This window comes from Thrips palmi, unplaced genomic scaffold (assembly GCF_012932325.1).
Source record: "Thrips palmi isolate BJ-2018 unplaced genomic scaffold, TpBJ-2018v1 HiC_scaffold_8, whole genome shotgun sequence".
Taxonomy (NCBI): domain Eukaryota; kingdom Metazoa; phylum Arthropoda; class Insecta; order Thysanoptera; family Thripidae; genus Thrips; species Thrips palmi.
Genome location: NW_023144635.1, coordinates 7,159,180 through 7,220,127, shown reverse-complemented (window position 1 = coordinate 7,220,127; position 60,948 = coordinate 7,159,180). Strand labels below are relative to the sequence as shown.

The 60,948-nt window shown below is 64.1% G+C and overlaps 1 protein-coding gene and 1 long non-coding RNA gene across 2 annotated transcripts; both read left to right on the top strand.

The window, feature by feature from the left end:
- The first annotated feature begins 5,355 nt into the window (after window positions 1-5,355).
- On the top strand, window positions 5,356-45,878 carry LOC117653309 (homeobox protein araucan-like). Its single transcript, XM_034398913.1, has 6 exons — window positions 5,356-5,688; window positions 15,578-16,030; window positions 23,707-23,822; window positions 37,206-37,591; window positions 44,207-45,191; window positions 45,736-45,878. The coding sequence occupies exons 1-6, from the start codon at window positions 5,641-5,643 to the stop codon at window positions 45,773-45,775; spliced, it is 2,028 nt and encodes a 675-aa protein (XP_034254804.1). The 5' UTR covers window positions 5,356-5,640; the 3' UTR covers window positions 45,776-45,878.
- A 93-nt stretch (window positions 45,879-45,971) lies between these two features.
- LOC117653314 lies at window positions 45,972-50,692 on the top strand. The gene is made up of 2 exons (XR_004588212.1): window positions 45,972-46,053; window positions 49,234-50,692. It is a non-coding gene; the product is annotated as an uncharacterized LOC117653314 (long non-coding RNA).
- The last annotated feature ends 10,256 nt before the right edge of the window (window positions 50,693-60,948 follow it).

Sequence of the window (60,948 nt, the reverse complement as noted above, 5' to 3'; positions counted from 1 at the left end):
GACACGGTGCCATCACACCTGCATACACAGACACACACGCACGCACGCACACGCAGGCCAAAGCGACGCGGCGTGGGGGAGCCCCTGGAAGCTGCCCCCAGGGGCCCCAAAGCCGGGCCTGCACAATTAGGACGGCCACTTGCAAAAACAGCCATCCGCGAGCAGAGCGGCTCGTTCCGAACAGTGGCGTCGTCGCTCTGTCTCTCTCGCACGCATGGGCCGTCCCGTCGGCGTGCGAGAGAGACAGAGCACTCCGTCGCCATCGGGGAGGCGCGCGGTCTCGCGATTTCTCATATTCACGTCGTTGCCGACGCGCGGCGATAACGTGATGAGGCGGCCATCCATCCCGCTGGACGCCTTGCTCGACGCCGTCCTCTTGACGACCACTTAGCGTCGGGATGAGAAATCGAGCGGCGCACTATCTGCGTCCGTCTCGGTCCGTCTGGCCGGCTGACGAGGAGGTGACACGGCGACCGTCGTGGGCCCGATAGTGGGTCTCAACAAGGGAAAGGTTGTCTGGCGGTCGGGAAATGAATGTTCTTGGAACAAGCGAACAAATGCCGAAATCCCAAATCGGCCTCTGTGCTGCTGTCTGGGCATCATTTTGCCAGCAAGCCGCGCCGCCGCAGCGAAGCAAGCAGGGCGACCCCGCCGCGGCGCGGCACGGCCAGGAATGAACTTGTTGCAGGACGTGTCGGACACCGCGATGTAGGTCCGCGGGACATCGGCCGCGACTTGTACACCGATTTGCTGCGATGGCGCGCCGCCACGCTCGGGCACGCCGTCAAGGCCGCGAGCGTGTTCGCGAGCTTGGCGACGTGACAGAGCGCGCGGCCCGTTCGCTCTCCCGACGCTCGAAAATAGCTCGGCATCGCTCGCCCGGTCGTCTCGGAAAAATTCGGTCGGCGGCACGGGGAGTCGAACCTCCGGCGGCCGACCTGGGTCGCTTTTAGGTTTTCCTAGGCGGCCGCCCTGCAGGGAGTGTTGTTGTCGAAGCGGCGGGGGCGGCCGGGCGTGTGCCGTGCATTCCTATGGCGTTGCTCACTGTCTCACTGCTCACGGCGCCTGCCCGCCTGCCCGCCTCACAGAGCATTATGGTCCTTTAGCCGCATGACTCATTGGGGACACGGGGATTACTAGATCGGCGTGCTCAAGACAGCCAGCACAGCCAGCACAGCCAGCCGCCCTTCCCCGCTCGACAAGGCGGCCGAGCTTTCTCCACCTGCTGGAGGACCTCGGCGAACTCGGCGAACTCGCAGTGCGCATCACCCCGCACACTCACACTCACACACTCACACGCACACACACGCGCGCGCGCGCACACACACACAGACACACACACACACACACACACACACACACACACACACACACACACATACACACACACACACACACACACACACACAACACACACATGCAGGCTCGTTAGAGCGTGCGCTAGTGCTGTAGCGCAGTGTGAGTGCGGGTGGATGAAAAGTGCGGGCACGGGGTGGCGTAGCGCCGCATAGAGCCGCATAGAGCCCCCAGCGGCGCGGGGCGGGGCGGGGCGCCGACATCGCCGAGCACGTGTACCGCTAATGAGAAGATGTGTAGCGCGCTGCTGCCCTTCCAGGCGCCACGCATTCTCCAGCACTCCAGCGCCGCTGTGCCCCCAGCATCCAGCCAGCCTCCAGCCGGCGGCCGCGTTCGCAACTTTCCGCCCCCGCACAACCGCGCACCGCCAAAATAAACGCCGCGGACTTCTCGGATTTTCACCCACCCTCTGCATTATCGGGCGGGTATTTGTGACGCGACCCGATTCGTTTTGCTTTACGCGGAACTGGGCGATGGCGGCGCTGTGGCGGCCCGGCTCGCAACGTCCGATTGGCTGAAGCGCTGCCGCGCTGACGGTGTGCCCGCCGCCCTGGCCGCGATGACGGCAGCCCGCCCTCGGCGACACTCTTCGACAAGGGTGATGGATCACGGGAACTGCCAATGGTTTCATGCCCGCTCAAAAAATAAAAAGACGAAGCAGACGAAGAAACAAGCAATCATGGACCCGAGGAGAACTTTAGTGAAAAATAAAAGAAAACTCCGGGTCAGCGTGGGTCCGATTTTGCACGACCACCCATTCTTTCTACAGTCCTCTCTCCTTCGAAAGAAATTGGTCCACGGCCGCGGCCGGAAACTCAGCATCGGTAGCAACGAGATCAAAATGATCCATTCATTATTTCTTGTTTCCAGAAGGGGGGGGCTCATTACCTCCAATGGATTCACCTCCAATCCATTGGAGGTAGTGGACTCATCTCTTCCAGAATGGCTCCAGCGCGGCCAGGCAACGCCGAGCAGCGCGGTGTGCATACTTTCCGCTCCTACACCCATTCTGAACCCATTCCGGACCATTAAAACGGCGTTACTACACCGCGGAGGCGTAACGCGGACAGCTGTCTCTCTCGCGCTCAAGGGGCGGTCCGCGGGGGCGCGAGGGAGACAGAGCGACGACGAGCACTTTCGAAATGAGCCCGCAGGCCGGACAGTCACGGCCACCCCGATCAATAATCGATCATCGGACTCGAATCTCGGTCCGGGCCGGCCGGGCCGGGGACTTGATTCAAATGAGATGGCGCCCAACGGACCGGGCCGGGCCGGACCGGCCGGCCGAGCGATGAAAAATTGTGCGCGCGAAACAAAAAGGCGCTGTCCGTCGGCGTCCGTCATCAGTCTCTTGTTGTTGTTTGCCTGCGCTGCCTGCTTTGCATGTCGCTCCCCGCGGCGGTCATCGCCATGTCGATGGCCATGCCGTACTTGGAGTGCCCAAACTACTATCCGGACTATCCGCAGCGCGGCGCTGGGCGGGGCGGCCCGGCCCGGGAGGCTGATGGCCAAACGATGGTTCCGTTCCGTTCGCCTCGCTCCGCGCTTCGCCGCGCTCTCCCGCCGCCAGTTGTTATTTCGATTATCGGCCGCTCATTTTATAAGAATCAGCGAATCAGCATCGGGCCACCGCCGTGGGGCGTCGTGCGCGCGATAGCCGCTTTGATTTTACTCGTTCGTTTTCCCTCCGCGCTTTCTGTTTTGTTTTTGTTTTCTAGTGTAGCCGCGCGGTGGGCCGGTCGAGTGACGCAGCCGAACCTGGAGCGGCGCGCCACCGCGTCCGCGGCCCCGCGTACTCACCCGTATTAGGCGGGCATGTAAAACACGGTCTTATTAAGATGATAACACTTCCGATAAGGCGGCGCGGCGAGGCCCCGGGTGAGAACATTAGTGCGTCTGGAATGAGTAAACGCGTCCAGGGAAAGAATGGCCGCTTTTCATTAACCGGTCGTTATGCCGCGCCAAACTTCTCCCAACTTGTGTTGTAATTAGTGGCGCCTAAGTTATTCTCAGCCGAGTGTTGTTGTTGTTGGTTGTAAGGACGGGGCACGCGCGCGGACGAAAAAGTTGGACGCGGAGAAGAATATGCGCTGCGAACGGTACTTCAGCCTGTCATCCGATACTGTGTCTCGTGAATGAAATTGTACGACATAACATCAATGATCGAATGAGGTGTACTCTTCCCTCTGCGTTCCCCCCTTCTCTTACACACACTCACACACACGCGCGCACCATGAATACACGTTCTCACATACAAGTGCTTGTCACCGTGTGCTCGGATCAGGTGAACGCACCGCGGCGGGCCCTTTGATTGGTCCGCGTGCGTGTGCGTGCGTCTGTGTGAGTGCGTTCGAAGGAACGTGTTGCCGTATAAATCATAAGCCCTTGTGTTTAATGCCGGCCTCACTCATTACGAATATTTAAAACCGTGTTCGGATCAAATCTGCACCCATAACCCGTTTTTGCGCGGCCTGCATGCCGGGCCGCGTGGCCGCGTGGATGTGCTTTGGATGTGCTGCACCGAGGCAACCTGCAAGTCCCGGAAGAAGGGGATGGCTTCTCAAAGTTTGGGGAGGACTCGGCGAGTGAGCAACAATTCACGTCGGGAACACGGTAGAAACAGTCGACTTCCCGAAGAGCCTTGCGGCCGACTTGCGGCGAGGAGCCGCGACTTCCACGACGTCGACGTCGCCGCCGCCACCCCCTGACTCCCCAGCCGCAGCCCACAGCCCCGGGCGGGCCCGGCAGCCCGGAGCAACTGTTGTGTTTTGTTTGGTTAACCTCCCACCCCTTGTCCCCAAGAGCCGGAGTGTTGTACGCATTTTTCGGAACATTCATTGAGCAAACCACCCCGGCCGGCTGGGCCTTCCCCGTGGCGGGCCGCGTTCGGGTCGGGGGCAACAAACGGGTGGGGGCGGCGCGCGGCCCAGTGCCCGCGTCGCGGCGCGTCGCGGCGCGTCGCGGGGCGGGGCGTGGGGGCAGCGCGCGGCAGCGCCCGGCAGCGAGCGGGCCCGCCGTTGGCTGGCGGCGGCGCGCGGCGCGGCGTGGGGAGGGCCAGTGGACGGTGGAGGGGGCAGCCAGGACCGGTTTGGTTCGGCCGGCCGCCGCCAGAGGGGTCCCCCTGGGCCGGCGCCGGCTCGTCAGTCGAGGCTTCTCCCTGCCGGCGCGAGCACCCTCCGTGCCGCCGTGCCGCTCGCAGGCCCAGCTGCGCCCCGCGCCGCATCCCGCCACGCCCTGCAGCCTGCCGGCCTGCCAGCCACCCCGACGCGCTGGGGTTAGGGCGGCCGCACGCCGCGACCCTCCGACGCGCCTCCGCGCCGACGCCACCCGGCGCTAGTCCGCGGCCAACTGCCCTGCCCCGCCGTGCCGCGCCGCCGCGCCGCCCCGTCGGCTGCTCGCGTGCCGTGCCACCCTCCAGCCATCGACCCACCCCCACCCCGCCGTGCCGCGCCGTGCCGCGCCGTGGCGTGCCGCCGTGCCACGCTCGCCGTGTTTTGGAAACCCTCTTTGATATTACTCGGCCATTGTCACCGAGCCATAATCGGCGACACCGACAAACGCGCCGAGCCGGCCGCGTCGCGAGTGACGTCCAGTGAAAAGTGCCTACAGTGATAACAACAACCTGGGATATAACAACAACAGCAACATCAGCAACGTCGTCCAGCGTGAAACTCGCGCGTGAAAGTGCAGTGTGTTTGTGACGAGTGCACAGTGAGTGAGTGAGTGTGCGGCGCCGCGAGTGGCGAGTGGCCGCGAAGCACAATCAACAAGTGACTTCTTAAAAAGTGCGCGGTGCGGCTGTGGCTGCGCGCTGCGCCTGGCTCCACTCCGTGGCCCTGTCTGCGCACGCCGCGCCGCGCTGCCGCGCTCAGTCGCGAGGCATCCCCTAGCAGCGTTAGCAGCGGCACAGGCGGGCCGCCCCGTCGCCCCGTGGCTCGTCCTGCTCGCCTCGTCGGCTCGCCCCGCAGCCAGCGCCGCGCTCGCCGCCCCGGCCGGATCGCACCGGGTGACATGCTCGCCGGCCACTGAGTGGCGCGAGCGACGCGTTGCCTTCCCTCGCGAGTGCAGTGCAGTGACGGGGACGGGGCTCGGTTGCTAGCCCCGCTAGTTCACCCCATGTCGTGGCCCCCGAGCGGCCCAGGACGGCGCCAAGACGACGCCCCGCAGAGGACGGCGAGGACGGAGGAGAGCAGCTAGCGCACGGCTAGCGCGAGCCCAGCGAGCCAACGCTGGTGATTTCTTCCCCGCCAAGTGTACATTAAAATCGCCAAGCTGTTGCTGGACATGTCAGCGTACTCTCAGTTCGGGTACTCGTACCCGGCGCCCTCCCAGGTGAGCCCAGAGGTGTGTTTGTGTGTGTGTGTGTGTCCGCCGTGAAGAGGCAGGCCTTTTGTTGGTCCTCCTCGACGTTTGTGTCGAGGTGGCATTGTGGTCGGTGGGCCCTTTTCGGAATCTGGGACCCAATCCACTATAATAGGAGCCCCGCATTGCGTGCGTCTGCCCGTTGTGTCGAGTGGCGCGCTATCGGTCCGGTGTGTCGCGTGGAGTGGCCGCCGTGTAATACGCCGTGTTTGAACAAGTACTCGAGGACCGCGATCATGTCCAAGTGACTGGCGGAAGGGTTATCGTGTCGCGGTGCTTCGCATTGCTTCGCATTGCTTCGCGGCCCGGTGCTCGGCCAGTGCCACCCACGACACCGCGCCGAGGCCGCGCCGCGGAGAACAAGTGTGTCTAGAAGAAGCCCCGCCGGTCGTCGGCGAGTACCCGCGAACCGCCGTCAATGGACAATGAACAGGTCCGGGATGGCGGGGCACCACGGCGGGGCTGCGGGACCACCGGCGGCGCGGCGCGGCCTGGCGCAGCGCGGGTGAACGAAACGGCGCGAACGAACAAAAGAAACGCCGTCGAAAAAGCGACTGGTACGCCGAACAATGGGTAATTAGCACCCGATTTCATTCATTCCGTACCGTTTAATTGTAAAAATGGAAACGGCCGAGCGAACTAGGCGCCAGTGGCGCGCCTCGCGACATTCCGCCGCCCATTCTCAACAAGCAATAACTAGCCAATTAATGGTCGCGGCGCTCTCACGCTCTTTTTTCGCTCTTCTGTCTCTCTCTCTCGCTCCCTCGCAGCGCGCCGGCGTCTCCCTCGGTTCCGGACGGCGCCGGCCGTGGCGCCGGCGACAGCGAGCATTGTCTGACGGGTCTTTGTCGCGCCAATTAGAACGGAGAAACGCATCGACGGCCGGGGCGACGACGGCCACCTCCGGGACGCGAACCTCCGCCGCCGCCGCCAACGCCACCGGCGCCGAGAACGCGCGGTGCAACCCCGGTGCACGCATTTGCAGACGGCGTGCTTAGTGGCGTGATGGACACCGCCGACAGCGCACGCCGCTTGATGAACACGCAGAAGCACGCATCATCGGCGTGCTGCTGTCCAAATTACCTCCGCCAACACCGCGGCCCCACCGCACATTGCGGGCCATAAACACGCGTGTTATACGAGCGGGTAGTTTACAATTCGCGACGTTATGTCTCTATGCCTATCGCCGGCCCGCCCGGCCCGCACACGGGGGCGTCATCCTGCGCCTGTCTGTGTGTGGGGGTGTGTGCGTGTGTGTGTTTATCTTTCTCGAGAAGACGGGGGAGGGCGAGCGAAAAGAAAAAGAGGGGGAAAAGAAGTCGAAGAAATGGTAATAAAAGGACGGATACATAACGTCGTCGTCGCCACCGGCGGGCGTCGCTGCCGGGCCGGCGCCCCCCGTGGGGCCCAGGGCCCGGGCAGGGCCCAGGGCGTGGGGCGTTCATCCCGCGTCTCTCTTACGCACTAATGGGTGCGAGGGAGACGCACGACGGCCGCCTTCGGGGTACCCGGGGGCAGCCCCCGCCCCGGACTGGCCCCGGGGTGTCCGTCGGATCGCTACCTGGCCGAGGCTGCGGGCCGAGAGGGCCCCGGGGAGTGGAGCTGAATAATCGGTGCCCAAAGTGTCTGGTGACCACACAGGTATTTATGTAGCCTGTGTCTGCGGACTGGGCTGCAGTTGCTGGCGAGGTGGCGGTCGACACGCGTTTCGTCCCCTTTGTGGGAAAACATTTGGCCAGTCGGTCATCATAGCGCTGGAGTGGAATTAAATCGGCCCCGTCGTCGCGTGGCGCCGTGCTTCGCCGTGCTACGCCGTGCTGCCACTTCACTTTTGCCGTGCTGGTGGTTGTTGCGCCCGGGCGCCCCCACCCCCGCAATGTTTCTCGGGGCACTTTGCTCCGCCGGAGGTAAACTTGATCGTGTTCTTGTCACCGCGGGGTGGAGGCAGGGCGGAGCAGCGCAGCACAAACAACAACTCGAGGTGCTTCTTCGGCTGCTCCGGGCCCCTCGTTCATCTATCTGGCTGCCGGTGATGGCGTCCAAGCGGTGGCGCCGGGCTGGGCCCCGCGGGGGTGCTTGGTGCCCTGCTTGTGCTGCTTGTCGACGCGCGCGGAGTGCCGCCAGCCCCGCCAGCCCCGCGGCCTCGCTGACGGCCTGACGGCCTCCTGCATCATGGATGGCTGTCCTCCAACCCTTGCTCGCAGTCGCCCTGGCCGCCCTGGTCCCCGGGCCGCTAATAAAAGCCGTGTCGCTGGAGGTGCCTCGTCGGCGTCCCGGCCGTTGTCACGTCGCCGTCGTCGATTGCCTTCCGGACCGGCGGACTGCCCCCGCGCCCCGCGCAACAGTGTTGCACTCGGTGCGTCCTCCGGCACGCCAAGCTGGCCGAGCTGACCGTGCCCGCCGTGCCCCCGTCCGGTGTCTCGGACGACTCCCCCCGGTTTTGGTTATATGGGACCGTCCGGGCCGTGCGGGCCGTCCGGGGCCCAGAATGGACTCTGAATGGAAGACTCCAGTTTACGGGCGTCATTCCATCTCCGTTTGCCTCCAAATTGTATTCAAATTTCGGCGCGCGCCGAGACAACGCGGCTCGCCCAGTGTGTGTGTGTGTGGGAGTCGCGCTGGCCGCCACAAAGCAGTGCAGGACGCCGTTTCATTGCCACTTGGCACTATTATCTGGCCCAGATAACGATAGCGGACACGCCGATTCCGGAGAGTCGAGTCCTTTAGTCCTTTTACGGCCACTGCTGCGTATGCAGGGCCCTTTTCCCTCCGGATTCTCCCCTTTTCTTGCGCCCTTCCAGATTCTTTATTTTCCAGTGGACACGCTGGCGGGCGTGTCGTGGGCGTGGCGGGAGCAGACGACGCGCGAAGCGGCGATGCGGCAGAGCCGCACCGTAAAGTATTGCCAACATCGGCTGCCCCGCTGCCGTGCTGTGTGTGGCTCCTCTCCGGTTTATCTGGGAAGAAAATCGTGGCGATAATTACTTCTAGCGTGAATTTGGACGGGCTGACGCGTCCGCTGCCAATTAATCGCCGCTTTCGGCCGCGGCCGCTTGGCGGTCGTGCGTGTGTGGAGGTGTGTGTAGGTGTGTGTGTGCGACGCGGTGCGTCCGGAGAGGACCACCTACCGCCGCGTCGCGCCGCGCGCCGCCCGCCGCACCGCGCTCACACACTCACACACACACACACACACACACACTCAAACACACACACACACACACACACTCACACACGCGGCTACTCCGCGCATCGCATCGTATTGCCGGCCTCGTAAACTTGCACATAAACATAAACAAGGAATTACTTATCTTCCGAATTATTGTACGGAGTGGACTTGCGGAGGGGGAGATCGCATACGATGTGTGCGTGTGTGTGTGTGTGTGTGCGCGCACTTGCGCTTGCACCTGTGTGTGTGTGCCTGTGTGTGTTTGTCGGCAGCGGAATGTGGTCCGTCGCGACGCTCACTGCGTAGCGCCCCCTGCTGCCGGTGCGGTGGCGGTGTGGTGGCAGTGTGGTGGTGCCGCGCACCGGAACTCGCTGCACAACCGTGCACAACCTGAAGGGCGCGGCGCCGCGGCGCGCAACCACGTCGCTCGCAGTGTGCTCGCAGTCAGACGAAAGCTAGACGGCCATCTTGGTGGTTGTTGGTGTGACTCCACTGTGCAATTGGGCTCCCCCCCCCCTCCCCTCCCTTCTCGGTCCGATGGCATCATGGTACAGTGGACCCGCCTCGCGTTCCGTTTCATTCAAGGGGGCGGCCGGTACATAAATCGCGCACCGCCGATTGGTACACCGTCTAGTTCGAGGCGGTGCCAGGGTGACCAACTCGAGATATCAGTGTACTACGTCTAGCTGGTAATCAGTGAAATAATCAACACAATCCGACATAATCGCAATCATACTTTGGGAGATTCAATCAGTTTTTGACCAACTTTGTAAGGTTACTGGTTTTGCGAGGTCAAAGCCTTCCTGAGGCAGGGCGTGAAAGAGTGGTCTAGGGCGTTAAGGGAGGCCTTCTACGGCAAGTAGATTGGACACAGCGGCCTCCCAAAATCAGCCCAGTCCCATCCGCGTCATGGCTGTACCGTAATTGTTTCTCCTCTTGCGGCGACACACTGTGCACGCGACCGCACGCACCGGGCGACGACGGCGTGGTCGTCGGCCGCCATCTTAATGAAGCTAATAAAGAAGGCGTCGGGCGGCGGCACTCGCAGATAGCGCCGTGGTGTATGAGTGTGTGGGGGACACGCTGGGACAGCCTGGAACAGCCTGGAACAGCCGTGCCGAGGTGGCGTGCCGCGCCAAGAGTGGGCCCCACAAGGGGTGACCCACTGTAAAATTTTGTGTACAATGATTGTGTGAATGTGCAAGAATGTGCTAGATTTCTGGCGTTGATTGCCACACATGTTGCCTACTTGCAGGTGGTAAAATGGCGGATATTATTCAATTCGACATCTTTAATCGGTCTCTCAATGATGGCTCGGAGAAACGGACCCGGATGTTCCTCATTCCCGAATGAGCTGCGCGCGCTTTTACAAAGTCGGACGCCAATAATCTTTTGTTCGTGTGCTTTACCACGCGGTCGTAAAGTTATCGCGTATGTGGTTAATTAAACATGAGGCGTAAGTGTCGGGGATTATGCACTCATTACTTCTCATTAGGTCTTATTCGAGAGCTTTGCTTGCTGCCATTGCTGCGCATGGCGGCCGTGTGGCGTGGAAGAGCCGTGCCTGTGAAGCATAAAGTTTTTGAAAGGCACAAAACAGGTAGCATTAACAAGAGTGGCTGCCAAGCGACGATAATAACCCTGCCGTCATTACAGGCCGCTGCTCGGGCAAACGAGAGCAGGCGCGGGAAGACCGCGGGAATGCGCGCCAAAATTCGAAATGAAGTGTGCGGTGCGGGCAGCAGGCGGCGGTGCGGACGCGCGTGTTTACAGTGTGGTACACGTGTTCACGTGTTCCACGCCCGGGAACTACTTGGCCCGGTGTAATCCGGCGTGACGACGGCCTAGACGACGGCCTGGACGACGTCCTGCGAGATTAGGGGAGCGGACACGCCCCGCCCGGTTTAGCAGCTCGGCCTGCAGCTGGCAGTGTAGTGCGTGGTATTTTAGGTAATTGGCGAAGCGGGCGATTGGTAAATCCAGCACTGCAGGGCGGTGCAGGGCGTGCAGGGCGTGCACCTGGTGGATGGGAGTTTCCCGGCCGAGCGCCCCTCTCTGCCCCCGCGCCGCCCCCGCGCCGCCCCCGCACCGCTCGCTGCACTGTGCGGGACTACTTAGTCCTCGCTGCTCGTAAGTTGTTGCGAAACCGAGCACCGCCACCACTGCGCCGTAGTTCCGGGGGGTCGGCGACCCCGCCGTGCCCCGCGCCCCGCACCCGCCGAGCCCACGGGCCGCGCTGGTGTGGCTGGCGTGGCTGGCGTCACACACATGGGGCTCGCGGAACGCTGCCGTGTCGCACTCACACACTCGCACACTGCTCGCAGCCGGCCAAATTGTGTTGGCGCGTGTTCGGCTTCGGCGGTGCGACGCGCTGACTTGTGAAATTGTCATAGCGACATTGTGCGCATTGGCGGCGCGGCGCGGCACGGCGCGACCCCTTGTCACGTTTACGCTGACGGCCTGCCCGGCCTGCCAGCCTGAGTAGCCGTTGGCCGGCGTTGGCCGCGCGCGCACTTTTGATTCCGTTGTTGATCCGGACACCTTTCCGGTTTGGCGGGGCGGGGCGGGGCGGGGCGGGGCGGGGCGGCCAGGACGACGTCGATGAGGAGGTGATTGACACCTCGTGACACGGCGGCTGGCTGCCCGGGCTGCCACTCGGGTCGCCACTCAGGGCCACACAGTGCCTGCAAGTGAAGCCCCGAACGGAGGGTCAACGGCCACGGGGCCCTGCCCGTCCCCGGCCTGCCCCGGCCCTATGGGTCCTGCGGGGGTGGGGCCGGCAGGGCCAGCACCCTCCACTGTAAAGGCTAAACGCCTCGAATCACAGAGGACCGTCCAACCGCAAAATACTACAGCCCAGTCAGTCTAACTTCGGCGCGGAAAATTAGCAGTGGCGTTTGCGCGCGCAAATCTTTGCCGAGTCGCCGGTGCCGGGAGACTGCGAGGCTGCGGCTGCAGTCAACTTGGGCCGGAGAGGGTGGCGGCCTGGCGGCACGGCGTGCTCCCGCGGGACCTCTTCGCGGGACAGGTTCCCTCGGAGGGTAGCCGGCGCGCGGGGCGGGGCGGGCAGGGCGGCCCTGTGGGGGTGAAGGACACAGTTCGTCATCGCGAGGCTGCCTGACGGCGCCATGTTGGCTTCAGAGGCCCGCTCGTCAATGAGTGGAGGGCGCCCCCCGCCCCCACCCCGGCCAAGGCCTTCCAGGACGCGTTCCAGGTCCAGGACGCCCTCCAGGACGCGCCTCTCACCAAACCCGTTCGCGTCGCTCTGCCGTCCTGCAGGTCCCGCGGGTCCAGTGTGCCAGGCTGTGCCAGGCCCCCGGTTGCCGAGCCCAGGCGCTAAAGCATTTAGTGAGAGTATTCCCAGGTCGTCTTTTTAAGTTTGGGCCGAGGGTAATTTTGTTTTTTCTTTGGGCCGGGGCCTGGGGCCGGTCGGTGGCTCGACAGGCCGTTCCAGGCCGTACGGCTGGCCGGCCGGTCCCGAGGTGTGGACGCTGTTGGGCCCCCGGTCTTCGTGTTGCTGCGGCGCGGGGCGGAGCGCTGCGGAGTACAGAGTCATTACTCCTGGCCTTGGTGGCGTGGCTCGCCAGGCACGGCAGCGCACCGGCCAGCGCGCCTCCACGACCTGCACGGCTTGCACGGCCTCCTCCACCACCGTGACGTGCTGGACGGTGACGTGCTCGCCGAACTGACTTTTCGCCGACGCCATGATCCACAGCGCTCTCGTCACCCTTTCTCTCTCGCACTCGTGGCGCATCCGGCAGCAGGGGTGTGACGGAGAGAGGGCGCCGCGCGCCTGCCCCATACGCGGGACGAAACCTCTGGAATAGAGAATTTTCATAGCGCTTGGTTATTTTGGGCTCCGAAAAACGCGGGCCCTGCCGCACCCCGCTCGGGGGCTTTCCGCGAGCGGAGGCCGACTTCGGGATGACCGCGGCCAGTGCCCGGGGGCGTGTGGGGCGGCCCGTGGTCCGCCCCGCCCCGCCCCGCCCCGGGCCATGATGGTATCGGCGGCATCGTGAACGCTGCGGCGGTAGCAATTTGATAGCATCTTGATGCGTACGGCGTGGTGCGGCGTCCTCGCGCGTCGCGGCCCGCGGGCCAGACCGGCCGGCCCGGCCCGGCATGCCGGCGTGTCGTCGGCACTGCACCCGGTAGCCGCGTAGCCGCGTAGTAGCCGCCGGAGATGATATCGCTCTCCTTCATCTTCCTCCTCCTCGTTTTCGTATCCAATTTTTAAACTTTTTCGTGTTGTTCCTTAAGTGTTGTTGCCGAAGCGGCCCACCGGTCTCGAGGCATGTGGCAGCAGCGCTTGGCAGCACCGCGACAAATATGGTGTATGTTTCGGGCCGTGCGTGTGTGTGTGCGTGTGTGTGCGCTCGCGCGTCGTAACCATGGAAACCCGAGACGGCGGCCGGCCCCGGGGTGACGGCCCCACGGCGTGGCGGTGGCAGGTGAGGCAATTATTGGCGCGGTGCAGGCTGGCTCCGAACAGCGCTGCCGTCGCTCTGTCTCTCTCGCTCGCGATCTTGGAGGCCCTGAGGGGTGCGAGAGAGACGGGTCCGGCTGCAGGCCGTGCGTAGCACCGCGTGGCGGCCGCTGCCCCGCCGGTAGCGTCGTGTCCGAGGCCGCGCCGCAGGGGGCTGGCCGGCCGGGAGGGACCCCCACGGCCCCAAGTCAGCCCGTCCGACGCTCCAGAAAATTTACTCGGCCGAAACCTGAGGTGGGCCGTGCCGCCGTGCCATGCGCGCCTCGGGCCCGAAGGGACGCCACGACCGCCTCCAGGACGCTGCCGGCCGCCGGGGCGAACCCAGGACGAGGACGACGGCCTGGCGGGGAGCTCCACGACGGCGAGGCCGGGGCCTTCCCAGCAAAAGCCCAAGAAGGGCGCTCTCCTCGCGGAAAGGACTCGCCGAGGGAAGTGGTTGGGCAGAACGAGCGATGCGGGCTTCCCCGTCGTAAGTCCGACGGCCGCTGCATTTTCGGCTTGGCGGCTCCCTCGAGAATCCCTCGTCGGAGGAGCGCCCGTGGTGGAGGGAGCACCCACGGCGCGCCGGATACTTGGTGCGTCGTTCTGCCTCCCTGTCGCTTCCTTCCGTTCGGACTCTGATCGGCGGCGGCGCGCGGTCGGCGGGCAGGGCGGCAGGGCGGCGTGCAGGTCACGACAGCGACGCGGCCCCGCTCCGCTCGCCCCGCTCCATTGTTTTGTGGCTCACATCCATGAAATTGCATTCGGCCGGGGCACCGAGGGCCTGGTGGCGCTGGCGGCCTGGCGCACGGCCCGCGCGGAGGGCTCCAGGTGTTGCAGGACTTTCAAGGATTGCGGTGCCGTATGGGGGCCGCCCCGCCCCGCCCCGCCCCGCCACGTTCCGAACAATGGGACGTGCAATTCCCGCTGCAAGCTATCGCCGCGGCGTGGCGGCCGGTGGCGGCGTCGCGGTGCGCGCTCGGCCGGGAAATTCCAATGGCTTTCCCTCTCGCGTCATTATTTCCGCATCAATTTTCCGTCAACTGCTCTGCGTGCGCGCACTCGGCGCCCGCTTTGCGGAAAATGATGATTTTACTTTACGGCATGATGCCTTATTACCCAGTTAAACGGCGCGGCCAATACTGCGCGCGATGGAGGGGAAGATAGCACCTCCCCTCCCCTCCCCTCCCCTCCCCCCTCCCCCCGGATCCACCCCACCCCATATGCGTGTGTCAAGTAATCGCGACAGCGTCCATGAATTGAAATAAAGAGAACAAAACAAAAACAGTGCCACTTTTTCGTCCCTCATTTTTTCAAATAGGCCGTTGGGAGGACGCGGCCGGGAGAGAGGGAGTGAGAGAGAAAGAGAGGTGTGCGTGCGCGCGCGTGTATATATATAAATTGTGTCTCTTTATTCGAGCGTCGCGCTCCCCTTGAATGATTGCCGTTGGTAACAGCGACGATGAAATGAGAGAGAGAGTGTGGGCGAGTCATTTGCATGTTCCCCTCGGAGTCCGGGCCGAGCGGGGCCGAGCTGAACGTCGTCCCCGCGGGTCACCCCGAGTCGAGTGGCTGCGTGGCTGCAGCGCCGAGAGCAGGGGGTAGCGCCGCCGGACGGGCGGCCGACGCGGGTACCTGTGGCGAGGGGTATTTTCGGAGTGGCGATGGTGCGTTGCGCGAGCTCTTTGCAAGGCCGCGCTGCGGTAGCGGCAGCAGGGGGAGTGGGCGGGATGGCTCCATGGCGCTGGTGGCTTGGCGAGGCTTGGCCAAACATGCAAACATTTGCTTTGCACTTAGGCGTGGCGCGGGTCGGGCTGCTGTAGTACGCTTTCGAAAGGGCTCGGGGGCGGCTCCGGGGGCGGCTCCGGGGGCGGCGCTGTTCAAACAAGGGGGAGGCGTGCAATCAGGGTGATATCGGCAGCGGGATACAGGATCCTAACCTAGCCCGTCCGGCCCGGATTGGCCCATTGGCCCTGCACCGTCACTTTGTGCCCGGCGTGCTTGGGGCTGCTTGGCGCTGCGGCTAGATTCGGCCGTGCAAACAGGCCAAGTTACACAAACAGTGTCGCGCGCCGCCACCCTCGCCGGCCCGCCCTGAGCGGCCTGCAAATGAAAGGGCGGCCGGGGGCGCCGCTGCCTTGACTTTTATGCCGGCGGTAATGAAGCGACGAGGTTCTTTCTGTTTCTGCCTTCCGCTTTTGTCTGACCCTGTGTCCTCTGTGTTGCAGCTGCTGGTGGCGGGGCAGCCCACCACGGCCACCTCCCCTCCCGCGGGGGCGGGGTCCGGGGCCGTGAGCCCGGCTGGAGGGACGCCCACCAACACGGGGTCGTCGGCGGTGCCGCTGGGCCCGTCGACGACCCCCGTCCCGGGGTCGGTACCCTCGGTCCCCGGCGCGGCGTCCGGCCCCGTGCCAGGGGGTGGGCCGCCGGGCCCCGGCGCAGGGCCGCCCCCGCCCGGAGGCTCCTGCTGCGAGAACGGGCGGCCCATCATGACGGACCCCGTGTCGGGGCAGACGGTGTGCTCGTGCCAGTACGACTCGGCAAGGCTCGCGGCGCTCTCGTCGTACCCCAGGCTGTCGTCGTCGGGCGTGGGCCCCGTCTACGGCACCCCCTACCCGTCCACCGACCAGAACCCCTACCCCAGCATAGGCGTCGACAGTTCGGCCTTCTACTCTCCGCTGGTAAGTACCGCTCGTTTAGACGCCCCGCTCACTCTGCGACCCCTTATCCGTTTGACAGGGTGCCAAACATCGCGGCGGGGCGGCGGGGCCCGGCCAGCCTCTAGGCCAGCCACTTCCCGGCCGATCCATCACGCTGATTTGGCAGCCAGTGCAGGCGCGCCACCGCGGTGCGTGGCGTGCGTGGGGAATGCTGCTGGCTGCGCTCCGGGCCGCCTTATGATTACTAGTGCCGCCGAACACGGACGAGGCTCTCTTCGTGATGTCCCTGCCACGCGTGTGCGACGCGTCCGACGCACTGCCCTCTTCTCCGCTTCCAGTTTTCTGCCTCGGAATTAGTAGACGGCGCTGGCTGGCGTGCCAGTGGCGTGCCGGTGCCCCTCGACGGCGGCGGTGGGTCTGGCGGCGGGTCCGGCACGCCGCGGTCGCGTGCTTGGCGCCGGCCACGCGGTATGCGCCGTCCGACCCGACAAAAACTTGTCAGGGGGAAATGCGTGGCGGGCTTTTGATTTAGTTTTGACAGTGTGCGTCTGTGCGTCCGTACGTCCCCCCCCGGCCCCCTCCCCCCGTCCAGTCCACATAGCTGCCTTACATGGCGTGGCGCCACGCGGCGCCGCCCATTCCAGCGGCCGCCTCGCCGGCTTCGCCGCCCCTCCCTCTCTCTCGCTCTCCCCGGAATCTCTGGCCCTCCTTTCCCCGGTCCGCCGCGCCACGGCCACGCCACGGCCACGCCGCGACGCGTCGAAAAAAGGGCCCCACACATCACCCGGGAATCTTCTTCTCCCTCTGACCATCGCCAGGATTTATCGGAGCGGTTTCGCCACTCGCCGCTTCCGTCCCGCGGGCTGTCTCTCTCGCACCGTCGGGGACGCCCCGCGAGCGCGACAGAGACGCGTCCTGTCACCGAGCGGCGCGCACGTCGTCGTCGCCGGCCTCAAAGGGGTGCGGCGGCGCGTGTCGCCCTGACGCGTCATTTTTCGGCGGCGACGTGTCTCTCTGTCCCTCTCTCTCTCGCCCGGGGCGGGACGTGCCGTGGTGCCGCGGCGACGAGTGAGACGGAAAAAGCGGTCGGCCCGTGGAGGCTGACAGGTAGCCCGGCTGGCGGGGCACACGGCGTGGCTAGCCCCTCGCAACAAGTGGCGCGGGGCGTGGGCGGGGGCAGCGCGGCGGGCCGATGCACCCAGCTGCAAGGCACGGCAGCACGGCGCGGCGGACAAGCAGGTCGCGGGTTCGAGCCCCGCTGGCGCGCTGGCGCCGACCGACCATTTCATTTCGTTTGGTTTGGTTTCCGCTCTCCGAGCGTGACTGGACCCGACCCGGGGCCTCCGCCCGGACTCGCCCGGACTCGGCAGAGCAGCACGACGCGCTGCTTTACTCCTTTATCGCTTTCGTAAACATTTTGTCAGAGCGCCGATTCATTTGCAATTCTATTATCCAATTACGGCGGCTCTTAAATTGGCGAGAGAGAAAGAGAGAGATACTGCGGTTGGGGCGCCCCGGGGAGGAAGGAGAAGGGTTTGTTTGCGGAGGCGGCGATGGCCTCGGCGACGGCCGTCCTGGCGGCAACGCGCCCTCATCACCTGGCCGCGACGGCCGCCTTGATCGTGGAGGCCCCGCCGCGGCCCTCCGCAGCCCCTTGCGGCCCTTGGCCCTCGCGTTTTGTTTTACGGCGGGAAGATGACGCTCGTAACCCGTTGAATACCGCGGCAAGGAGAGGGATTACACGTGCTATAAAAGGGTGTAGACGGCGAATAACACACAGCGACTCACACAGACGAGCGCGACACACGTGCATATATACACACACGTTCATACGCTTACACACACAGACATAGACGCACACACACAGACGCACGCACACTCACAGACACACAAACACTCACACTCGTATACACAATCGTCGCCAATTTGGGCCCCGCCTCAAGCCGGCCGCAAGAGACGTTATGTCGTCGGGGGCGCGCTGACGGCCGCACACACAGACACACACACTCAGGTTAGGCGGCCCCAAAATAGGATTTGATAGTCTGGCAAATATTTCACCCCTCGTGCGTGAGTGTGGTGGTGGTGGGGGCCCGCCCCGGCCGCACCCGCTGTTCCAGTTGCCGCGAGCATTACTGTAATAGCCATTTCATCAAGTGTTCCGCCAAATAAACCGCTTGCATCCCCAGAAATAATAAATTGGCGGGGGTTGCGCGGCGCGGCGCGCCCTCGGCCTACCCTCTCGGCCCTCGGCGTCGATGAAACTGATTTTGATAAAGATCTATGGCATAACTTTATAAACCGAAAAGCTATAAATCTGTGCGCCCCGCCGCGCGCCAGCGTGCCGCCCCTTCTGGTCCTCTTGCGGCCGGCCCGTCGGGCCGTCCTTGGCGCTGCTGCCCTTCCTGACCTCCCTCGGCGGCGACGCGGCGACGCAGCAACACGTCGCGCTGGCCGTGGCGGTCTAGTCCTACCTGGCGGTCGGAGTCCCACCGGGACGGGGCGCGAAACGCGGAACGCCGTCCGGGCGAAAAGTGTTTGGCGCGGCGAGTGAAAGTGTAGGGGTGGGGGTGGGGCGTGCCGCGGGGAGGGGGGGGGGTGTCTGGGAATGGCAGGGGGTGGAATGCGGTTAGGGGGTGTGAAGGCAAGATTGAGTGCATTTCCACCCCGGCCCGCCCCGGTCGCCCCGGCCCGCCCCATGAAACAATTCCCCTCCCTCTCGGCGTCGCCCCGCGTCGCTCGGCGTCCCTCTCGGCACCACTTCCACGGAGGGCGCCTCTAGCCTCTCGCCGGGGCAGTGGGGGAGTGACGCCGAGGGTGGTTTTTAAGGGTGCGAAGGGAATTAGGGGCTCTCCGTCGCACCCTCGGCGGCCCGGCCTTCTCTCTCGCTCTCTCCCTCTCGCTCCCCGGGGACGGCGCGGCGCGGCGCGGGCGGGGTGAGGAGCTCTCAGTCAGTATTGCCCATATAGCGGCGCATCTCCTTTATATATGGACCCTTTCAATTTTGTTGCGCTTTTGCCGCGCGGACGGATGTGGCGGCGCCACTTCGGCAATCGTGTCGGCTCGGCGACCGGACTTGTTGAAGGCCGCCAGCGACGTCCATCGCGACGCTCCGGCCGTCGCTGTCTAGGTGTCGACTGCACGTCGAACGCCAAGTCCACCCTGTTGCTCGCCGTGCCGCCGTGCACGGGGGGCATTGCGTATTAACTGATCGGGGCGTGGCGGCGCGCGGCGCGATGGCCGCCGTCGGCCCCCATGGCGGCGACCCCCAGCGGGGCCTCCCGCCCCCACCACGCCCCCGCCGCGCCCCGCCCTGCGCCCCGCCCTGCGCCCCAGGCGGTCCCATCAGCAGGGCTGGGCCCTCCGAGGGGTCCTCGATGCACATGGCACCCTTCCCACAGGGATGAGGAGTCGACGCAACCCTCCCCGCCCCGGGGCCCCAGGCCAGGCCGCCAGGCCCCTCCAAGCTCTCCACGGCGCACGTGCGCGCGCAGTGTGTCCAATTTAGATGGCGGCCGTGATGTACGGGACGCCAAACCGCCTTTGTCGTCGTCGTCGCCGTGTTCATCGTCGGCCTCGGCACGGACGACGACAACCTCCTTGTCGCTACCCTCGCCGTGTCACCCAAAGGGTGGCCGACTCGGACAAAAAGTGCAAAGGCAGAAAGAGAGACTAGGATGTTCTCCGGGAAAAATAAAACGCAACGGGACGACGGGCTGCTGCGCTGGAAATAAGATGAATTGTTCTAAAGCACTGTGCAAAGTGCCTGGCGGCTGGCGGCGGGGAGTCCCGCAGCGCGCAGCGGCGGCCCCGTTGTACGACGGCGGGCTCCGTCCTCGTGGGGTGGGCGGCGCGCGGAACAACAACCGCGGTGCGGCGAGGCGTGGCGGGGCGTGGCGGGGCGGGGCGTGGCGGGGCGGGGCGGGGTGGTTTGGGCCCGGATTGTTTGGGCGGCGCGGAGTAATGGGCCGGTAAATCGCGGCCAAGGGCTGCCCGAGTTGGGATGAGCTGCGCTCTGCACTCGGCTGCACTTCGGCTGCACTCGGTGGCCGTTCTTCCCTTCCTTCGGCCTTCGGGTCCTTCGGGTCCGTCGGGTCCTTCCCTCGCCGGCTGGTGGGTCATTACGCGGGCATGGCGTTGCGTTGCGGCGCGTTGCGGTGGGCAGAGGCCGAGGCAGCAGGCCGGCGAAGGCCTCATAACGATAATTGTGGCGGCCCGCCGAGGCCGGCCAATGGCGTCGGCCGGGCCACGCCTACGCCACTGCTGCGCCTCGACCGCCGCCGCCACACCGCCACCGCCTCGATGGCTAATGACGGCCTGCCTGTAGCGCCCCGGGGCACGGCGGCGCGGCGGCACGGCGCGGGGCGTGGCGAGGCGGCAGCCATCAGCTACCGAACGGCCGAACGGGTGCCTCTTAGGGGCCTGCTTCGCCTCGCCTGGCCTGCCTTTGCCTCGACGTGGACGTCCCGGCCGCCGGCCCCCAAGGCCCGAAGGGCGGGGCAGGGTGTGGCAGCGGTGGCAGGGCGGTGCACAGGCCCCCCGAGTCGGGCATGGCGGCCGCGTCCGTCACGACATGCGCCTGCTCGCTTGCATCATTGGCGTTTTAATTGCTGCGCTCTTGGATTATTGACGCTGCCTCCGGTGTCTCCGTCTCTCTCGCACGCATGGAGCGCCCCTGGAAGGTGCGCGTGAGGCAGTGTAGCGACAGCCCGGCCATTTCCTTTGGTCTGATATTTTTAGGAAAAAAGTTGTCGTTTGAATGCGATGTTTTCAAGTTTTTGAACAACTACTGCAAATCTGTAAATTCTCTCGAGGTGCGCACGGTTTTCCGCGTTGTTCCTCTGGTCGGCTTACCCGCGTCGTGGGTTTAGTTAGCAGCGTCCGCGCGCGCCAACGTCAATATCCGTTCGAAAAAAAACAAAACAACAGCAACGAGGATAAAAGAACGCAAAGCCCCCGTGCTCGGCTTGAATAGCAATATCGCGGTGCCGGAGCGTCAATGATTGGCCACGCCGGGAGGGAGGCCGACGGCGTGCTTTTAAAAATAATCGTGCTGTTGCGTGCGCCGTGCGCCGCAGCCGCGCGCGGCAGGGGCGACCCCAACCCCCCGGCGCCCCGGCGCCCCGGCCACCGAAATATTGGCACTGCACGCCACGCGACGCGGCGACGCCACGCCTCCGGGATAAATGCCGCGGTTTCTCTCCCTTCACGAGCGGCGCGGGGAAAAGGGTTGAAACCGAACGGCGGAGGGAGAGCGGGCCTCGTTGACGGCGTCCTCGCGGTCGCCGTCGTCCGCGCGTTAAGCCCTTCCAGACGAGCGATTGACACCTGTCGCGCTTATCGGCCTTTGGCGGCGCGCTTTGTGACGATAGCGCCGCAATCCCGAATCTCGGCGGCCCTCACCTCGCCGCCCTCGCCGTCCGCGGCCGCGGCGTCGACGCCGGCCTCTCGTCGGCGGCGGCCCTTTCATGTCGGCGCCGTAATCACTGCGGCCGCCTTATCAGAGGCTTTATCGGTTATCGGCCGTGTAATTTCAATCGAACCGCTAATACCTATCCGCCCCGCCGCGCCGCGCCACGCTTTGGCGATAACTTGTGGGGCGCCGAAGTTGGCCGCTGCCGCGTTGTCGCTCTCGGTGTGGACGTGCGTGAGCGGGATCGGGTCGGCGGCGGCAGTGGCGGCAGCGGCAGCGGCGTCGAGTCACAAGCGGAATTAGTCCCGCCTACAGGCCTAAGTGTAGTCTTCGCCAAGTATCGGCAAAAGTTTGTAGTTTGCTCCGCGCCGCGCCGCGCAACGCCGACCCTCCTCGCCGACGACGCCCTCCTCGAAGGGGCGTGCCGGGGCGGCCGGAGCGGCCGGGGCGGCGCGTCGGCGGCGCGGCTCAGCCCAAAGTTTCGCCTTCGCCCCGGCCATGACTTTGCAGCCAAGTTCCTGAGCCCCGCTTGCCCCGCTTGCCCTGGTGGCCCTGCTGGCCCTGGTGGCCCTGGTGGCCCTGCTGGCCCTGCTTGCTGCTAGCAGGCCTTGCGATTCCGTCGCTTCGTCGCTGTCTCTCTCGCCCTCGTGGGGCCTTCCGCGTTGCGTGGGGGTGCGAGAGGGACAGACGATGGTGCAGACTCACGAGCCGAGCCGGCAAATGATTCGGCTGCTCTGCCCGGTGATTGGCGAGGCGAGCCGAAGTCTGAGAATCCGCGAGGATGATTCGCGATTCCCGCGCAGTGTCTGTGTCCGTCGATGCCGGAACAGTGGAGCAGCCGGAACGCGCTGCCGGCCGAGGGCGAGGCCGAGGGCCAACACAATGCAGTGTACGTACCTGTACCAGTGTGGTGGCGCGGAGGCGCGCAGCGCATGCCGGCCGGGCCGAGGGCCGGGCCCGCTCGTTCTCACGACCTTATAAATTCATTCTTCCGGGCCAACTCCTCTCATAATGCCCCTCGGAGCAATTTCCCTCTGCTGCAGGAATCGCACGACACTGCAAACGCGACACGGCGCGCCACGGCGCCAGCGCGCCAGCGCAAAATGAGGACAAAAATATTCATGTAGTCTTGTCGCGAATTTGTAGAGTTCCTGTGTGGCATGTTGCCCGTGGCAGCCAATGGTTCCCACGACGGCCGTCTCTCTCTCTCTCTCTCTCTCTCTCTCTCTCTCTCTCTCTCTCTCTCTCTCTCTCTCTCTCTCTCTCTCTCTCTCTCCCCTCGCTCTCCATCTCCCTCTTCCTCTCTCCGTTTCCGCCCCGCTGCCTCGGCTCCGGGGCTTCCAGGACGTCGTGTATCTAGATCAGCCAATGGCGGAGCGGCTCTGCCATAAATGCACCAATAACCGACGACCGGGCCGGCGTGCGACAGCACTGCAGCAGGTGCCCGGGTGTTCGAAAAGTACTCGAAATGATTCAATGTTGATGAACGGACTATCGTCCTGCGGCCACGTGGGCGGTCTGCTGTTATCGGCAAGGTTTTTTTCCCCTCATTGAAATTCAAAAAGAAAAGAGATTTTTCCCCGTAGCGCTCCCCTTCTGGACGCGAACTTGGCCCCAGGCTCGCAGTGTCTGGACTGGGGTCCGGGCCGAAAAGACCGAGATACTGTATCTCCCTTCCAGGGCTGTGGCGTGGCGTGGCGTGCCGTGCGTTGCTGGTTGTGTCGCCGAGCACATGCAAGCGCCTGCAATTACAATGTTCTCACGCGCGTGTAATGACGACGGTCACACTCAAAGTTCTGGCGGCGCACGCGCGTGACTGCCGTGCCGCCCCCCGCCCCCCCGCCGCCCCCGCCGCCCCCGCCTCGCACTCGGCCTCCAGGGGGTTGCTGAGGGGGCCCGGCCGCCGAGCCGATATCCCGATATCCATCAAAGGACCGTTTTGGTTTTCATTTTCCCCGGCGCTGGCTGCGATGGCTGCGCTGGCTATCGTCCACTCCGCGTCCACTCGACGTCGTGCCCGGCGCCAGCATTGCCAGCGTCATCGTCGCTCTGTCTCTCTCGCACTCACGCGCCGCGTCGCAAGGGTGCGAGAGAGACGGCGCGTCTGTTGTCTTTTTTGTCGCCGCCTCTGATGAGCGCGCTGTCCGACTGTCCTGACGCGCTCTCTTCGCTGTGGCAGTGCGCGCGTGCCGCGGCGTGCCGCCTCGCCGTTGTCGCGCTAAGTGCCTGAGTGTCGTGCGTGCCCGCCGTGCCCATGCTCATCATGATGTTGTTGTTGTTGTTGCAGAGCAATCCCTACGGCCTCAAGGACAGCGGGTCCTCGGACATGACGGCCTGGACGCCGGCCGGACTGCAGCCCACCACGGGGTACTACCCTTACGACCCCACGCTCGCGGCCTACGGGTAAGTGTCGAGAGGGTAGCGGTGTGCGAGTGAGAGAGAGAGAGAGAGAGAGAGAGAGAGAGAGAGAGAGAGAGAGAGAGAGAGAGAGAGAGAGAGAGAGAGAGAGAGAGAGAGAGAGCGCCGCCCGCCCCACCCGTCCGACGGAGAGAGGAGGGCAGAGGCACCAGGTTGGGCGACGTGCAATGTTATTATGGCGGCCACAGCCGTTGCCGCGCCGATCCGCGCAAAGTCTGCGGTCGGTGCGGCGGTCGGTGCCGCCGGCGGCCAGGGCCCAAGTCCAGCCGGCCGGCCAGGCGGCCCGGCGGCCACCACCCGGCGCCGAAATTACTGTTATTGGTGGCGAGAACGGCCTCCATGACGGCGGGGCGGGGCGGCGCGACCACCCGGTGCAGCCCAACGGCCCGACAACGGGTGGACACTGGTCGAATGATGAAAAATGCGGCGGGGCTTTTTGGAGGAGCGCTCCCCGGCGGCAGACCTGCGGACTACCGACTGCGGAAGGGTCAGGAAAGAGAGAGAGAGAGGGAGGGAGGGAGCGCTTGAGCCGCCAGAATAAAACGGCTCCGTTAAGTGTAATTATGCAAATGGCTGTAGTGGCGTGTTTTGCGGGCGAGTCTACCGTCCGGGAGTAAGCGCTCAACGAGGTTGTAGTGTAGGAGAGGCACTGCGAGGCACTCGCGGGAAGGAAGGGCTCTTCCTGCTCGCCAGGACTCGGCCAGGGGTCGGCCAGGGCTCAGGGCTCGGCCCGGCGCTTTACCCTGACACGTTATTGCAGGAGCGTCCTGCATGCAAGGACCTCCTCCCTTTTCCGCGAAGAGGAATCGCAGGGCAAGGACCCTGTGGGTGGGACCCTACGGGTGGAATGTCCTCAAATAGGCCGTCAATCGAACTCGCTCGGATCGCCGCCGTGAAACCACGGAACTTGCTTAACTCGACTTGAACTTGAGCTTGAACTTGAACTTTGGGAACCCGCTGCTATGAAATCATGTTTTGCTGTCCACTGAAGAACGTTGCGAAACTGTCAGTTTGTGACGTCTACGAAAATCGCTGCTGTTCACCTTGCTTGGCACGGTAGCGGGGAGGGCGGGGAGCGGGGCCCGCAGCAGCATAGGGGAGGGAAGGGAGATTTGAGCTCCGTAGAGCATAGTGCTAGAATGCGCAGCGCGCGGCGGGGGAGGGTCGGGGATCGATCGGGTGGAGGGGGAACAAGCGTCCTCTTGTCTCTATCGTGTAGCGACTGCAGCGTTGGGGCCGTAGCGATGGCCGGCGCCACGCCGCTCCGGGCCCCGGACCACTCTTCCTGGAAGCCAACCAATGAATAATGACCACTGCGTTAAGTTATTTGCAAGCGGCTGCGCGCTGCACGACGACGTGGACCCCGCAGCCGGCCGGCCGCAGCCCCCGCAGCCCCGCAGCCCCGCACGAGCAAAGGGCAAATTTGCTGGCATGAGCCACCTCCTCCCGGCGGGGCGGGGCGGGGCGGGGTGGGCTTTACTGGCGAGGGGCTGCCGCCTGGCCTCTAAGTCGTGGTACACCCCCATCAAAGTGTCCAGCCGGACGGTATGGCTGGCTGGCGTGGCTGGCGGCAGGCCCGGGGGGCTTTACTCCCGCGAACACATGCCCCGGTGGGGCCCTGCCGTGGGCCCGGCCCGGTTGGGACCGCGCCGCGCGCCGCGCCCGCCCCGTAAGTGGGCATAAAAGTATAGTCATTGACGGCGGCTTTACGGGCACCCTCCCCCCCCCTCCCGGATCGAGAGCCGCGCCGTGCCGCCACTGCCCCCTTCCGTCATGGTGCGGCCATAGTCGTAATTTTTCAGTTTACAATCGCGTGCGAAAAGACGGTGTGTGTTTGAACACTACTTGCACGTGTCGATGCCGTCGCGGCCGTCGTTTCGGCGTGTAGTGCGCCCTTTTGGGGCCCGGCCGGGCGGGGCGTGGCGGGGCGTGGCGGCCCCCGATTGGACGGACGGGCCGCGGGGCGCGCGGGGCGTGCGGGCGGATGAGGGATGGCGGCGGCGTAAACTTGTACGGCGCTATCTGGCCGTTCTGCCCCACAGTGTGCGTCCAGCTCATTGACAGGGGAATTAGGGGCTCCACCTGGCGCTCGGCGCGGCGCGCGGCGCTCCGAGTTTGTCCCGGCGGCCCTAAAGCGCCGTAAAGCGATAAAGCGCTCGACTGGCGGAGATTTGAGGCGCCGCGGCGAGTACAACGAGGCCGTGATGTGTGAGTCATCCGCGGCGTCGGCGCGCTGCTCTGCCTGGCTGGCTGGCTGGCTGGCTGGCTGGCTGGCGGGCTGGGCGGCGCCGCGAGAGGGCCCGGAAAGTCTAGCGGGCTTATCTGCAAGTTTGTCCAGACTCCAGACAGCCTGCAGGCTGGTGCGGGCGACGCGATAGCGGGCCGTCCCGAGCGTCGCCAGGCGTCCGCGCCGTCTGCTGGAGCGGCTGGAGAGCTAGCAGTGGGCCGGAGCCACCGAACTGGAGGCGGTGCTGGATTTCGCCGCCGCCTCGACGAGGAAAGAGTCCCATTTGTTTGTCAATCGGGAGCTGGCAATCGTCCGGCTAATTCTTCTCCCAGTGGATCGGCCCGGCGACTCCGCTCGGCCTGCGAGAAATTATTTGTCAGGTGCGGCCGCAGCCTGGTCCCGACTAAGGACCCGGCCGAGGCCGAGGGCCCGGCGCGCGCAGTGCTGGAGGCGCTGGAGGCGCTGGAGGACTGGGGCGGAGACTGGAGACGATGCTCATTCCAGGCACCCGAGGCGCCCAGGAATTTGTTCCTTGAATGCGAAATAAGCTGCCGGCCCAGACGCCCAGAATAAGAAAAGTGCGGCGCCCCCCCCCACCCCCCTCCCTCCCCGATGTGGCGGGGCCCCGATGCGGTCCCCGCGGCGCCGTCGCTCTGTCTCCCTCGCACCCATGCGGACCGCCCCGCGAGTGCGAGGGAGACGGAGCTCTGTTGGTTTGCCAACAAGGACGGCGCTGGCTGGCTGGGCTGGCTGCATCCTTCCTGGTCCTGCGGATTTCCATATCGGCCCTCGGTACTCGGTCCAGGGGTTCGTTCGGGGGCACCGTCGCGCACGCACGCCTGGCTGCCTGCCTGGCTGCCTGCCTGGCTGTGGGGCACGGACCGGGAAGCACGGCGCAGCACGGCGGGGCACGGAGACGCTCGCGTGACCAATAAATTATGCACAGGGCCCTTGGAGCTTGCAGCCCTTGGAGGGCCGCGCCGTGCCGAGCCGCGTATAAATGACAAACCGATTACAGTGGCGCGATAAGCATCGGCCGGGTAATGACGGGCTGCCAGCCCTGCCTGCCCCGCCAGGACTGCCAGCCCCGTCAGCCCCGCCAGCCCCGCCGGGGCCTGCTGCTACCGGACTACCGGACGACGACAACGTCTGCCTCTCGGCTTCATCAATAAAGCCCTGCACGGCTAAGGGGGTGAAAAAGTGGAACGCGCGGTGACGACACATGCACACACACACACACCTGCACGCTACACCGACAGACAGACACACACTCACACTAGCGCACTCGAAGTGCTCGGGTCGCGTGGTCAGGGGCTATCCTGCTTGTTGGGCTGCGCGACATTGTCGACTGATTTAAAATTGATGCGAACCTTATCTGGCGATCAGCAATCGGCGCGCGCACACACACACACACACTCAAACGCGCTGCGTGAGCGTTGTGTGTACGTGTGTGTGTGTGTGTGTTTGTGTTTGTCGCCATCGAGAAGGGCTCTCACTGTATGCGCGTTTCGTTCAGGTACATAAATGCGGGGTGCTTTAGGGCCGCATTAAAAGCGTACACACTCCCTTGTTTGTATTTCTGGCGAGATGTGCCAACTTTGATAAACGTAAATTCCCCGCGGGGGATAGAGAGATAGAGACAGAGTGAGTGACTGAGAGAGAGAGAGAGGGAAGGCGCGGGAAAACGGTGTGAAAAAGGAGAGTTCGCTTCGCGGATATCGGATGCCGCTCCTGGGCGGGGCGTGTATCGCGACGCACAGTGCGCTCTGTCTCTCCCGCTCTCGTGGGGCGGGCCGTATAGGGGTGCGAGAGAGAGAGAGCGAAGAGAGAGAGAGAGAGAGAGGAGAGAGAGAGAGAGAGAGAGAGAGAGAGAGAGAGAGAGAGAGAGAGAGAGAGAGAGAGAGCGGTGCGTGTCCCGGGCGGAGGGTGGCGGCCGGGCCACCCCGGGGGCGCGCGGCGCATACAGCGCGGCACAGCGCGCAGCCAAGAGCAGCTGAACTGAACAGCTCGCTGGGGCGAACGCGAGGCGAAACTCGGAGACAGGTTGCGCTAAGTCAGGGCAGGGTCGCTCCAACCCCTTCCGCTGGCTGGCTGCCTGCCTGCCCGCCTTGCCCGCCCCCGAGGGTGCAGGGCGGTGCACAGTGTGACAGCAGCCCGCCCTCTCCCGGGGCGTGTCAGTCACAGATCGACAAAAGAGGCGCACCCGTTTTTGGCGCTCTGCCTCCATCAGCGCGATGGCGCCACTACTTTTACCTACGGGTGGCGACGCCTGTCTCTGTCGCTCTCGCGGGCCGTCCAAGTCGCGGTGCGAGAGAGACAGCGACGGAGGCGAAGGTGACAAACGAGGACGTCTTGTGACGCACGCGTGACGCGCTCTTGTCAGGAGGCAAGTTGCGCCTCGGCACGGCGTGGTTCCGCACAGCGCGCTGTCTCGCTCGCTCTCGTGGGGCGCCCCGTGAGGGTGCGAGAGAGGCGGCACACTGCACAGTGGGCCAGAAGACCGGTGGAGTGGCCAAAATTCGAGACGCGTTTTGAGCTCCAGAGTCGCTAAATGGGACTCGAACCGACCGTGTGACCCCACCAATGGATAGCTCCGAACGAGGAATCCATTGGTGGGGTCACACGGTCGGTTGGTGTCTCATTTAGGGGACTCTAAAGCTCCCCCCCGGGGGGGGGGGGGGGGGGGGGGAAAAAAAGGGGGGGGGGGGGGTTTTGGAAAAGGGGGGCAAAAGGGGGCCGCTCCCCCCCCGGGGGGCCCCCCCCTTTTTTTTGGGGGGGCCCCCGGGGGGCCCCGGGGGGGAAAAAAAAAAAAAAAAAGGGGGGGGGGAAAAGGGAAAAAAAAAGGGGGAAAAAAAAGGGGGGGGGAAGGGGGTTTTCCCCGGGGGGGGGGGGGCCCCCCGGGGCCCCCCCTTTGGGGGGCCCCGGGGGGCCCAAGAGGGGAAAAACCCCGGGGGGGAGGGAAAAAAAGGGGGGAACCCCGGGGGTTAAACCCCCCCGGTTCCCCCCCGGGGGCCCCTTTTTGGGGGGTCCCATTTTTTCCCCCCTTTGGGGGGTTTAAAAACCGCCAAAAGGGGCCCCCCCCCCGGCCCCCAGGGGGGGGTTTTTTTTGGGGGGGGGGGGGGGGGGGGCCCCCCCCCGGGGGGGGAAAAAGGGAAGGGGGGGGGCCCGGGGGGGGGGCGGGGGGGGGGGGGGGGGGGGGGGCGGGGGGGGGGGGCCGGGGGGCCCGGGGGGGGGGCCCGGGGGGGGGGGGGGGGGGGGCCGGGGGGGGGGCCGGGTGGGGGGGTTTTTTGGGGGGGGGCCCCGGGGGGGGGGGGGGGGGGGGGGGCCCCGGGGGCCCCGGGGGGGGGCCCGGGGGGGGGCCCGGGCCTTGGGGGGGGGGGCCCCCCCTTTTTTTGGGGGGCCCCCCCCCGGGGGGGGCCCCCGGGGGGCCCCTGGGGGGGGGGGGGGGGGGGGGGGGGGGCCCCCGGGGGGGGGGGGGGGGGGGGGGCCCCCCGGGGGGGGGGGGGGGGGGGTTTTTAAGGGGGGCGGGGCGGGGGGGGGGGGGGGGGGGGGGGGGGTTTTTTCCTTGGGGGGGGGGGGGCCCCGGGGGGGGGGGGGGCCCCCCCCCCCCCCTTTGGGGCCCCCCCCCGGGGTTGCCCGCCTGCCCCTTTTTTTTCCCCCCCGGGGGGCCCCGGGGGGTTTTTTTTTTTTTTTTGGGGGGGGCCCCCCCCGGGGGGGCCGCCCCGGGTTGGGGGGGGGGGGGGGGGGGGGTTTTTTTTTGGGGTTTTGGGCCCCCCCCCCCCGGGGGGGGGGGGTTAAAGAGTCGCTACATCGCTCTGTCTCTGTCGCACTCGCGGCGCGCCCCGTAAGGCCCGTGCGGGTGCGAGAGAGACGGAGCGACCGGGCGATGGAGTGCTCCAGGGGATGGATGGCGGGGCGCAGGGACAAAATGGGCCGTGTATTGTGGAGTACAGTGTGTTTGTACGGGGGTATTGATTACACCGCGCGGGGGATGGGGAGGGGGTAGTTTGGGGGAGGGGCCACCAAGGGGGTAGTACGCACGGGGCCGGGGCACGGCGTGGCACACTTGCGAGGGGGGCGCGCGTCACCAATACTAGTGGGGTGGGCGTGTGTGTGTGTGTGTGTGTGTGAGGAGCACCATTTCAATTGCGAAAACACACACGCACACACACACATACACTCGCAATGTACACAGACATTCGCCGGGTAAAAGGGAAGGGGGGGGGGAGGGGGAGGATTCGCAACGTTATCATTCCATCTCGCCGTCTTGTCCCCAGTGTGCGCCAGGTACGCATTACGTATGTAAATGGCGGGAAAATTAAATTTGGCCGCAACACGTGTCGCTGGAAGGCTGGAAGACTGGAAGGCGAGGCGTAATGCCTCAGCCGGGCCGGCTGCTGCGCGGGGGCTGCGGGCTGGCTGCTGGCTGGCTGCTGGCTGGGCCTTCGCGGTGTGCTGGCGCGCCAGGCCAGGCCGCAGCTTGCAGCGGGAGGCGTGTTTGCGATCCGTATCGTCTAACTACTGGCGTGCCGAAGTGGCCACACACTACAAACACGGGGCCGGGCCGGGCCGCAGCGAGCGCTCCAGCCCGGCAGGTACACTGTCCCGCCGGACGCGCGCGTGTTACAGGCCTGCCTACCTCGCAGGCGCTCGCCTCGCCTCGGTGCAGTGCAGTGCTTCGCAGTGCAGGTCCATTGCAGTGGCGTGGACCCGATTTTCTTTTTCGACCCGCGCGTTTCTGCGCGTGTCGCGGCCCGGCGCTACAAGATGTAGTACAAGCGTGTCGCCGTCGGGAGCGCTGTGCCCGCGGCGTGGCGGCGCGGCAGCGTAAACAGTGTAGCGGCATGACTGATGACGGTCATGCTGCGAGGCGGGGCGGGGCGGGGCGGGGTGTCTATTAAACGATACCTCCACGTTGATGCCGGCCGCCGCGCCATTAGTCCGCTGCCCGCGCTGCTCGGCCCGCTCGGCCCGCGCCGCCAAATTAGCCAGTGTAGTGACTCTTTGGGAACGCGATGCTATCACGTAATAATTGCACGAGACAGCCGCGCTAATCTCCATCGAGCTGCTCCTTGCTGCCTGCCTTTTTGCATTTGGCGGCCGGCAAATTGTTTTCTCAGACGCGCGCGTGTGTGTGTGTGTGTGCGTGTTCGTGTTTGCCTTACCTGTGTAGGGGCGGGCAGACTAGCTCGCTGTGCACTGTAAGTCTGCAAGTTGGGAACGGCGGCCCTCGCGGCCCCGGCCGCCTCGACGCGTGAATGAGAGACCAGCTGATTTACAGAGCGACGCCGGATGCTTTTGCCAAGTGTCGAAGGCGCATGCAGTCACCGAAGGGGAAGGGGGGGGGATTTATAAATTACTAGACAAACAACGGCGTGGCTGTGGGCTGCCTAATCGTGTTTCGGGCAGCCGCGTGATGTATGAGTTATTATTAGCGGAAGAACAATGGCGCGGCCCGCAGTGTGCTGGCAGTGCGCTGCTGGCTGCCAGCGTGGCGGGGCGGCGGTCGGGCGGGCTGGCAGCCAGGCAGCCGCCGGGCAGCTTTTGCGGGCCCCAGCAGGGCCCAGCACGGCCCACCAGGGCCCACCAGCCTCAGTCGCCGAATACAATCTCTCCCGCAGCCCCCAGTCTCCCCCACCCCCGCCACTTAGTTTTAGCGAGCTCCCCCTGAAAGCAGGCAGCCCGCATTCAGTGCTGCCTCCCCTCTGTGAGCCCCCCCTTCCCCCTCCCCCTTCCCCAGAAGGGTAAAAGGGGTGGCAACGAGCTTAGTCAGTGCCCAACCACCCTCTCACATTGTCTGCCTGCTTTGCGTGTGTGTGGCGGTGGCGGCTCTGCGTGTGTGTGTGTGTGTGTGTGCGCTGTAGGACGAGGGGCGTCTGCTTATTCACAACTTGTAACACTTTCTATTGCGCAGTCAGTGAGCCTCTTTCTCTTTTTGGTCCGTGTTTTTAAACGGGCCGCCCTCTGCGGCCGTTTTGCCGTGCAAATTAAGGGCTTTGCGGCGTGCGGCCGAGCCTGGGGCCGTCCTGGGGCCGTCCTGGGGCCGTCCTGGGGCCGTCCTGGGACTTGTCGCTCTGTCTCTCTCGCGCCGAGGTGGAGCGCCCCGCGAGTGCGAGGGAGACGGCGACGAAAGGGCCGCCCGTTGCACGTGAATGCGTCAATCGGCGAGGTGCCGGCGAGGGGGCTGTAGAGGAACTCGGGGAACTCCATATTCAGCAGCATCGCGACCGCTTCGGGCTTCGGGCCTTTTCGAGCACTAGCCGGCCTACAGCCCCACGGCGGGGCGCGGCGCGGCACGGCACGGCCACAACAAGGAGATTTATATTCGCGTTCGGGTTGGGGTTGGCCGAGGGGTGGGAAGAGGGGGGGGGGCGTGCATGAGGCTCGTTATTTAGAAAGCGACGCTTCGCATGTTCGCGGAGACGGGGCGGAGGGAGGAGAAGGGGTTGCAGCGCGGCGGCGCGGCGGGCCAAGTGGCAGCCACGCCAGATTATGCCAGAAACACAAGAAAGGAGCCTTTTTCTGGATTCGCGGCCCCGCTTTCGTTTAGCAGTGCCGTGCGCGCCGCGCGCCCGCGACAAGGACATGCTTACACTAGCACGTGCAGCCGCGTCGACGGCGATGCGCGCATTCGGCGCGGCTTACAGCCGTACAGGCCGTACGGGCCGTTTTAAGGCCAACACGTGCGGATAATACGCCCCGGAATGGCGCGCGCCGGGATGGCGCAGCATGGCGTGCTCTGGCACCCGGGCCTGCCGCGCCGCCACTACCGCCATGATGGCGGGTCATGTGTGTAACCTGGCAGCCGCGGAGCCGGGCCGGGCCGCCGGGCAGCGCGCCAAACGCACGCCCTCCCTTCGGCTGCCTGACTGAGGGCTGCATCCGAACTTCCCAACGTCGCTCTCGTCGCTGTCTCTCCTCCACTCGAAGGGCGTGCCGAAGGACGCCGCAGGGGTCAGAGAGAGAGACGCAGCTCGGAATGAGTGCTTTCGTCCCTTCGGCCCGTGTTCTTGTTAGGCCCGTCAGGAAGGTCGCGTCGCGATGGAGGCGACAGGTTTTAGAGTGGCGTGGCCCTTTCCCCGCTCGGCTGACGGTGAGTCCCTCGCCCCGGCCTCTTGGTGTGCAATTAACCCTTTCGCAACCCGCGCACCGCGCACCGCTCGCCGCGCTCGCCGCCACCGGGTAATTTTTGCGTCTCCTCGGGATATCTGGCGATATCTCGCGTTTGCCATGCAACGCGTGTGTGTCTTTATAGGACGTGTGTGTTGGTGTGTGTGTGTGCCGGTGCGCGCAGGGTGTTTGGTAGGGGACTAAGGCGTCGCCGAGAAGGGGCCCCCGTATCGGGCCTCGCCATCGCCTACTACTGGTGGGGAAAGGGGCTCATTGTCACGAACCAACACCTCGCCGTGGCGTGCCGTGGCGTGGCGTGCCATGCCGTGGCGTGCGGCGCGGGGTCCACCCTTTACCGGGACTCTGGCTTGGCCGGCCGGCCGGTCGCTCGGGCCATCATAAATCGGTTCGGCCGGGCCGCCCCGCCCCGCCCCGCCCGGGGGAAACACGGCGAAAAGTCGGCCTATCCGTTGCGTTGCCTGCCCCGCCCCGCGGTGCCGCACAATCTAGGACATTCGACGATGATGACGACGATGATAGCGGGCCGGGCCAAACAACGCGCGGTTTGTTTGTCCGCTCGCTGTCTCTGTCCCTCTCGCACAGCGCGCCCCACCCGTGCGAGAGAGACAGGACGACCAAGCGCTCGCGGTGCCCCCGAACGCGGCGCGGGTCCGACTGACAGTGCAGGCGGCAGGCCGGCCTTGGCGACGTACTAACGGCCTCGCTGCTCTGTGTGCTGGCCGCCACCGTCCACGGCATGGCGGTGGCGGCACGGCGGTCAGCACGGCGGCGCCGTAAAAGCAGTGTCCACACTACAGTGGCGCGCTGGCGCTGCAAAAAGGGACTGGGGGGGACGTCGTATCACACGCTAATTAGGCGCGACAGATGACAATTTGCCGCTATCTGATGGCCGCGCGGTCGCACGGCGTGGCTCGGCGCGGCTCGGCGCGTCCGGGCCGCGCGCAGCGGATGCTCTTTACTTTTAATGATACCTGTCGGGGGCGGAGTGGCGGACTGGCCAAAGGGTAATCCAGAGCGCCGTGTCGCCCGTCTATAAAAAGCGCTTCACGGTGACAGCCCCCGTGCCGCCTGCCTGCCTGCCTGCCTGCCCCGTCTGTCCCGCCTTTCAGCGGCCCTGCCCGGGATGTGCTTCAAGAACCACCCACGTTCACGTTGCCGGTCGGCCGGCCCCCGTTGGTCCGAGCGCGGAGGCCGTCCTGCAGTACCCACTACTAGTCGCGGTGGCCGCGGAGGCCGCGCGCACCGCGCACGCGGACAGTCACGTGAGGTGCACGCCGACATAATGCCCCGCGAGCACGCCAAGCGCACCAGCGCGCCGATGGACATGTCAGCGACGTGTCCGCGCGGCCGCGCCGTGTCAGCACGTCGTTTTATGGCCCGGCCGGCCCGCTTGTTGCTTGTTGGCAGTTTGTTTTGCGCTGGAAAACGGACGAAAACGGAAACGGACCTACTCCTCCGGGGAGATTGTCTCTCTCCCCCGATAAATCGATGTGCCCCGCTATACGCCCGCCACGCCGTGAAGTGCTGCAGGCAGCTCGGGGTGTATTTGCTTATTCCTCCAGGACCCTAATCCCACCCCGGGGCGCGGCGCGCGCTCTCTCACCCACTCACTCACACGGTCGCACTGACGCTCTCTCTCTCTCTCTGTCACACACACACACACACACACACACACACACACACACACACACACACACACACACACACACACACACACACACACACACACAGTGGGGAGGCGAACGTGAACGTGTCGAGAAATTAGGCCGATTCCTCGATAAGTAGCTCACGCGGTTTGACCGCCCATCTGTCTGTGTGTGCGTGTGCGTCTGTGTGCGTGCGCCTGTGTTTCGGGGGGAGGGGGGGGAAGGGGTGTCCCGGCGACGCCCCCTTCACCGCCCATTCCTTGTCGCTGGAATTGCGGACGCGGCCGGAAGAAGGACTAGACGACCGCCCCGCCCCGCCCCGCCCCGCCCAGCTCGGCTAATGTCCGGCAGATGGATGGCAGCTGGGCACCACTACCGCCACCACCGCGGCAGCGAATCATTTTTATTTTATTTTTTTTATTCTTTGCGTTGGCGGCTCTGCGCCGCTCTGGCGGAGGGGCGGGGCCTGGCGGGGCCCGGCGTCTTGCACCTAGACTAATGCACGCCGCCGACATGGTGATGGAGATCGATCAATCGGCGCGGTGCGGCGCGGCGCCTGCGACCAGGCTGGCCCAGTCAGGCTGGCACAAAAAATAAAAAGTGCAGCCGGTGTGTGCCTAGAAGCACACGAACGGCCATCGCGGCCTGGAAAAAGGAAGGCAGCGTCTGGGCCGCTGATTGGCAGGGTCCGATATGGCTGCGGCTGGCTGCCCCTCCACTGTATCTCTCTCTCGCCCTCGCGGCGCGCCCCGGCAGTGCGAGGGAGACGGGGCGAGGCCGGCGAGGCCTATGCAGACAAATGGCTACAGGCCGGCGAGCGTGTCCGCCAATTATTTGGGCCGGAGGAGGCGGCGCAGAGCGGCGCAGCGGAGTGGCGGCGACAAATTGCGGCGTCGCGTCCGCGCCACTTGCACCGGGACAAATGTTCGACAGCGCGCTGAGTTACGCCGAGTCTCTGTGTGTGTGTGTGTGATTGCTTTAATTAACCTCAGACACGTGTACCGCTCGTGTCGCCTCATTTTTCCGCGCGGCGGCGCGAGCGCGCGCGTCTTTGACAAGATCAGAGTACCATCGATGCTCGCCATTTTGCCCGCCGTCAATTGCGAAGGCAGGCTGCATGTTTGGCCGCGTGTGTGTGTGTGTTGTCCGGCAGACGGTGTGCGTAATGTATGCATCGCGAGGCGAGAGGCCATGCGCGCCGTGCGGCAGCGTGCGGTAGACGATAAGGCGTCCGGAGCGCGGCGCGTGGACGCTGCGGATATGGATGCAACCCCCCCCCCCCCCCTTTTTCCATCCCTGGAGACTCCAGTCAATGAACATGAATGAACCTGGAGCGGCCGCTGAATGATGCGTCCGGAGTGGCGGAGGAGAGGGTGGCACATCTCTGTCTCGCTCTCTCCGGGTCCGGTTCCGTCATCTCTGTCTCGCTCTCTCCGCCGGTCCGGTTCCGTCATCTCTGTCTCGCTCTCGCCGGGTCCGGTTCCAGTGAATGAAAAGCGTACGGGGCCGAGTGTGTGTGAGTGTGCAAGCATCGCATGTGTGTGTGTGTGTGCTGCATTTGCATCGGCTTGTTTTGAATGATGAATGCACATCTTTCCCCCTTTCTCTTCCTTCTCCCGTTCGTTTCTTCTGTTCACCGGGTAGTTAGGGAAGACGAAATCCCGCTCTCCGGGACTCCAGGTCGTCCGTCCCTACTCGGTCGGGCTGGAGCCACCTGGAACCTGGAACAGTCCCCTGGAGCCCCGACCGTAGCCCGGTGTCGCCTGCCTGCCTGCCTGCCTGCCTGCCTGCCTGCCTGCTGACTCCGCAGGCGACTCTGTATAAATAAACACCAACGCCATATTTCATATTTGTGTCATGCTTTACAGGGCGTTTATTTTATTTTCATATATCCATCGCTCGCCATGAGGGGGGAAAACAGTAAAAATATTTGTTGTGCAGCCTCCTTTTTATATCTTTGTTCTGGTCCGTGCCATCCATACCATACGATCGCGCGCGACCGCGCTTCACCCGTCTCCTTCGTTTTATTCGGTTCGTTCGTCGCTCGCTGCCCGCTGGCCGGCCGGGCGCGTGTTTTAAAGACTGGGGAAGGAAATATTTTGTCGTTGCTTGTCTTGTGCGTGGCCGCCTGGCAGTCCGCGGCGCTGGAGGCTGCCGGGATGCCGCGTGGCGGGGGGCAGGGCAGGGTGCCCGTCGACCGGCCCCTGGGCTGGGCCCCTCGCCCGGCCCGCTCCAGCTATTGTCCCTCGTTTTTATGGCCGAATCTTCATTGATTTATCCCCGTTGGCCTCGCACGGCGAGGGCTGCGTGGGCGAGGGCTGCAGCCTGACCAGCTTGCTGACCAGCTTCTTGTCGTTGTTGCAGGTACGGCGCGGGCTACGACCTGGCGGCCCGGCGGAAGAACGCGACCCGGGAGTCGACGGCCACCCTCAAGGCGTGGCTCAGCGAGCACAAGAAGAACCCGTACCCGACCAAGGGCGAGAAGATCATGCTGGCCATCATCACCAAGATGACGCTGACGCAGGTGTCGACGTGGTTCGCCAACGCGCGGCGGCGCCTCAAGAAGGAGAACAAGATGACGTGGGAGCCGAAGAACAAGACGGACGACGACGAGGACGCCGTCGTGAGCGACAGCGACGACAACTGCACGGGCAGCCAGCGCGACAAGGACGAGCAGATGCTGCTGCACCAGCGCGACGCGGACAAGGAGCACCGCGACCTCCGCGAGCACCGGGACCACCGCGACAAAGGTAAGCAGTGGCCCGACGAGACGCGGCGCGGCGGCAATCCCGTTTGCGCCGGGTGGGGCTTCGCACTGCTTTGCCGCCGTCTCTCTCGCACTCGCGGGCCGCCCCGCGTGGCCCCGCTGGGGTGGGACAGAGACGCGAGACGACAGTTGGAAACCGCCACGGGCGCGCGGCCCGTTTGGGCCCGTTTGAGCCGCTGGGCCGTTCAGCCTGTTACGAGCGCTTTGTCGTGTTTGTTTGACACGCCGCGGAACCGGCGTGACGCCCCTCGGTCGATGCAGCACGCCGAGCACGCCGTCGTCCTCGCGGTGCATCGCGTCGCGTGGCCACTCGCGTGCGCGCCGCCACGCCGCGATACAGCCGCGCAACGGGACGCACGCGGCACGCGGCTATTAGGCCCAGCCTCGCGTGCGTGGCGGGCAGCGCGCCGCACGCCCGGGAATCTATGCCGCCGCGTTCGGCGGTTCGGCGCGGATTCGGCCGCCTTGGCCAGCACATTGATTCCCCTCTCTCTCGCTCTCGCGGGGCGTCCCGCCCAGGTGCGAGAGAGTCGGAGCGGTGGGACTTCCCTATCGGGGCGCCGCGCGATACGCAGCGTTGACTGGGCGCGGCCAGAAGACGCGCGCGCGTGCTCACTCACACACCCGCGCTCTCTCTCACACACGCGTGGACTTTTACACGCGCCTGGGCCGTAAGTCACCTGCTGGCCTGCCCTGCCCCGGCCGGCTCGTGAAATATTAAGATATTTCGAGCGCGTGGCGCGCCGTGGTGTGTGTGTGCATACGTAATGTTCGTACGTATATATTAGGCGAGTGACAGTGCCTCGTGGACTTGTGGACCATCACATATCATTACAACGCCCGGCCTGCGTGGCAGCGTGGCTGGCCCCGGCCGGGCCGGGCCGGCCGCTAGGTCCCCACAGCTCCTCGCCGGCCCAGCGGGTAGCTCCGGACTGGCTGCTGGCTGCCCCTTGGGCTGCCTCTGCTGCTGGCTTCGCTCCGCGCCGTTCGTTTTCTCCAGCTGGACACGGCCGCGCTATTCGGAATCCACCACACTGGCTGGCGATGCCTTATGCGGCGGCGGGAGGGGGCGGTGGCAGTGTGGCGGCGCTGCCGTGCGTCGGGCAGCTCCTCGGTCGGTCACGCCCAAACTAGAGTCCGGCCAGCGTCTCTAGAGGAAAGAAAGAAAAAACAAAACATTAGAAAAAGAAAAAAAGACGTCCGTCGACCACAGGTGGGGGTTGAACCCGCGGGCCTGACCGGGCTGGCCGGCCGGGCGTGGCGCGGCGTGTCAGCGGGGTGCGTGGAGTGAGCTGGAGAGTGAGGTGGATGGCGATGCTCAGGGGGCATTTGTCATGTCGGTCTGGACGCGAACATAAATAACCCACTGGTTCCGGACACTTAATGTTCTGAAAATTCGACGCGCGCCAGATTATTCCTGCAACACACACACACACACACACACACACACACACACACACACACACACACACACACACACACACACACACACAAACACACACACTGAGGCGCGCGCATCCACCTGTCGTCCGGCCGATGCGTGGAGGATACTCGTCGTTTTTCCCTCGCTGGCTCGGCGGGCCGCGGGGGATGACGGATTCCCGCAAGACGAATGGACGTACTGTTTGCGCTCGCGTCCCCCGGTCGGCCGGCCGGCCGGTCCGTGCGATCCGGCGCGGACGTATACCGGCAGTGTTCGGATACTGGTTCGGCGGCGCCCCGTAGATTTATTTGTATTTTTTTGTGGTGACTGGGTTGCGTGGGAAGGTGGTGTAAGCGCGGCCGGAGCGGCGCCGGCCCGGCGAAATATGCCCGTCACGGCGAGTGCGGGCCGCGCACGGCCGCGCCGCGGGGGTGAGTCTGTCTGACTGAATGGACGTTTCGTGGGAGAGGAATGAGGGATTGCTCGGCGTGGGGCGGGGCGGAGCGCCCGCTCGGATTCACCGTGCCATAAGCTATCTGACAGGCGGGGTCAACAGATTGACACGAACACGAGGGACATGATGTCTGCTCTGGCGCCCCCCTCCGGGCCCCCGCCCCGCCTCCGGCCGCCCAGCCGAGGCTGGCAGCCAGGCAGCCGCAGCCCCCCCGCGGGCCGGCCGCCACGCGCGGCCCCTCGCTGCCCCTCGCTGCCCTCTGCCCGGCCGGGACTAATAAATGGGGCTCGAGCACAAACACGTGCGGAGGTGAGTCAGGCGCGCGCCGTGCCGAGCGCCGTGCACCGTGCACTTGTGCCCGGCCTGAATGTTTCAGCAGCTGGCCGGCGAGGGAAGGGAAGGGAAGGGCTCTGCCGGCGCGCGGCTTCTAGGCACGGCGTGGGCCGGCAAGGCAAGGCAAGGCAAGGGGGCTGCACATAATTAAACATTGTCCCTACAGGGCACCGGCCGGGGCACTGGGAAATGACGTATTTATCGGGAGCAGGCCGAGCAGGCCGTGACGCCGCACGCCGCGCATCCCGCGTCCGGGAATGCCGGACGGCGGTGCCGAGTATAAACGGCCTTGGCGGGCACGGCCTCTGCCGTGATTAGCGCCGTCCAGCACACCGAGGCCGTCGTCTAGGCCGACCGTCCCTCTTCTCGCGTGGACCTTCCCATTCTATTCCATTCCCTTCCATGCCGAGATGACTCACTAGCCACGTGGGATTCCTCTCATTGAAATACGCGCCGCCCGGACACACACACACACTCACAGACACACACGCACCCAGTGGCGTGGCGTTCGAAACGGGGCCCTTATTAATTCGAACGGCCGCTCTAGCGGGAGGCTGACAGGAATTGCTCCATTAGATGCCGTGGCGGCGTGCCGGCCGGGCCCTGCCGCAGGTGTGGGCGATGGGTCGGCCGCTAGCGCCACGCTGCGCGGCCCACGGACCTCGGCACGGACCTCGGCCCACGGGCCGCAGGGCGTCCACCTCGACACCGCGGTTCAAACTTACGGCGTGGCGTGCTGCCCTGGCGCCGCGCGCCGTCAGGAAAGTGACTGGAGGCCGCCGTCAACGACGCGCCCGCCTGCCCCGCCCCGCCCCGGCCCGACGGCAACCCCTTCACTCTTAATTACCTCTCAAAGCAGCCCGTCGCCCGACAGAAAGGAGGGCAATCTGGCGAAAAAGGGCGGAAGGGAGCGCGCCGCCGCCGTCGAGGCCGCCGTCGCCACTCGGCGAGCTAACATCCTGGGGAGGGTCTCGCAGGCGCGCAACACGGTGCCGCTAAGTAAGGACGATCCGTCACGTGCTGGTGTATCACCGGCCGGCCGTCGATCGCATAGCGCCTGCCGGCCCGTAGCGTAGGCCGCCCGCCGCGGTGCGGAGCCCAGCGGATTGCCTATCGTGAGTTCGCAGGGGCTCGTGGCTCGGCCCGCGCGACGACGGAGTGCACCGGGTTGCCTACCGCCGGTTCGCAGGGGCTCGACGCGCTGCCTCCACGCACTCGGCGTGTGGGAGCGGCGGCAGGCGGTCGCGCCGCGCCGCGCTGCGCTCCGCGGAAGCTAAGTGCACCCTCCGTAATCCGCTGGCGAGATCCATTTAGCCGCTGCCAAGTCGCGGCCTCGCGGCCCTCTCCGGCGGCCCGCTATCACGCCACGATCTCGGCGTGCGTCTTTAGCGATCCGCTGCAGCCGGGCGCGCGGCAGTGCGCCAGCCGGCCCTCGAGGGAGGGAGGCTCGGAGGGTGTGGGCCCCGTGGGCGTGGGAGGAGGAGGTGATGATTCGTGAGAGAGGCCCGCGGGGCCGGGCTGAGGTTGAGGGTGCCTGCCTGTGGGGGAGGCCGTGGAGGCCGGCGTCGAGGTGGCTGCGCGTTGGCGAGGAGGGGTGGGAATGCGGCCCGGCTTGCCGGGGGAGGCCGCGGCGTCGGCGCCAGGTTGCCGGGGAACTTCATCTACCGGGCGTTGCAGTTTTGGTACCTGGTGCTTCCTGCACGTCGATGAAAATGTTTAAATTTGCGGCGGCGGTTTTCCTCGTCGGCGGACCGCTTGCCGCGCCGCTCGCACCCCGAGGAGGCCTGCGCCGTGGTCTGCGCCCTCCCCGCGGCAGCGGAGCGCGTCGAATGCGCGCCGGGGAGTCGCGCTGGCAGTGCCTCGCGGTGCCTGGGGTCCCACGCGGCACTGCACTGCACAGAAGAACGCCCTCGCCTCTCATTCTCATCAACAAGTGTTGGCAGTAATCGTGAGGCCGCCGCCGTGATCCGCGCGCCGGATAGACGAGATTTATTTGTTTGCCTTTCTCTCCCCTCTTTTCGCATTCGCGCTGGCCGGCTGGACCGAGTCCGATCGGCCGGCAGCCCTCGGCGAGCCCTTGGCAGTGTCGGCGCGGCGGAAACTCGAGACAAAGTTGTGCAACGTCGAGCTGCCCGGACTGGCCGCAGCCCGCAGCCCGGAGAGGAAAAGATCCCGCCCGTGTCCAAACATCCTCTAATTGAACGTCACTTCGGCGGGCCGGGGCGCCCCCTCCCCCTCGGGGGCCGCTGGCGCGCTGGCGCTCTAGCCTCGCGCCAGGCCGCGTCGCCGCGTCGCCGCGTCACGATACGCCGCCCGTAAAAGCGATTCCGGCCCTAAAAGCGTGCAGTCATAATTCATCGGAAACGGAATGAAACAGCGATACGGATCTGCAGTCGTGTTTACTCGCGGCAGGGAAAGCTCGGCGGCGGAGGGGAGGGGAGGGGGTTAGTGTTCTGATACGAGATAAACGGGCGCTTATTGAAATAAGCGGCCTCCGACCCCGGGAAGGCGGCGACCCCCAGCGGGAGCCTCGCCGTGCCCCGGAGGACCCCAAGGAGCCCTGCAGGCCCCGAGGGCGCCCGAGGGCCCTGGGAGAGGAGGCGGTCCCGTGGGCGGGCCGACCACGCGCCCCCTGGGGCCCTGGGGCCGCCGAGGGACGGCACGGCAACCCTTTCTCGTATCGCCTCCATGATAATTCTTCTTATCGCCGTGGCCGTGCCTCCAGCCCCCGCGGGGCCCCTCGCCTCGGAGACACACTGCGATAAGCACGCGAATCCGCCGGAAGGTGCCCGTTGATCGAGCGTCGCGGGTTCGAATACCGGCGAAGGTGTGGTGCGGTGGGGTTGACACCCTGGTTATTGATCGTGATTTCCAACGGTGCTTCTGTCTCCCTCGCACTCGCGGGCCGAGAGGCCGAACCGCAGGGGTGCGAGAGAGACGGCGAGACGGCCCGCAGGCCCGCTCCCTCTCTATTACAGCCGTAATGAAATCACTCAGGCTGCACCCTCTGGCCTTGGCCGCCCCGCCGTTACTTAAGCTGCTCTTACCAAACAGCAGCTATTTAGCGCCAGGCAGCGCCAGGCGGGGTGGGGGTGGGACTCGGAGCTCGTTTAATCATTAGGTGCACCCCAGCCTCCGCCTCGGCCGCCTCGCCCCCGCCTCGCTATTGGTGTAAAAGTCGACGGGATTACCGGGTCGGCGGAGAGGAGAGGTCTCGGGTCTTCATTACTTCGGCGCGGTGCTCTGGCGCGGACGCCACCGCACACCTTGCTCGGCGCGGCGCCGCGGGCTGCTGCTATACGCATTGCTCGGCATTGCTCGGCGTGTCGACTGGAGCAGCGACACAATGGCGGACAAATCATTTCCTCGGGAAACGCGGAACGCGGGGGGGAAAGCCACCGCGGGAAAAGCCAACAACACAACTCCCCATTGAATTGAATGAAAATAAAAGCAAACTGGCGCCTTTTGGCGCTGCCCCGCTCCACCGCCGCTCCGCCGCGCGGGACGTGAATGGGGCCGCGCCGCTCCCTCCATGATACATCACTGCTTCAACACGTTGTAGCATATTCACCCCTCGCCTCTTCTTCTCGGCGCGTTTTCCGTTCTCCGCGCCAGATCTGCTCTCAATCTTTTCTCCCTTGGCTCGCTTACTCCTTCCCCGCTCCTTCGTCGTCGCCGTGCTCCCTCGCCGCCGGGATCCGGCTTCCTTCCTTCCTTCCCCCGTTCCATCAGCGTCCGCGACGTGCCCGCCGAGCCCGACCGCCCCGCGCGCCGCCGCGATTTTGAGAATGTTTCACCCCCTGGCCGGGACGCCGGGAGGGAGGGTCCGTTCCGGAACAGGCCATTCTCCGCACTCGAAAAAGAATGACCATTGTAAAATTTAGCGACCGCTTTGGCGGGCTTTCGGCGGGGTGGGGCGCTGAGTGGGAGGAAGTCGATCGGAACCGCCCCATCGGGGCGCTGTCCGAACAACCCCTTGGAAGTGTGCCTCGCCGTGCCTCGCCGTGCCTCGCCGTGCCTCGCCACCGCATTTCCGACCAGGCGGGTCGCCAAGACCCACCCCGCCCCGTGACGGGAGCGTGCCGGCGGCTGGGGCTCCAGCGAGACTCCGCTCCAGCGAGGCTGCAGCGCTGCTGGGGAGGGAAAAGCAATAAACGCGAGGCGAGGGGCTGGCTGGCCGGCGGGGCGGCGGGGCAGGGCACCCTGGGCGGAATCTCAACGACCGCGGTCCGCGCAGGAAACCGAAACCGAGACTTAGTTTAACAGTGGGCCGCCCCGGACTTCCTTTCCCCTCCACTCGGAATTTGCATTCCGCGGCGGATTTTTACGACCTTGTTGCGGCAGGGTGGAGTAGTGCGGCCGAATAAGTGTGTTTGTGTGTGTTGCAGACGGCCTGCACATGGTCAAGTCGGAGCAGAGCAAGCTGGACCTGGACGAGGAGGACGACGACCTGGATGACATGGACGAGCGCAAGTACCACATGCAGCACGCCTACCACCACCCGCTGCAGGGCATGCCGGGCATGCCGCACGGGCTGATGCTCAAGGACGAGCCGGGCGTGCCTCTGCCCGCCACCAAGCCCAAGATCTGGTCGCTGGCGGACACGGCGGCCTGCAAGACCCCGCCCCCGCCGCCGCCGGGCAGTGGCCAGCCCTGGCCCAGCTCGTGCGCCGGCCCCGGCGGCGACCCCGGCGGCGGTATGGGCATGGCCATGAACGGGTTCGCGCTGCCCACCGCCTCCATGTCGCCATCCGCGGCCGCCCCCGCGCCCTACTCGCGGTACGGCGGTGGCGGCGGCGGCGGCTTCTTCGGGGGCGGCTCCTACAGTGGTGGCCACCCCGGCGGCGGCGCGCTCGGCGGCGGTGCGTGCGCGGGACAAGGCTTTCCCGACGTGCAGACGGACACCCCGCCGCAGACGCCGCCCAACATGAAGCTGCCCAGCGTCGCCGGCAGCCTCAACTGCTTCCAGGGCAACCAGAACCCCAACCTGCAGGGCCAGCAAGGCCAGCAGGGCCCCCAGGGCGCTCCCTACCAGCAGCAGCAGCACTACATGCAGACGACGAGCCCCAACAACTACAGCAGGTTACAGCACCCGCAGCAGCAGCAACAACACCCCCACCAAATGCAGCAGCAGCAGCACCAGCACATGCAGCAGATGCAGCAGCAGCAACAACCCCCGCAGATGCAGGAGATGTCCCCCGTGAAGGAGAGGTCGCCGATGCACTCGGGGGACGAGGGCACGGTGTCGCCGTACCTGCAGCACCCCCAGCAGCAGCACATGCAGCAGCAGCAGCAGCACCTCATGATGAATGGCAGCGCCGGAGCCACGCCTAGTCCCAACGAGAGCACCGCGTTCAAGCCCTTCTACAAAAGGTGAGTCCACTTTTATTCCTAACTTCTTTCCCGACTCGTTCGGCGCTAATTAATGGGCGTTCCCGTTGATTTCGTCCCGTTTTGTCACACGGCCTTTGTCGCGCTGTCTCGCTCGCACCCGCTCGGAGGGCCCGGAGCGGGCCGTGAGTGCGAGAGAGACGGGGCGCACGTGCCCGGGGTGCCCGCCGGGACCACTCGCCTCGTTTATTAGGCTCATTTCGTCCGGCGAGCGGGCCGCGGGCCACGTCCAAGTCGGTCCCCGAGTCCCCACGGGTCCCGCAGGTGCGACGCGCGGCGGGGCGGGGCGTGGTGGCCCCCCGGAGATTTCTCCGCGATACAAATAAATTTATTAGTAGAACACGGCGGAGGAATGCCCCCGAGTTGACCGCAGTGTACCCCGTCACAATACGCCCGGCACTACGAACCCCATTCATTCATTCGTTCATTCGCCGGTTCATCCATTCATTCATTCCCTGTTCCGAGAGGCTGAGGCTCGCTGCATTTGAAAGGATAACATCTAATTGTTGCATTGATATTGTTCCAGTTCCCCAACAATGGGCGGCGGCTTCGTGTCGCCCGTCTAGCGGCGTGGCAGCGCCGCAGTGCTGGCCAGTCCCAGTACTGCCCCGCCATGCATCCTGGCTGTGAGCCTCCGGGGCGGGCCGTAGGGCGGGCCGTGGACAGGCCGCAGGGCCTGGAGGAGGAGCCCCCTAGCCGCCTCGGAGGCGCCCCGCGGGCGTCCACGCCGCAGGCCGCAGCCGCACCGCGCCCCGCGCGACGCCGTCTCCGCCGACAGCGCCGACCACCTGGACAACGCCAGGACGGCGCCGGCCCGGCACAGCGGCGCTCGACCGTCTTGCTGGTGAGTATGACGCCGAGGTCCATGGTTGCCGCAGGTTCACCCTTGTTAGGTGCATCCGACTACACACCCCCAAAAGCCGAGGGACGACACTGGACAGTGCGAGATCGGCGCGATGTGTGGCGCTCCGTCCGCGCCTGGCCTCCGTGGGTATAGTCGGACGCACCTAACACCCCGGCTGCAGGCGAGGCCAAATTAGCGTCAAATTAATTAGGAGCAATCGGAGATTTGGCGCGACGACACGACGGCGAGGATTGTGCCACCTGGCCGGCTGGCTGGAACAGAGTACCGCGGTGCCTGGCCGCCGAGCGCGGTGCGCGGTGCACGAAGCAGTCGAGCGCCAAATCGCCGGAATCGCGGGGAGGGCCGCGCCGGCCCGCCAGCAGGCAGGCAGCAGCCAGTCAGGCGGAGCAGGCAGCCAGCAGGCAGCCGGGACCCATTTTGCTCCGATAGGCATCGCCAATAAACGTGCATCCAACGGCCTCCAAAAGCGCGGTTCAATCCCCGGCTCGCGTGTTAGCACTGCCGGCACGCCAATTCCCCATTTTCCCTTTATTTATTCTTTTTCCGGCCGTGCTTTTGGCGGGGAGCACAAGGAGGCCGTCTGGTGGGTGTGAATTTGTGGGATATGCCTGGCGGCGCGGCTGGCGGCGTGGCCTCCGTTTCGGCGCCACTCCGGACCCTGACTGGGCTGACCTCGCAGGCCTGGCAGGCCGAGCGGGAAAGGGGTGCCATGCATCATGCTCGCTCTTGATCCCGCTTTCATTTTTGCCATAAATAAGGGCCACTCTGCGCGCGTGCGTCGGCGGGGCGGCGCGGCGGCGCGGCAGTGGGGTGCTCGGAGGAGGCGGCGACGCGCGCGCATTGTGCGCTCAGTGTTTTGCTCCGCCAGCACCTCGACAAGGCCGTCGCGCTGCCAATTAGGGCTGGTGGCACTGCGGTGCGCGTCGCACTGCGCGCTTTCCGCCCCGCGCACCGAGTCCGAAAAGCGGAGCGAGAGTCCCGGTAGAGTCCCGGCCGGCCAGCCGTGCGGCCCTGCCCCGAGTGTCGTTCAGAGTGGTCACCTGAAAGTGAAGCAGTGAAGATGTTATCAGCACAGCATCCGCTCGGGCCCGTCCCGTCGTCCACCCGGCCCGGGTCAGGGCGAGGCGGGGCGGGGCGGGGCGGGGGGCCCCAGCTCAAGAACAAAAGGACGAAAGGCTCCGACCGGCCGGCCAACGAAACCTGATTTGCGTCCGAGATTCACGTCGGACCGTCGCCGTCCCGATACCCCATTCATTCCTCCATTCATTTTGTGCCCCCTCCACCACGGCCCCGGCCTCGGTCGCCTCGACCTGCCTCGGCCGCGAGGCCCTTCGCGTCGCGTGCAAGTATCGCTGTCTCGCCGATCCACTAGTGTACGCGCCGTGCACCGGTCGGGCGGACGCGAAGAACGGGCCGAAGAGCGCGCCGGGAAACTTGGCCTTTTCCGCGCATAAATCGTGTCGGTGTGCGCGACAACGCCCCCGGGGGGCCGAGCGGGGCGCGCCGGGGGCAGGCCAGGGGCAGGCCGGGGGCCGTAAGGCACCGGACTGGCCAAATAACGCATGAGCCAGGCCAAGGCGCAAGGGCCGAGCGGGCGGCCTCGGTGCATACCTTCGGCCTGCCTTTGGCTCGGCTGGCCCCTTCCCGACTACGTCCCGACCGCAGACTGTCCGGCCGCCGCATTCCCGTCGAGAACCGCACCGCGCCACCCTGCCGGCCCTGCCGCCCGCACCCCGCCATAAAATGGCACATTACGCGGCGCAAAAAAGGGCTTCGGAAACGCGCTCACTTCATTCACAATCACCAGCCGCCTTTCGCCGCACCGCCACGCCGCCCTGCCGCCCGACGAGAAGGGGGTTATTAACAGCAATGGCCGCGGGGTTATGACTGTTTACTTTGGGCGAAATAAGCAGCGCTAAAAAAGGGCGGTCCGAAACGGGCGGGCCGTGTGGGCGGCAACAGGTGTGGCTTGCCCTCTGCGGGGCGTGAGCAGTGCGCGGCGCGGTGCCCGGGCTGCGGCTGTGCCGTGGATGTGCCCCTCTGCCCCGCTCGGTGACCAACGTAAAGAACCACTTCCGCTGGCCGGCGGGGCCCCGCGCTGCCCCCGCTGCCCGCGCTGCCCGCCTGCCCGGCCGGTTGGCTTCTAACGAGGCAACCTAACGTCCCATCCTGGCCTGCCCGGCTGCCCGGCTCGCGGCCCGTGGTGTCCGGCCGACCCTCTCTTTTAACACCACTTTTATCTTGGCCTTTCATTTGTTTTTATTCCTTTCTTTGTCTCCCCGTTTTATCGTCTGGCCCGCTGTCTCGCCGTCTCGCTCGCACTCCTTCGGGCGCGGGCCGCAGTGCCGCACCGATGTTTATATATTTTTAATTCGCTTTATTTACATTGTTTCTGCCCGGACTGCTGGTCGGTCCCCGCGTCCCCTCGTCCTCGGACGGTGGGTGCCCCTTCCCTTATCATCCTCCTCTTTCCTCTCTCCCTCTCCTTCTGTCTTTCCCTCTTCGTTCCTTTTCCTCCCCGCTCGCGCGACACTGACAAATGGTGCGAGATTTCAATCGGTGAATGAGCGAGTAACCTCCAGCTTGTCTTTTGGACCCGTTCCTCCAGAGTGCGTGAGTGTGTGAGAGAGCGTGTGTGTGTGTGTGTGCTGGCCCTGTCAGCGCGGCATCACGGCGACGGCTAGGCCACACCGTGCGCTACCGCGTCCGCCGGGTTGCCCGCCGCACAGGCGATTGCGATTGCGATTAATGCCTGGACCACAAGTGATCGTCTGGCTGCGATTGCCCCGCGCGGGGCCTGGCAGTCCGGGGCCCCACTGCACTGCAATGCACTGCAATGCACTGCATTCACTTGCAGCCGTGCACTTGGCAATTGCCTGGAGTGGATAATCGAATTTCACACCGAGTGCAGCAGCAGGCCGTCTTGGTCCGTGCAGTCGGGAAATGCCCCCCCCCCCTCCCTCCTCCTCGCAGGGATACAATAATGCACTCGGGCTGCACACGGGGCCTGCCGGCCTGGCCTCTTGCTCGTTTTGCGTCCCCACGACCGGCCGGCCCGGCACAGCCCGGCACAGCCCGGCGCGGCGGGGACGTACTTGGCTCGTATTGTTCTCGGAGAGTTTAATTTTTGCTCAATCGCCTGTTTGGTTTGTGTTGCAGACTGGTCGGGGGCCGCCTCGGAGACGCGCACGCGACGCGCGGACGCAGCCCTGCCTGTGGAGGAGGACGACTTTTTAGCTGTTTGTGCAATAAGTTCGGACATTTTTTTGTGAACGTGCGTACACACCCACCAAGCTGCCCCAAGGAAGAGGACGCCCCCAGCGGGGCCCCACTCTCTGCGGACCTGACGGCCAAGAGGGGATGTTATAGATCAGTGTAGAAGACTGATGTGATATATTTTGATACTTACTAGCAGTGTCGGAGCTACGTCTGGCATATTGTGTCCTATCTCACTTACAATGAATAATAATCATCCTCTCTTATGTGAACGTGTTCCTTTAGTCATTCGTTAATTGTTGCATTTTTGTTGATTTGTTTTGTAAAGTCTCACTGAGTTTCCGAAGGTTGTCGCAAAGGCCCCCGTTTCGTGAGATGGAATGCTTAAAATTCATTCGATTCCTTGGCCTTGAGACTCTTATCTTCCTGAGTGCAAATAACCATTACACGCCACACTCGGCGATGGTAGCGTAGTTTGGTGTTCGGTGAAAATGCAGGTTGCAGTTTTGATAGACATTTAAAACTGCATTATACGGATCTTAACTTCTGGACGCTTATGATGTATACTATTGTAAAAGTGTGTACATTGTTGTGTATAAAGGTGCCGCATTTATTTATATCTGTGATAAAACAAAAGAATAAATTGTATCTTTCGTTGTAATATTTAGATATTTTAAAGGGCAGTTTACCATTGTCCGTGACCTCAGGACGTGCCCTATGCACTCTAACCAGGCAGAAATTGCTTGTGTTACGTTGCCACATTTATGATTTGTTGACTTTTTTTGTTGTGAAACGCACACCTGTGTTTAGCTCTATGTAGCGATGTCAAAATTAAAGCTAAGATTTACTGTTTTAGGCCACATGACTTTTGTCCTAATTCTACTTCAGTGGATAAATTTTTGATGTTGTTGTTGTGTGTTCCTTCAGCAAAACCAATAAAAAGCTTAATGCAGGACACCAGAACACTTGAAAGATAATTGTTTTAACGTTTTGACGGTGGTACAAATCACATTAAATTTGTTTTGTTTGAAATTGGTTGAAAGTCAGACTGTGCCAATAAAATAAGGTTTCCTCGCTACCAGTGCAAATCTTCCCGAAGCAAGTGAACTTCTATTGTAACCCTCTTGTTTCGTGTTCTAATCGTTTGAACGGTAACTGCAGTTCATGCCGCCATTGTTTTTGTTATTCGAATATCAAGGCAATCAAAGACAAAGATGTTAAGTTGCAAAGACGAACCTATGCCGTAACAGTGCTGTTTCTACGTGTACATTGAATGAGATTCCTGTGTAAATAATAGGTTTATGTGTGAATATAGACTTAATTATTGTCCTATTATTGTCTTTATGATCGTCCACTTTATTAAAATTCAAATTAAATTGAAATATATTTAAATCAAATGAAAGCTGCCGGTGTCCTCTTGAACTCTCAACCCCTCCCTGCAAATGGAACAATCGGCGTGCATTACAAACTGAAGGCATTGCTTATTCATCGGTCGAAGTGAATCGGGCCGAACATACGGTGTGGCGCCCCAATTGGATTCTCAAGTTCAAGTGACGGAGGCGAAAAGGCATCACTACACTCATTGTACGTAAATGAGCCACGCTAATTTGAGTCTCACGGCGAGTCGCTTCGGGAGTCGCCACCAAATTTCAGACCATTGAATGGAAGGGCGGTCTCATGGCGCGGGAGTGACCTCAGGGAAAGGCAGAGTGGGCAAACCGACGTCGTCAAACTAATGTACAGGCGAGGCCGTTTCCAGACAATTGTAAACAATCCGGATGAGTCAACGGGTCATAGCTAAGGAATCCAGGGCTTTATGGGTATCACGGGGAGGTATTAATTCTACATGTGTTGTGTCTTTTTATGGTCTCCATTCCGAGCCGTGAGTCACCGGGCGGGCTAGACTGTGGCGCCAGGCGCCGGTCGTCCGGGGCCCTTCGGTCTGACTGCCTTCCCAAACAGTCAGCAGCAACAGCCAGCGAATTGCAGGAGACTTGTTGATAGGACCGATTTCCGCACGCTGAGTGGGAGGCGACCAGCCGGGCAAGGCAACCCGTTCTATTGAATACATTAGCGGTGACTGAAATACTGCCGGCTGCTGCTTCGGATTCACGCTTATTATATCGGGATGCTCGGACCGGGCCGGGCGCGCCAAATACTGGAATTTGGCCTCAGCCGATTCGATTAGATTCCTGGCGGGGCACCGTTGCCTGGGTGCGCCGCTGTGCGCCGATTCGGAGGCCGGCGAGCATTCCTCGCGCAGAGCGTCGCTGTTTCTCGAACGGCGCAACGCGCTTCCGTGATGGATCACGCAGCGACGGCCAATCAGGGAAGCCTATCCACCACCTGGTCCTCGGCCTCGCGCACCGCGACCAAGGCAACGACGCGGACCAGCGAGCCGCCCTGCCGAACTGACCCGCCGGCCGGCCGGCCCACGAAAGCGCCTCGCCTCCCAGCAGGGCGGGCAATGCTGGCAATGCTGGCACGTGAAATGTGAAATACGACGACGCTGCGCCCGGACTTGTGCCACTGCCGCGCACTGCCGTGCCGGGAAAAAGGAGGGGGCGCAGATATGAGGTGTATGGGAATATATCATTTGCATATACGGTGGAGGGCCCCGCAAACGGCGCCGTAAAACGCTCCGCGAACTCTGCTTTGCCGCACACACACTGACACACACACACACACACACGTGGTGGTGGTGCCCTTAGCGGCGCATCCGAGTAGTAATGACAGCTTGGCTCTGCGACGCTCTGCGGCTCACAGCCGTGTGACCCACGCGGACTGAACAGGTGGGCCTGCACTGTATACCGTCTATATCCTCCTGTGTACCGATAGGATGGTGGCCACCTCAAGGCTGGCTGCCTGACTGACTGGCTGACAGTGGTCGCGTTCGTTTTCAGCTCTTCTCGAAAAAGCAAAGGGACATCCAGCGAGCTATCGCGTGCGTGTGCGTGTGTGCGTGCGCGCGTCGGGACGGGGTGGCACTCCATCGCACGACATCGCGGAGAGCGCGCGGCCTCCCTCATAGAGTGGCCTATATGCGCGGGAGTGAAGGGAAAAAACCTACACGCGGACAGACACACACACACACAGCGACACTCACAGACGCGCTCGATACGCGCGGCTAAAACCACGCCGGGGCACGCGAGGCGAAGCGACCGCGCACGATACAAACACGACAAACATGCGTGACAAAATTTGATAGCGCTCCAAAACGCGCGTCAATCAATCCGACCAATACTTCCAGCATTCCGTGGCACACGCGTGCGTACAAAGCAGCGTCACGCACGGCGCGGCACGGCACGGCACGGCACGGCACGGCGGGGTAGATAATGATAATGTACTCGGTGCTGACCCGCGAGTCCGACTCGGGGATTCGGACCGATTATTTCTGATCGGATCGACTTTCGCGTGACGTTACATCCGTGACAACACGAACTGGGCCACGGCAGGGGCGGAACCAGGGCGGAACGGCTGCAAACAGCGCAGTGCCGCCTAGGCGAGCCTGAGGAAGACGAAGCAGTGGCACATCAACCTGCTCAGCAAAGGTGACTTCGCGAAGCGCCCCATCGCCAAGGGCGGGCGGTTCCAACACACTGTCTGCGCGCCGAAACGGGGCGCCCCACGCCGCCATTCTCCACACACACTCGGAATCGGAGGGCGGGCGGGCTTTAGTGCGAGCCTAAGTGGCGTGAGACTGCACGCAGCCTCGCAGGCCTCGCCGGCCCCGCCACCCCCAGTGTGGGCCCCGACACGCCCCCGTGGAGTTCCGCCAGAGCGGCGTGGCGGCGTACAGCGTGGCGGCGTACAGCGTGGCGGCGCGCGAGGCCGGCGCGGCGGCAGCGTCATGTGGGGCTCCAGGGCCCAAATGACCGTGCGCGCGGTTTTTGCGAGCTTTATTTTCTTGCACAACTTTTTGTTTTGTTTTCGTCAAGCGCTCTCCTGCAGTGTTATTACCCAGCACATGCAACGTCGCGCTGCAGACCGCGGCCCCTGGGGCAGTACAGTGTGGAAGCCCAGGGCAGGCCCAGGGCCAGGCAGTGACGCCGACCAAGTGGCGACAAAAGCCCATGTCGGTTTATGGCATCCGCAAAGCCCGCCGACATGGGCCGACATGCCGGTCAAACAAGCCCCTCTGTCTACGAGTGTGTGTGTGTGTGTGTGTGTGTGTGTGTGTGTGACTGCGCGGTGCGATTGAGTGGGGTCAGGGCGGGGCGCGGTGTGCGACCGGCTGAAATAGACGTGCCAAAATGACCGTGCAATGATGAAATTTAAACGCCCCGCCCATTGTGCGGGCGGCGCTGGGACGACAGCGACACGATAATCATCGCCAGCAGCGGCGGCGGTGGCGGCGGCATTCATCGCTCCGTCCCTCTCGCACTCACGGGGTGCCCCGCCGCGGTGCGAGAGAGACAGAGCACTGGACAGCGCCATGAAGCACTGTTCGGAAGAGGAAAGGCTGGTAGTCGAAGTGGAGCCGCCCGTCGTCATTCACTCTCTCGTCTACTCGGATTTAGATGTTTCCAGTGCGGTGCCGCATCCCCCGTCGGGTGTTTCCAGTGTGGGAGGCGGCCCCTTTTTCGGGGGCGTTGCCGGGCGTTGCCGGGCGTTGCCGGGCGGGCGCTGCATTTGGGTGCGCGGGTGGGGCGGGGGAGTGGCCCGGAGTGGCGTGGCCTGTAGCCTGGACCAATTACCGGCCGAATTTAATTAATGAAAAGACGCGCGCCTGGGCCCCGCCGCCCCACCAGTAATGGAGGCGGTGTAGTGTGGGGCCGCGCCGCGCCGGGCCAGGCCGGGCCGTGGTGCCCAGTAGTCTGACAGAAGCCGATACTGTCAAGAAGAAACAATTAGAGCAGTTAAGTTGACTGGCGTCGGCAAGTGAGTCGGCAGAGGAAGAGGCCCCTCACTGCCCCTCACCGACCGAGAGCGGCAAGGGCGAGCAGCGGGAAGATTCCGCCTTTCGTCACTCCGTCTCTCTCGCACTCACGGCACGTCCCGTAAGGCTGCGAGAGAGACAGAGCGACGCCGGGGCAGCGAAAGGGCGCGAGCAGCGGCCAGCGCCGCCTTGCAGGACGTGGGAAAAGCCCCACACCCCCACGGAGGCCTCGGGGGCCGCGGGGGCCCACTTATCGAAGCAGCGAGTGAGCAGCGCCATTAAAATCCATTAAATTCCACAAACAAAAGACAAGGCTCATTTGAAATGCACATCGGAGGGCTTCAGCGGCAGGTTGACCCCTGTAGCCGACACTTCTCTCCCCCCCCCTCTTTTCCCCCCTCACTCTACGCCCCTCGCGGAGCCTCTCGCTACGTACCTCTCTCGCGGCCCATCGAGCAATGTGATGGGAGTGGCAATGCATGCTGGGATGAGCAAAACAGAATTAATTCAGGCAAGGCGAGACGGGCGTGGGTGATTTGGTAGTCTGGAACACACGAGGGTGGTCGGCCCACAGCCGCAGCCAGCTTACAGCCAGCCAGTTTATGGGGTTCGGCGGCGCGCGGATCGCGAAAAGGCGTCCGTTATAACCAGCTACCGTGCGTTTCGTGACTTCCAGGTCGGGGAGGTGGCTGGAGGCGGCGCGGCGGCCATCCAGTCCGCTGGAATACCCTGCTGGAGAACACACTGGAGTCCAGGTGGTGGTCCCGGGAGTTCTTAGACGCCAAGCAAGCCCGCCAAGCCCCGTGGAGTCATCGGCAAGCCTCCTAGAGCAGGCCAAGCCACTGTTTCGCTCCGAGGGCCCAGGCCCAGGCAGGACTCGGTGAATGGGGTTCAGGGGCTCCGGCGCGGCTCGGCACTGATTAAGGAAGGTGGAGGTGTGAAGGAGAGGGCCCGGACCCCTGAATATGCAAGGGTTCGCGGAACAGGGCGGGGCCCTCGGCGGGGCCCTTCCTGGGGCCCTGGGGCCCTTCCTGGGGCCTTGCGGCCCTACGGCCCTGCGGCCCCGGGCAGGGGCGACGGGCTGCGGATGCTTGCGGATGCTGCGGGACCGCACCTCATCCAGGGCGGCGGCAGATCCACCCGCGGGAGTGACACCAGTGCGGTTACCTTGACGCCGGCCCGCTGCCTGGCAAGCTTGGCGAGATATAAACTCCATTTGTCGCGCAGCACACCTAAAACCGAGTAGCAAATTCACCTCTAAAACATCCAATCCAATTTAGCAGCACTGCGCTGCACGCCAGCGCGGTCCACCCCCGCTGCTAGTGCTGCCTACAGTGCTGCGGACAGTGTCTGCCGGGGCTCATAACATGCAAATGCGGCGTCCAGTGTTGGCATCGTTTGTCAGGGGGGCCCAGCCGGGCCGGGTCCGGCGGCTGGACTTGCGGCCGGACTCGCTGGACTCGCTGGACTCCAGCCCCGAGCCGGCCGCGCCCTACTCGACGCGGACTGCCAGAGCGATGGCCACACGGTTAGACTTGGTCCTGAAAGATTCAGGACCGTAACGCGTCCCTGAGGTAGCCGGACACCCGTTTCCAGGACGGGAGTGGCGAAATTCAACCAGTTTGCCGTTTGGTCCTGGAAACGGGTGTCATTGGCGACGTTTGTCACCCGTTTCCAGGACGGTTCGGAATGTTTGGGGCTCTCGGTCCTGGAAACGAGTCTCGGCGGGCCCAAGACGCCGAAGTAAGACCAGTTCGCACCTGGTAGCTTGCACACTGAACTACATTGTACCGCTGGGCAATGATGCGCCATTCCCGCAGTGCGTTTCATGGAAAAAATCGGCAGCAAAAAGTGGCAATACGAAAGTCTCAAGGAGACCCGCCGATCAGCTTCGGTGTTCTTATGGGAACCGGGCCTTCATCCGACGCATCCCTGCCGCGCAATTCGACAGATTAGTGGAGTTCGTATTGGGCTGGCCCACCCGAAGTGCGCGCGGTTTCTGTGGTACAGTGAGAGTCCAGATTCAGAGGCCTTACCTCAGAGGGGTCACATTGGGTATTTGAACCCGCGACCCCGAGTGCCGAGTCTAGTCAACTCCTCTACCCTGACCGCTCAGCCACCGAACCAGCTTGTCGGCGGCGATGTCGCAACTCCTCTTGAGCTGCCGTTCGAGAAATCTGGTCCCGAAAAAAGGGTACCAGAAGCGGTCTCGAACCCGGGACCTGCCGCTTCCCACAACATGCTCTTAACCACTGAGCCACCGGGACACCATGGCACCCGTTCTGCCTGCGCTGGTACTCAATCTTCTCTGGATATACCTCCCGAAGCAATTGGTCGCCGAAAAAATTGTATATACTACCGGTCCCGAACCCGGGACCTCCCGCTTCCCGCGACATGCTCTTAACCACTGAGCCACCGGGACGCCATGGCACCCGCCCTGCCTGCGCAGGTACCCAATCTTCTCTGGATATACCCCCCCAAGCAATTGGTCGCCGAAAAAATTGTGTAAACTACCGGTCCCGAACCCGGGACCTCCCGCTTCCCGCGACATGCTCTTAACCACTGAGCCACCGGGACGCCATGGCACCCGCCCTGCCTGCGCAGGTACCCAATCTTCTCTGGATATACCCCCCCCAAGCAATTGGTCGCCGAAAAAATTGTGTATACAAACGGTCCCGAACCCGGGACCTGCCGCTTCCCACATCAAGCTCTTTACCACTGAGCTACCGGAGGACCGTGGTGCTCGCTCTGCCAGCGCTGGTACTCAATCCTCTCCGGATAGACCTCCTCAAGAAGTTTGTTGCCGTTGCCGAAAAATTTGCCCAGGGCACTAGTCTCGAACCCGAGACCTGCCAGTCAGGAAGTAGCCTGTACCTGTGGCACGTCCTGCGCGAATGTGAGTGTGTGAGTGTGGGCGGAGCGCGGGAAGCGCAAACACGCGTGCAGTAACAAAACGGCGACACAACTTGGCGACACGCGGTCCTAATATGTCATCCGGACCCGGGCTGACACGTCGCCGACACGTCGCCGACACGGTGACGCGCGCTGACGTGCGCTGACGTGTCGCCTGACAGTGGCGCTGACGCGGCGGAACAGAACGAGGGCAGAACAGGGAGGAGGCACTCGGGCGGAAAGAGCACTGACGGACTGCTTTGGCGGAAAATCGGCTGGTCTGCGGTGGCGTCACCCCGACGGGACACTGGCGGGACACGGCGTTCGCTCTGGTTTCCGTGAATTGGTTGGTGTCTGCGTCCCCTCACGTCTGTGTGTGTGTGTGTGTGTGTGTGTGTGTGTGTGTGTGTGTGTGTGTGTGTGTGTGTGTGTGAGTCTGCCAAGGGGAAGCGTCCGGCGAGGGTGCTGGCCAAACTAACAGCGCGAGCTCTTTGCGGAACGGGGAGAGCCGGAAAGAAAAGAAAAGGACAAATGAGTGACAGAAGCCACCCCCGGCCGACGGCGCCCTCTTTCTCCTTCTTTCTTTCTCTCTCTCTCTCCCTCGCCACCAAGATGTTCCTCGGCCGCGTCGGTAATTGGCGAAGGCTGTCGCGGTGTTGCGGGGCACCAGTCGACTGATTCCGAGTCGTACGTAGGTCTTTCTCTCTCTCTCTCTCTCTCTCTCTCTCTCTCTCTCTCTCTCTCTCTCTCTCTCTCTCTCTCTCTCTCTCTCTCGCACTCATGGGGCGCTCCGTATCGGTGTGTGAGAGAGAGATGGACCGACTGACGCACTGTGTGGAATCAGTCTAGTACTGCCCAACCTCCACGATGACGCCGATCGTCGGAAACAAGAAATAACGAACCGGCTTGGGAAATTCACTAGCGTGGTTTTGACGAGCTGCTGTACGTACTCCGTTGTTGTTGTTGTTGCTGCTGCCCCGGAGTGGAAATGAAAGCACGGGTCTGCGAATAATCGCCTTGGAGCCGTTTTGCGCCCCGAAGAGCTTCAAGTGCGGCACCACCACGACGTCGCGACGTGGCGGAGGGGGTCCGTCCGGTCCGTCTGTTCAGTGGCGCGGCGAGCGGCCGAGCCGAGCGGCGGCGGGGCGGTGCGGGGCGGCCAGGCCAGTGGAGCGCGAAACAGGCCAAGCAGGGCGAGCAGGCCAAGCAGCACCCCGTCTGGTCCAGGGGTCACCGCCGCCGCCGCCACTCCGCGCCGAGGAGGTCGAGCTCGTCGTGATTGACGGCGCAGCACTGCGAATAACAAAAGCGACTCGCTGCAAATAATGCGGCGGCCATGCAAATCACGTCGCGGCAGTTTAATTTGCTTTTGTTTTAGCCAAACAGTTCGTCAATTTTTCAAAAAGTTTGTTTTGTCTTTTGCGTCGACGAGGTGCCTTCGCCTGCCTGCCTGCTCTGCTCCGCTTTTCAGGACGATGACTGCTGGGATGTCGGTTTCAAGCGCTTGCAATGCAGCCGGTTTGCATCGGCGGCAGCGCGATGTGGCTCGCAGTGGGCTCGCAGTGGACACGCAGTGGGTGCTGCCGGCTCAAAAAGCAAACGGCTTGCCGCTTGTGGCGGTGTCGTACAAAGCAGCTCATTAAAGGTTCGGATTACGGCCGTAATGAAGGAGGGCCCTGCCTTCTCTGCCTTTCTCTCTTCATTGGCGGCCGCCCCGCCCCGCCCCGCCAAAAGGACGCACTGCGCATCAAACGCGGGGCCAACAAATTCTCTTTACGGCGCCCGAAACAGCTTTTACGCGCCAAGGACTCGACGGAGTGGAGCTGCTCCCGGAGCCGCGGACGCGCGCCCGGCGGCGGCCAGCCACCAGTGACACCTGGCCGGAAGCGCGGACCACCTGGGCGGGCCCGGAGACGCACATAAATCGTCAGCCGAGTGGTCAGAGGCGCCGCCACACACGCGGCAGGTCCCGGGTTCGATCGACGGCAGGGGCGCTAACTTTTTCGTCCCCGTTTCCTTTTGTTGCCTCGGTGCGCGCGGGCAGGGCAGGGTAGGGCAGGCCGTGTGTGCCGCGTTTGTCCCGCTGTCGCAATGAGGCCTATCTCTGGCCGGGCCGCGGCGGCGACGCGGCGGCGACACGATGGTGGGACGATTACACGGAGCCGTGACGTTAATTCGCCATTCCGCCATTCGGCCGTCGTCCAGTAACGGTGCGTGCGTGTGTGTGTGTGAGTGTACACGCAGTGCTTGACACGCGCGTGCAATCCCGGATGCGTGTGTCCGTCGTCGTGTCCATTCAGGACCTCTCCGTCGTCCTCGTCGAGTGGTGGTGCGTCGTCGATCATATTTGCAGTGGAGGGTGGCGGCGAGGGCGCGGCCCATTTTTACGGTGGACACCTTGGAGGGCTGAAGGGCTGGATCGGCGTGGCGGCGCAGGCGGCCCAGGCCCGGCCACTTCAATCGAGGACCTTATTTGGCGACACCTGTTGCTACGGCGGCACGGTCGGAGGGGCCCGCGCAGCGCAGCGAGCACAGCGCGCCGCCGGGGACCACATTTCATCCAGCGCCCCCGGTCCTTTCCTTGCCGCCGTCGCGCGGGGCGGGGCGATGCTCCGAACAGCCTGTCTCTCTCGCACTGACGGGGCGCTGCGCGTGGGGGCGAGAGAGACGGCGCGACGCCGCTTGCCGGCTGACTTACGGCGGGCCAAAGTCATCGGCCAATGCCATTACGGGCCGCGCGGTCCGCTGGGACGCGATTCGGCCGGAAGGGTGCACCGTGCAGTGCCGGTGCCGGTGGCAGTGTGACGGTGCAACAGGGCCGACGGGGCGGGGCGGGCCGAGGCCGCGGTATGAATTTCAAGAGGCCTCGGCCGCAATCTGGCTGCCCCGCCCCGCCCCGCCCCGCCCCGCCCCGCCCCGCAGCACGCTCCGCCGCTCCGCCCTCAGCGCTATGATGCACCATGATGCACCAGCCTGCATTGTCCGGCAGTACACTGCAGCTGCAGCCGAGTCGCGTGGCTGCGCGCTGACTCCGAGCGGACGCCCCAATCGTCGCTCCGTCTCTCTCGCACCCTATGGCGGGACGCCCCATGAGTGCGAGGGAGAGGGGAAGATGCGGGTGGCGTCCCTTCTGCGTCGCTCTGCGTCCCACCGTCCCGCTGTCACTCACGCGCGCGTCCCCGATGCAAACCATCCCGATGCAACCATCTGGACAGCCCGCTGCATTGCTCGCACTCGCTCGCACCTTTCGCCATAAATTGGCCCAATATCTCCGGGCTTCGATCTGCTTGACTTTCGGCGGGGCGGGGCGACCACAGGGGTGTCACTGACGCTGCACTGTCTCGGCCCCTCTTCTGCTAGATCAATCTGTCCCCCATCTGTCGCCTTGCACGAGTGTGTGTGTGTGTGTGTGTGTGTGTGTGTGTGTGTGTGTGTGTGTGTGTGTGTGTGTGTGTGTGTGTGTGGCGGGGGAGGGGGTTGTTTACGCCGATTACGCCGAACAGCTGGCGGACTAGCCTTTTCGCTGGCTAGTCTGATCAGATGGCGCGTTTACTCCTCCGTCGGTAATCCGCTAACAGAAAGAGGTCGCAGAGAGGTCTCTCCCACGGGAGAGAGAGAGAGAGAGAGAGAGAGAGAGAGAGAGAGAGAGAACTCACTGCAGGAGGGGTGGTCTGTCTCTCTCTGAATACTTTGCACTCCAATAATGATTGTTGTAAGTGTGTGTGTCGGTGTCACGCTGTGATTGGTCGTCCGTCCGCCACCCACGCTTGGCAGTGCACCGCGCTGCGCCGGGGATACAGACCTCACAATGCCCGTGTGGCCCGCCATGCAGCAGTCCGCGCAGCGGGGACGCATCCAGGTAACTGCCGGCCCATTCGCACGCAACT

Coding starts and splice junctions, on each gene's coding strand:
- LOC117653309 (XM_034398913.1), top strand. CDS start 5,641: ATGTCAGCGTACTCTCAGTTCGGGTACTCGTACCCGGCGCCCTCCCAG. Junction 16,031..23,706: donor CGGCCTTCTACTCTCCGCTG/GTAAGTACCGCT, acceptor TTGTTGTTGCAG/AGCAATCCCTACGGCCTCAA. Junction 37,592..44,206: donor CCGGGACCACCGCGACAAAG/GTAAGCAGTGGC, acceptor TGTGTGTTGCAG/ACGGCCTGCACATGGTCAAG.